This window comes from Phytophthora infestans, genomic scaffold (assembly GCF_000142945.1).
Source record: "Phytophthora infestans T30-4 supercont1.24 genomic scaffold, whole genome shotgun sequence".
Taxonomy (NCBI): Eukaryota; Oomycota; class Peronosporomycetes; order Peronosporales; family Peronosporaceae; genus Phytophthora; species Phytophthora infestans.
Genome location: NW_003303735.1, coordinates 1,847,785 through 1,916,314, shown reverse-complemented (window position 1 = coordinate 1,916,314; position 68,530 = coordinate 1,847,785). Strand labels below are relative to the sequence as shown.

The window sequence follows — 68,530 nt, the reverse complement described above, 5'->3', positions numbered from 1 at the left end:
GTTGTGCGTCTTCTCCGCTCCGAGGACAAAAGTTCTGTAGCGTTCTTCATAGAAAGACTTTAATCTCCGGCCAAAGTACGAAACGTATCGGCCGACTTTGGCGAACGAATCGAACGCGATGGTCGAGATGTCTCAGCAAGTGAACGCTGCCGTTGCTCTTGATGAAACCACCCAACGCTGCTTGACCACTGAGACCAACTGAAATGATTAACAGTCGCGCTGTCTGGGGCTGAAAGGGACAGTGAGAACGCATCTCTCTTGCTTATTTATTTTGGTCGAGCCCCTACAGCGTCTCAGCAGCATCGACGTGTCTCGCAGGCCATTTTTTTCATCGATTCACCTTGCGCAAAGAAAGCTGTCAAGGTCGGATCTGTATCGGCGCTCGCTTAAAAAAAAGAGCGCGGTCGGACGGGACGATTTCGCTGAGAACGCTTGTAACACGATCCATGCAGCAGAACAAACATGCATGCGCGCAGTCGTGTATTAAATGTAATATATGAAAGCAAGATATAAGAGAGCAAGTTCATTCTAAGACTGGCTAGATTCCCACATGGATAGCTTACGCTCACAGAGACCCTATACTTTACTCGCAAAACTGCCTGGCATCCCAAATGAAAATTTCCTATTTCCCGATTCCTGTGCACCGCCATAAATGCCTAGACAGCCCAGTCATGTTACTGTAGGTACGGTAACGGCTCCAATACCGGTATTTCAAGAACGAAGAAAAGGATAATTATCAAAAATAAGTTTGGCAACCCGGTCACGCTGCTAATATCCAAAAACAAAAGCTCCAGGATATTTAGAGATCACACTTTTAGTCGAAACAGTGAGAATGTACAGCTCTAAGAGCGGTTGTTGAGTAAAACTAAACGTAAATCCTTTTCGGACCAAAAAGAACGTGCAGGATTATAACTTTGAATGTCATCTCACCGGTCAGAAATACTATCTGAGAAAGTAGCACAAAACCCTGTGACTATCCTGCACGTATTTTTTATTTTTGGTCCGGCAAGGTTTTATGTTTAGCTTTACTCAACTATCGGTGGAGATGCTTTATGTAAACGAGGGTCTTGCAAATAGTTCTGACCCTTAAAACTATATCTTTCAATAGATTGAATTCGCTTTCTAACAGGTCATGGATGTACCTCATAGCAGAAGATGCTTGTCTGCGGCCGTATATACGGGATAGCAGAAGTGCGGCCATGAATTTTAGAAAATAACAGATAAAATTGCGAACCACTCTAACTCAGCATAGCATCCACTTAGCATTTTGAGTTGGATCGGCCCGCGGCTGCGCATTACTTATCCAAAAAAGTCCATTTCCACAATCCTTGGGGTCAAACGAACAAATACATTAATGAGAGCTAATGCAAAAATCATCAGCTCGATCCGAAAAGGGACGAGGAGAGCGGTGCCCCCTTAAGTGGTCATGCATATAGGCTCCACTAATGTAGCGTCGAATCCCTCGGTGGACCTGCCACCATGTTCGCTGAAAGCGTGGTGACGGACTCCTTGCACAGCCTAGTGTAGGTCTTGTACGCGTCGGAAGCCCAGCGGCCGTGGAGCTGGATTGTAATTGCATCCGTGTCAGATCGGTATATGTGCGTGGCTCCCCCGGTGCGTAGAGAATGAGAGCTGAACCGGCGGGGTCTTGGCCAGTGCAAGTGGCAGCGCCTTTGATGACTTCGGACACGTCTTCGGTCGATACGCAGGCTGGCAGTCCCCAGCGTGAGATGCACACAGCGGCTGGGATGTTTGTAAAGGGATTCCTCCTACCTTCATGGAGGATGAGAGCTCCGAACACGGGGCACAGAAACTGGTGGCCGGAGCGAGATAACTTCCTTGTCGTTGGAGCCCCTTGATTGGTCTTGGACTCGATCTGGCGAATCCAAACAGCCTGTGCCTGTGACGGACGCTGAGTCGGCTGTCCAGCGGTATCCACAACCACGATGTATTAGGCTCGTTGGAGCCCCTTGATTGGTCTTGGACCCGATCTGGCGAATCCAAACAGCCTGTGCCTGTGACAGACGCTGAGTCGGCTGTCCAGCGGTATCCACAACCACGATGTATTGGGCTCGTAGTGCGAACCACTTGAAGGATCCACCTTGGATGGCTACGATCTCTGATCTCTTAAAAGAAAGAAGAATGCCAAGCACACTACCCCCCACAGGGCTTGGTCACGGGAATGTTTCATGGCCGGGCCTCGAAAGCATGCTTCTAAAAGGTCCATGACACGGGTGCCGCGCGGCGTCGGGGCGTGTCGACACGGCTAATTCCTTTGAGAAGCATGCGAATGTGCAGATGTTCAATCGGGAACTCACATCCGGAGGCGGCGAAGAAATGGCGCCATGGAGCACCGCCATGATGGAGTCGCTACGGATGGGAGCGCCGGATCCAAAGCCAAACTGAAATCCATGTAACACGAAATCCGATATGTGCTTCACCATGTCAGTGAGAGTCATGCCATGAAGCCAGGGAGAAAGTCCTCGTCGCGAAGTCCATCTTTTCCACTTGTTGAAGGCATGGTTGTATTGATCAAACGTGGAGTCGGCAACGGAGTGCGCGCGGAGATGTGCTACCAGATACTGGCTAGGCCATGACTGTCCGTCTTCAGCGTCACCTGCGATGTAACGGGGTACGTAGCCCTAAGTGTACCCTGGTTACATGAAGTGTGACACTTCACACTTCAGGTGTATGACACGTCATACACCGGGATATTTGGTACAAGGTACCAAGGTCGTTCAAAGCCAACCATTGGTTAAACGACATTGCATTTCTATAGGTAACTTATAGCTTGTATTAAACCCAAACTTAACCTACCTATAAATATACTCAGTTTACAATCTACCTTATTTAGGTCACTTCCCTCTCTTTAAATAAAGAGGGGACCTGTGAACTGCCGTTCACTGAGAGTTTGTATACTCTCGGAGGATAACTTCCTCTAGCGCAAGGTGCTGTGTGACCCCGTCACACTTGGTAGCACTTGAAGTCAATCCACGCCATCGCGGGTAGACTTCCTGAACCTCTCCGAAGTTCGTTGCCATGGATAGGAACGACTTCTACCATATGAACGACTCTCAGTTCGAGTCGGTTCGGAAGATGGCAGGCATCTTCGGGATGGAGGCCCTGCAGAGCCTGGTGGTGTCAACACCGGCTGAGCAGCTCGAGCGCGTCAATGCATTCGACGCGTACGAGCAAAGCCTCATCGCGCATGTGCGGGAGAACCTGCAGGCTCCGGCGGCGGAAGCAAATCCGCCTCACCCGAAGCCAATACGGCTGAAGGTTAAGCCGTATGAAAGGAAGGATGGCGAGAACCTTCACTTCTGGGTCCGAGAAGTAGAGCTCGCGATGGACGCGGCTCTGATCTCGACCGAGCAACTGCGTGTTGCTTTTGCACTCTCCAACCTTAGCGGCCGTGCTAAGAGTTGGGTGTACACACGGGAAGCAACATCCCCTGGATGTTTCACATCCTGGGCTCAGCTGTGCGAACAGCTCCGAGCCGCGTTCCTCCCGGCGAACTACGAGTACCGCCAGCGTTCGCGCTTCCTCGCGTGTAAACAAGGAAGGCGCGAACTGCACGAGTATGTGCAAGAGATACGGGAGCTCACGGCGTCCCTAGTGGGAAACCCACTCAACGAATACATCAAGATGACTGTGTTCATGGACGGCCTTCGAGTGGGCCCCGCACGCACTCAGCTGTTCCGGGTGCAGTCAAGCACCCTTGAAGAGGCGATTTAAGTGGCTCTTCAAGAAGAGTACAGCCATCGCCAGGCGCGTACGCCGGCCTCAGCGTGGCCTGGGAGTTCCTTGTCGGCTCCCGGTCAAACAAGCCCCAACGGACCAGTTCCCATGGAACTCGGGTCCGCCGAACAGCGTGACATCCGCTGCTTCGGCTGCGAGAAGGTGGGCCACTTCAAGCGCGACTGTCCCGCGGAAAGACTCCACAGACGGTCCTTCCCCAAGCCCGTCCTCAAGGGTCGCTGTCAGAAGCCAGGATCCCGGGGACAGGGGAACGCTGGGAACCAGTAGGGGCGGGGTGCCCTACTGGGGAAGAACTAAGTCTTCGTGATGGGTGCGCGGGTGGCGCGTACCACGGGGACTTAGCCCCTGAGAGTCTTCGCACTCTCGAATCGGCGAAGAGCAGCGGCGGGTTGCTCGTAGTACACGGATGTGTACGGGGATACGATCATCCCTTTAGAATCTTGATCGATTCTGGGGAGTCGAAGAATTTCGCACGCCGCCAGACGGTTGCTCGTAACAGCAACAAGTTGTCCGATGCTTTGAGAGAAAGCAAGGGCAACGGGACGGTGTCAGTGCGACTGGCCGACGGGAAGGTCGTCACTGTCCCCAACGTCCAAGTGGATCTGGCCGTCAAGTTTGAAGACTTTGACAGCCTCGAACAGTTCACTGTTCTCGATATGGATCCATATGATATGATCCTGGGCATGCCCTGGCTTGAGAAGCACGAGCCCTGTATCGACTGGCGAGGCAAGGCAATCGGTGCCAGCCGCCCTGCGCAGTCCGACAGAGCATTGGTAAGTCATGTTCCCACCTCTGTCAGAAGCCGGGGCGCCCGCAAGGGCTGCCAGGGTACCAAAGCATCCGGCAGATGCTTGGGAGTCGTCGACGTATATGACGACTCCGAGGATGTTTTGATGGTGGCCGCGCCCAGAAGAGACGCTGGCCAAGTGGGTAACCTAGGTCCACAGGCGGGTAACTTAGTTCCGCAGACAGCTGCAGCTGTCACGAACACTGAGAACAGCGTGTTCACAGTGCGTTACAGAGTTCCACTCACGGTCGCCCAGACCTTAACTGAAGAGGAAGACGTCAGATACGCTTCCTGTGTTGGTAACACAGTGCCACACGCTGTCGCCCAGACCTTAACTGAAGAGGAAGACGTCAGATACGCTTCCTGTGTTGGTAACACAGTGCCACACGCTGTCGCCCAGACCTTAACTGAAGAGGAAGGCGTTGAACACGCTTCCTGTGTGGGTACCATAGTACCACACGAGGCCACGAGTGCCTCGGATGTCGTAGCGACGACACCCCTAGACGTGGGCAGCAAAGCTCCCCGTCACAGTCGCCGTCGTCAACGACGCCGCCGCCGCCTCAAGTCGGATCCGAACTTCGTTCCGATCGACGTCGCTTCAAGCGACTCGGAGTCCAGGGCCCGGGCTCCTCCGACAAGGCCGGTGGAAGAGTGTTATCACATCTTCGATGGCGAGACCAGTTTACTCGTCAAGGCATCTGGTGTCCACTTGGAACCGCTGCCAGAGGTCGCAGGGATACTGCACCTCGAGGAAATGACGGCTGAGTCTTTCCTGACCAACCTCAAGGCTGGCGAGATTGCTGAGATGGTACTCATGAGACCTGAGACCACTCAGGAGGAGCTGAACTCCTCCTCTGTCTTAGACGAGAACGTCCTGGAAGACCAGAACAAGCAGCGTCAGGCGCGCTTGGGTTCTGAGATTCTCAAGAACCCCAAGAATCCGGTGTATCCTTTGGTGACGGAGTATGCGGACGTGGTGAGCAAACACCCACCGACCCAACTCCCACCGGATCGAGGCGTACAGCACGAGATTGATCTCGTGCCCGGCACCAAGTACTGTGTCATGAGGCAATGGCCTCTCCCGCGCGAACAGTGCGAGGTCATTGATGCCTTCTTCGCCGCGAAAGCGAAGGCAGGCATGGTGCGGGAGTCGAAATCCCCGCACTCGACGCCGACTTTCTGCGCTCGTAGGACGAACGGAAAGTGGCGTCTGGCTCACGCTTATAACAAGCCGAACAACGCAACGGTGCCGGCCCAAACACCAATCCCACGAAAGGATTTGTTGTTGAACAACATGGCCGGGAGCGTACTGTACAGTGCGCTGGATTTGGTAGACGGATACTACCAAATCCTGATGCGAGAGAGCGACATCCCGCTCACCGCGGTAAGCACTCCAAGCGGCATGCTTTGGGAGTGGCTCGTCATGCCGCAGGGCTTGTCTAACGCCCCGGCGACGTTCAATCGCCTGGTGACGCAATTGTTCCGCCCTTTGCGTACCTTCGTACAGACGTACTTCGACGACATACTCGTCCATAGCCGTGCCTAGGGAGGCAAGACGGCCATGGAGGTGCATCTAGGACACCTCCGTCGAGTGTTGGACGTAATGCGAGCGAACAAGCTCTACGCCAACACCGACAAGTGCGTTTTCGCGTCACCAGAGATTAAATTTCTCGGCTGCTTCGTAAGCAACGTGGGCGTTCGGGCTGACCCAGACAAGGTCAACGCCATAGCGGCATGGCCGACGCCCCGATCCCAGAAGGATCTTCGAAAGTGGTTGGGTTTGGCCAACTACCTTCACAAGTACAGCGCAGGGTACGCGGGCTTCGCTAAGCCCTTGTCGAGCCTCCTTCAGAAGGACGTCGAATGGCGCTGGGAGCAGGAGCACCAGGATGCTTTTGACAGCATCAAGGCTAGTCTCCAAGAGGCCCCTGTCCTGGCCCTGCCGGACGAGACGAAGCCGTTTAGCGTCGTCTGCGATGCCTCCGATTACGCCATCGGATGTGCATTGCTACAGGCCGACACGGCTGGACATGAACGAGTCGTCTCGTTCCAGTCCAGGAAGCTCAAAGCCGCCGAGCGGAACTACCCTGTCCACGACAAGGAGCTCCTGGCAATGAAATATGCCCTTGTGAAGTTCCGTGTTCACCTTCTGGGCTCTAGGCCCTTTGTGATCTACACAGACCACGCGTCCTTGAGGACGGCGACTAACTCGCCTCACCTCTCCCAAAGGATGGCGAGGTGGCTGTCCTTCTTCGCGGAAAACAACTTCCGCGTCGAATACAAGCCGGGCAAGCTCAACGTGCTTGCGGACGCCCTCTCTCGGCGCCCCGACTATGAGTTGGCCCACATCACGCGGGTGACTACGGATCTATATGATCGGATACGCATGGCGTATCGGGACGATGAGGCTGTCGCGCCTATCGTCAAGTTCCTTATGGACGGAACGAGCGCGAAGTCCGACTGGCTCTCGTCGCGACAGCGCTCACGGCTCCACCGATATGAGTTGAAGGAGGGCCTCCTCTATTACCGGGTGGAGCCCACTGATCCTCCTCGGGTGGTCGTACCCAACGATGAGGATCTGAAGTTCGATATCCTCGCGGAGGCGCATGACGCGCCCTCCAGCGGCCACTTGGTCCGCGAGAAGACCTTTACTATCGGTCTCTCAGTCCTTCTGGTGGACCCACATGTACAAGTGGGTCGCCCGGTACGTAAAGACATGCGAAACATGTCAGTGGGTCAAACCAGCAGGGCACTCTTTGGCTCCACTACAGAGCCTGCCCGTACCGGCTGACTGTTGGAAGTCGATGAGCCTTGACTTCATCTTTGGGCTTCCCGCCGACGGACACGGCAACACCGGAATTTTGGTGTTCGTGTGTCGGCTGAGCAAGATGGTACATCTTGCTCCAGTTCCCGTCACTGTTACGGGCGAGCAAACCGCAAGGTTGTTCGTCGATGGCGTGTTCCGCTATCACGGTCTTCCGGAGACGATTGTCTCGGACCGAGACCCGCGGTTCACTGCTGCGTTTTGGAAAACGCTGTTCCCTTTACTAGGAACTCGTCTGCAGATGTCCACAGCGGACCATCCGCAGACAGACGGCCAAACAAAACGCGTCAATCGAGTGCTCGAGGACATGTGTGCGCGGCAGCACCACGTACGTGGTCGACGCGGCTTCCAGTTGTTGAGCTTGCGCTCAACAACGCGGTGCACGCGTCCACGGGGTTCACGCCGCTCTACTTGAATGGCTTCCGCCACCCCAGAGTGCCTCTCACTCTTCGAGGAGACACTGACTCCTCTATTCTAAGTGGGGGAGAGGCTCGGAAAGCCCTTTCCTCCCAGGTCTCGGATGTGAGACCAGTTTCGCTGCGGAAACAGGTGGAATCCTTCATGGATACCAAGCTGAGCATTGTCAGCAGGGTTCGCGATGCCATGACAGCGGCCCAAGATAAACAAGAGGAGTACTCATACAAACATGGAAGAGGAAACTTAAGTATATTTGAGGTTGGGGACTTAGTGTTGCTAGACACGAGGAACCTACCTCTTGACACTGTCAGCTCTGTCGGCAGCAACAAGCTGAAGCACCGCTTCATCGGACCTTTTGCAGTCCTGGCCAGACAGGGTGCGTCGTATACCATCGACTTTCCAAAGTCAATGACGACGCACCCGACGTTGTATGTCGGACGTCTTAAGCGGTACTTTGACCCGCAGGGGGTTGCTGACTCGCAGACCCCCCTTGACCCAGCTCCTCGAAGCGAGGGCCGGTCACAGTCGTCGACGAGGTCGTCGGAGCAGGCACCCAAGCCTCGGTTGGGACGGCAAGGCTGCGGTCAAGACCGTACGCCGGAGGGGCTCCATACGAACGGACCCCGGCGCCATACGCCGAGTACGCTGAGTACGCCGGGTACGCACCATACACGTACGTCTGGGAGTGCGTCGAAGGCGGCTTCGGACGTGGCAACAAAGCCTCGATCCGTCGGATCATGCGAAAGACCTCGTCCAGATCGGTCGAAGAGGCCCGGCGATCCACCCGCAGGTGCAGGCTCGCGACCTCTCGCTCCAGCAGGTCCAGGCGGCCCGCAAGACGAGCGAGCTCGCCCTGATTCCCGGCCTGGGCAGCAGCATTACCACCAGTCCCAAGGCCAAGTGCAATCTCAAGCACGAGGACACGTTGACGGAGGCGGTCAACCTCAGGGTCCTGTGTCGGACCCGCAGTCGGAGCACTCGGACGAGAGTGGCTCTCGGGAGGCGCCGAGTACTCGTACTCGTACGAGGGCACCTCCGCCCCTGCTTGACCGGAATGGAAAAGTCCACTTCCACGTGGAGCGGAGCCTCCAGGAGCAACGGCGTCGCGGTAAGCTACAACTCCTCGTGAAGTGGAGGGGTTATGCCCACTCCGAGAACTCGTGGGAGCCGATTGAACGGCTCCTGATTGACTGCCCGAAGGCTGTCGCAATTTGGGAGCAGAAGCGGCGGCAGCTTCATAAGTAGTCCGGGGCTTCTTGCCCGAACGGGGTACGGACGATGAATACATACCGTACCCGCGCTCATCGTGAGCGATAGAAGCCGCACGCTTCAGGATAGCATACGCTTGCTGATCAGTGGGCAAACCTCACACGAAGATCACGCTGGTCCAGGATGCGGGACAGCAGCTGATCTTCATGGAGTTCCCGTAACTCCGTGGGCGAGTACTTAAGAGTCTCCACCCACGCCCAGAACATGTCCTCACAAGAACTCCACGTGGGACAGTTCTCGGGCATAACCCAGGGGTATCCCCAAAGAGGATAGAGGCCACCCCGGGTCTCGGGCTTCTTACGACAAGTCGTGAAGTCCTTAAGGGGAATGCGGTGTGGCGCGAGAAGCACACACCGAGCAGCCTCCAAGCTGTCGACGAACAACTGTTCTTTCTGAACAAGGGCTCGTTCATAGATGCCCCTAGAAGTGTAGCCGCCCACAAGGCCACGAGGAGCGACAAGAAAAGCTCTAAGAAGAGGTCAGCCCCAGAGCTCTCCTCGGGAGGCTAGTACCCTCTTGAGTTGATGACAGCTCCCTGGCTGACGGGTGCCGCCACCGAACCCCCACGCACACGCTAGGCAGCTTTGAATTCCCCCTGCTGCTGGTCGAGGTCATTCGAGACCTCCCGGGGCTCAACGATAGTACCCTCCTCTTCCTCTTCTTCCTCCTTCTCCTCCTCTTCATCCGAGGAGTCGAAGATACTCCGATAGGAGCGACGAGTCTCCTTCTCCTCGCGGAGTGGAGACTTAGAGGCGGTACGCTTCTTTGAGGGCTTGGCGCCTTCGGCTTTAGAGGTCTTAGCACGCGCAAGACCCTCGGCAAGCGAGAGACGTTTGCGAGAATTCTCTTCCTCATCGCCACCGGCTTTGGGAGCGCCCTTAGCCTTGACGGCCGGACTCTCAGAACGCACAGAGGTCCTGGGACTGTGATCACCTTGATCACTAGCGAGCGACTGCACGCTGTCATCTTTGTGCTCACTGGGCACTGGGCTGTGCCCTCCCACAGAGCCCGCAGGAGCATCGTGAGTGCTCTCGGACTCGGCATCGTCCTCACTGTCCGAGTCTAACTCACGTTCCACGAACCGAGGGTTCAAATGATTGTCTGAAGACGAGGGCGACGGACTGCGGCGCTTGCTTACGCGCTTGTCCACAGCCGCGTCACCCGAGGAACCGATCGCCTCGGAGGCCACCTGAGTAGCCTCCTTGAGTGCAGAGCCTTTGCCGTGAGGCTTAGTGCTCTCGGCTTGCGCCTTACCGGCAGCAGCCTTGGAGCGTGTCTTAGCTCCACTCTTTGCAATGCCACGAGGCATGGTAAAGGTCGAATTGGAGACCTAGATGAAGAGCGCACAGGTTGCTGCTCGAGGCTCTAACTGTGAAGTGAGCCTCCGCCGCGCTCGCGCGGCCAAGTCGATGGTTTTCGACTTTGAGAATGAGAGTTGGTGACGAACACCTCTTCATTCTGATTGGTCGGTAAACCGAACCTAAGTGGGGGAGGATGTAACGGGGTACGTAGCCCTAAGTGTACCCTGGTTACATGAAGTGTGACACTTCACACTTCAGGTATGACACGTCATACACCGGGATATTTGGTACAAGGTACCAAGGTCGTTCAAAGCCAACCATTGGTTAAACGACATTGCATTTCTATAGGTAACTTATAGTTTGTATTAAACCCAAACTTAACCTACCTATAAATATACTCAGTTTACAATCTACCTTATTTAGGTCACTTCCCTCTTTTTAAATAAAGAGGGGACCTGTGAACTGCCGTTCACTGAGAGTTTGTATACTCTCGGAAGATAACTTCCTCTAGCGCAAGGTGCTGTGTGACCCCGTCACAAGAAATCAGTATGAGCCTCAAGACCTCGCACCTGCCAACTCCCAGCGTGCTCGCCAAACAGCTATCAACGCATTCGGCCGGATCCTTGTAGCGGAAGGAGTGACCATGGACCTAGCCGCAGCATCTCTCCTTGGGAACGGAAGTAAGACCGTGTTTGTGAAGCTCATGGTTCGCTTTGAAGTTCATCTGGCCTTTGAATGCGACAGGGAGGCAGACCACTGGCTAGGAGCTCTGTCATGAGATATTATCGTCGTGTACTGCTCGACATCTATCCAAAGCACCGCACGACCATCGATCAACATCTGGGCCAGACGCTTGAGCGTTACTGCCATTTGCTGGTCGAAAATGGAATGGTAATGAAGGCGCCTGCGTAAACGAAGGAGAACCTGCGTACTGTATTCTAACGGGTGAACTCTACTATGATGCGTCTAGTCCCAAGGACTTTCAAGACGCGGCATTGCTTGCGCTGATGTGGTATGCGCTTGGCCGTGCCTCCGACCTTAGGTTCGTGGCTAAAGGCAATCTTTCGGTTAGTGACGATGGAGTGGTGTTCGTTAGGCTTATCCGGGTAGAAAAAGACAGAAGAATAGGAACTTATGCTTTGCCCCGACAGGGACAGCTTCATGATGTGTACTCTCCTGCCATCGCAATGGTACTAGTAAGTAATGCAAGATTCGCCGTACGCCCAGCTACTCGACCACCCTCATCTTGCCGCAGGAAGCGAAGTAGAGTGTGGCAGCACCTGTCGACATCCCACTAGCTGAAGCTCTCGCACATTGCGAATACGATGATGTTTTGTCAAAACCCTTTCAAAAGAAACGATGGAAAGCGAAGCGGAGGAGTTGAGGCAGCTCCACGCTGCGAATACCGCTGAGACTAAGGACACTCTCAGCGCGAAGACGAAGAAGCAGCGTTTCGACGAGCAGAGCTGGGACTCAATGAAGTCGGTCCCTTCGACGATGATCTGCTGGAGCTCAAGGATATGCTCCCGGAAGAGATTCCTGCGGAAGCTCCGCAGGATAAGGGCTTACAGCACGAGATCGACCTCGTGCCGGGTAGGAAGTACTGTGCGACGCGGCAGTGGCCACTGCCGCGATATCAAGTAAGGGCAATCGACGACTTCTTTGAAAGTCGTCATAGAGCGGGTTAAGTGCGAGAATCAAAGTCCCCGCACAGCGCACCAACGTTCTGTGTCAAGAAGCCACAGGACGGATGGCGCATTGTTCATGCTTACAGCATGCTGAACGATGCGACGATATATGCGCAGATGCCGATACCACGAAAAGATGCTATCATCGATTCGATGGCCAGAAGCACAATTTATAGTGCTCTTGATCTGCGCGACAGGTTCTATCAGATCCTGATGCGTGAGAAGGACATTCCTCTCACGGCGGTGAGCACTCCAAGCGGTATGCTTTAGAAGTGGCTCGTAATGCCGCAGAGACTGAAGAACGCTCCTGCAACCTTTCATAAATGTGCTACACATCTATTGCGCTCAGTGCGTGACTTCGCACTGAACAAAAAAACATAAACAACTAAAAATAGAATTGATTTTGGGCAAAACAAAGTTTACTTACCGAGCTCCTCGTCCAGTCTTTCCATAGCGAATCTTATCTGCAGTCAGCCATGTATTGCCTGTGACGTGGCTGACGTTGCAGTAAGATTCGTTTAGGTAGACTTCTGCTCTGTCGACTCCGAGGCGGGCGCTTCGCTTAGTTCCTCGCATTGGACCACGCACAGCAACTCGATTTGCTACCTTATTCTCTAAGTAGGTACGTCGGAACGCAACATTACCGGGCGTTTCGGCGTAAATGTGCCGTTTTTTTACCTTTTAAATGATGGAAGCCCAGTTCATGAAGGACCCGAGTCATAGTGGCCACCTTCAGCTAAGCGCCACACACGTCAGCAACTTCATTACATACATGTTGAACAGTGATAGGCTGGCCTGCCATATTTTGCTTTACAACGACGTCGCGAATCGCTGGAGCGATTGTATTAAGGTCAAGCATGCGGGGCCTTCCCCTGCTATTTAAAGCAGGCTTTAGGAATTTAGCACCAAAATATTAGATGTTAAACGTAATTGATATGTAGCAGTTAAATATCGAATGCATAACGTTCTACCTCAAAGTCGGTCTTCTGACTCGCGTTGTACACTGCAATTACGCGTGCTACCGTGTCCGTTGAGCAGCCAAGGCACTCAGCAACAAGTGCTCTCGTGCGATTTCCGCTAAATAGCCCTCGTTCTTTCTGTGTAGCTCCTCACCATCATTTTCTTCTCAGCACTAGTGTACTCATGTCGCTCAACTTGCATTTTTGCAAAATGGAAGCAAGATAAGGACAAACGAGAGGTTGTAGTCGATCATGAAGACTCCGGGTCATCCATTGCTGGTCCTAATGTTTGTATACGCTTAGTATTCGCTGCATAATAACATTAAACCTGACCGGTTAAAATAACCGGTATCATGAATTATGCGGAGTACAATAGGACTTATGCACAAACATAAGCTCTATGCAAACCTGAAGAAAAGTATATTAGGGGTGAGCGTGGTACCCGTCCTTGGGTGTCTCGTTGGGAAGAACGGCGTACGCCCTGACCCAGAAAAGGTCTGAGTTATCAATGAACGGCCTACGCCATCCAACGTGAAGGAACCAAGACAGATCCTTGGACTTGCAACGTACTTGTGCAAGTACGTCGAGAGCTACGCGGGCAAGATTCTTTCGCTGTCACAGCTCCTGAAGAGGGAGGCTGAGTGGATTTGAACTGCTGAGTGTCAGCAGGCCTTCGATACAGTCAAGCAGAGCTTGACTGAGGCGGACCAAGATCGCCCATTCCACATCGTGTGTAACGCGTCCGATTTTGCAATCGGATGCGCGTTGATGCAGTACGAACACGAGGGCCGTGATCGTGTGGTTTACTACCAGTCGCGTCAGCTGAAGCCAGCTGAGCATATCTACCCTGTACATGACAAGGGGGTATTTACCATGAAGTATGCACTCGCGAAGTTCCGAGTGTATTTGCTTGGGAGTAAGCCCTTCTTGGTCTACACCGACCATGCTTCACTGCGCTGTGAAGACTCCGCTTATCTCGCAACAAATGGCGAGATGGTTAACGTTATTTGCGGAGTACGACTTCCAGTTTGAGTACAAACCTGGACGATTGAATGTGGTGGCCGACGCGTTGTCGCATCGACCTGATTGCGCTGTTAAGACAGCCGACGTCAATTCGATTGGCGTCGGCAGTAAGTATTCCGTCGTCGACATTGATCGACAACGTGAAGAACGCGTTGGCGAGTGACGCAGACGCGAAAAAATTGTTCGTCCATGTCTTAGCACCTTCCGACCCGGCACGTCAGAAGTTGTCGCCAAATCGGCGAGCTCGTGTACATCGCTATCGTGTGCACGACGGACTGCTACTATTCAGCGCAGTGAACGATGATCCGGATCATCTTGCTTTCCGGATGCTTTAGCTCCTTCAAACCTTACTGCTTTCAAGAAACAGTTTGCGTTGTGGCTCTACTCTAATGGAAGGCGTTCCATAAGGCGTCGCATCCCACGGTGCTGGTAGCCCTCGTGGCGATCCCTTCGCCATACGAGCTCGCGACGACTCTGCTTAACATGTGTTAATCTGACTTCAAAGTAATGATATCGCACAAGCTTTTAAGCAAGAAGTGCACTCCCAACACAGATGGCTGGACGGACATCAATGGCAAGAGCGTAATCAACTACGTGCTGCAATATGAGGGGGAGAAATACTTTTTTGGAGTCCGTTTACACCCGAAGCACTTCTCACGATGCTGAGTTTCTGGCTGCTGATGTCAAGCGTGTATTGAATCCATGAGATTTACGACTTTTGTTGCTGTTGTAAACGACAATACAGCGACCAACAGGATGATGCGCCAGAGCTGCAGAAGGCCTAACCTCACATGTATTTTGCTGGGGAAGCTGCAAGCCAGCTGCCGCAAGATGGTAAAGTTCTTCAAGAAGCACCAGCTGCTGTGAGCTGATCTGCGGTGACTGCAGAAGCTCAAAGGCATAAATGTCCTCGCGATGCCAGCGGATACGAGATAGGGCTCGATTAAAAAGTGTTTCGGGTTTGCTCTCGAACCGGAAAGCCTGCTTCTTTCGATGATCAGTGGGGAGAACTTCTCAAGGCAAAATTCAAGAAGCAGAAAGCGAAGCGCCACGTGGTATACGACGTGGTTTCTGCCGGTGACTTTATTTCCCAGCTAAAGGAGGCGGCCAGTCTGCTGAGCGTGTTGTCTACAGCACATATTGTTTTTAGCTCGGAGCCAGGCCTATATCGGATTCGATAGGATGTTCATAGAGCTTCCACAGAAGTACGTGGAGATGGAGATGCCTAATTCGGAGGTAGGGACTATCAGCGGAATTGTGGATGACCGTTTCGACTTCACTTACAGCGACGCTCACAGTGTGCCGTATCTACTCGAACACCCGCTACGGCGGAGAAGGCCAAGCCCATTACTATACCAGAGTATTGGATTAGTCTGAAAGGATTTCTTTTGTTACAAAAGGTGGTGATGCGAGTTTTCACTACATCCTGCTCCAGCGCAGCTGCAGAGCGCAACGTTTCGACGTACAAGTTCGTCCGTTCGTCCGTGCGCGACAGTCTCAAAGAAGGAAGCGGTGAAAAGCTGGTTTTTACCTTCTTCAACGCAAACAATCTTGACGCCGAGGGTATGGCTCTGTTTGACGGCTTCGAAGATCTCGCTAAATCCAGCTCTGACGAAGAAACCAGGAGCGAGGACATTTCTTTTGAGTATTACTAAGTAGTTAGTGTATATCTCAAGATAGAGTTTAGCAATATAGCAATTCCTTTAGTGTGCACTTCATTTTGCGAAGCATAATTGTGTTGTGTACATCCAAGCCTTGGTAGCCAAAATAAGGACCAACGACGATAATTTCGTAGCCAAAATGAGGACCACCGACTACAAATACCGTTGCCAAAACGAAGACCATCAGTTATAAAGATCGTAGCCAAAACGAGGACCTCCGCTCAGAAGCCGCTGCCGAAGTGAGGAGCCAAAATGAAGACCACAAGCCATAACACGGCCGTTCTCAGAACGCACCTACCTAATTCTCAGCGTGAAAAGCTATTTAATGTAGCACCGTCTATGGACTATGCAGATCACTACGGATAAAAACAACCATCCTGCTAAAGCACGTCATTTCTTATTGATCTACCTGAGAGTATACATAAGAAAAGATTAGCATACTGATTTTACGAATGGATAATTCATAGCGTAATTCTGGTAAAAGTGCGTCATTTGTTTTAGTTTATCAAAGTACAGAAAAGAAAATCGAACTATTATAATTTAACGAAAAATTATTCTTACTGTAATTCTGGTAAAAGTACTTCATTTGTTTTAGTTTATCGACCGAGCTGAGAGTGAACAGAAATATTATGATTTTGAAACTGTACGTCTGCTACCAAAAGCTGAAACCCCAGTGAAACTCGTGTAAGAATCTTAAATGCAGATTTAAAAAAGAAAAACATAGTCTTGTTACTAATAAAACAAATTTTAGTCTTCATAATTGCTAGAGCTGTCGCAATCTTTCTCTTCTGAGTTGGAATCGTGAAAACGAAGTAAATCTTGTGATAGCGCCTGCTCTACAGCCTTATCTCTAGCCATCAGCTCCGCGTATGTCGCGGGAAAAACAGTGGAACGACAAACTGGGCAAGATACTAAAACCTCCCGCGAGCTAATGTGCAGCATTATGCACACCCGACAAAAATCTTGGTGGCACCTACCACATTGCGAAGGGGCTCTCAGTCGGGTCATGTCAAACTGGACAGGTGTTCTCTTCGACATCAGGATCGTCCCGAATCTCGAGTGCTTCTGTTGGCAAAAACTCGTATTTAAGTGTGTCTTCAGTTGTCCGTGATGTAGCCGTGGTCTCGGACTCATCAGCTGGCTGGAGAATTTCTTGTGCGTGTGTGTCCACAGTTGTCTGCGCTGTAACCGGGGCGTTTTATCGCCTTTCACGGCGGCGTTCATTCCGACGAATGCGACGCCGTTGCTCTGAAGCGAGTATTGTAGCAGATAGATCGATTTTGGTGACGGCGAACAGATGATGCATGTGCAAAGCCGCGCCTACAACGAGGGTACGTGAGCTCGCTCATGATAGCTTGATAATCACTCTGAATCCCATCGAAGCTTACTTTTTATTTTAGCCCATAAATTCCTTGTCTAAAACTGGGTGGATGGGTCGCGCAATATACACTTAACCCAAATAGCCCAAAATCCAATTTAAGAACGCTGCCGGCCGCGTCCATGATGCACAGACAACCGTTTAGTGTGCATAGCGGTCCACATGCTCACAGAACACTGCAGGTCTTGTTCCGTCGTCCATCCATATTGGGTTTGTTAGCGAATATATCTGGCGATTCATCTAACATCAATCCTGGAGCCACGCTCAAGACTCACTAAGCATCCGTCTTTCGCGTCGTGTCAGAACGTCCGTTTTCCGGGCGTCATCCGTACACAACAATGTCAGTAAGTCGGTGCGGACAGACAATGCTCGCGCATTACAGTTAATCCTATTTGGGCTGTGCTGTTTCAGCACTTCGTTGCCTCCTATCTCAGTATTAATTCAATTTTGGGCTGTGCCACTTCGTTGCTTCCTATCTTAGTATAATTATCTTTTGTTTAGGCCTTCAAAAACAATGTGCACATAATTTACGGGCATTTAAACGAGACCGCTTTGCAGTGCAAAGCTCTTAGTGTAAAGTTTGCATAATCCCAACGCTTTGTTACATTAGGCCAAGCCGGCAAGCATTAAAACATGACGGAGAATGTCAATCAACGTAGCAAGCATCAACCTTCGTTCTGGGTGTATTGCAATGTGAAGGTTAACATGGTAGCATTATTGATCATATAACGCCATAGCTCCATCGAAGGGTGTCGCCCAGCGAATTACAACGCTGTATACTAGCTGGACAACACTTAAAGCACTCTGTGCGGAGCAAATCCGAAGAGGGAGCAAAAGATGTATTCCATAGCGAAGCAGAGCGAAGCAAGGGAATTGTGTTTTCCACACCAAACATTTAGTATCGGTATACCGCAGCTGTACCAGTATACACTGCTCCCGCTTGGTGCTGACCATACGTGGCGAGCTCTCTCACACACAACAAGCAACAAGCAGTCAAGAAATAAGGGGGGGGTCCTACAACGCTTTCTAACAATGACCACTCAAGCGACCTCCGAGACCACCAGCGCTCCCAACTCGCTGTCGTCCAAGGCCGATAATTAATCTACGGACAGCGTAGCTCCCGCCAGCAGAGATGTCGTCGTCGACGTCACAGGCGGTGACGAGCCGTGAACGGCTACTTCTGCGCGTACCACAACGGATCCCCCTCCACTGCGCACCAGCAAGCGTGCTGCGTCTCGCGGGACGACCGCTGCCGCGCTAGCGAAAGGACCGGAAGGGCAAAAAGAAGGGGACGAAGCGCACCCCGGCGGCGAGTACGTGTCGCAAGAAGCCCGACGATGGCGAGGACAACACGCCATCCGACCAGGAGCTCGAGGACAAGGTGGCTCCGCCCAAGTCGAAAAGGTCGAAGAAGGCCCCAGCTTCAACGGAGGTCCCGGCGACCAGCGTGCATCTCCCGGCGTCGCTCCTCCCTGAGACAACGTCGACACGTCTAGGCTTCGACCTGACGTCGCTCATGGCGTCGTTTGATCCCGGTCATGCCACGGTGAATTGCTGAGGGTTCTCGAGTATCACTCCACGGAAGGGGCTATGGAGCTTGTCAGTGTACTCACCCAGGAGAAGCAAGTATCTCGAGAGACGCGCGGAAATGGGAAGCGCGACCATTAGGCGCGACCCAGTAATTCCGGGTGCTATTCGACGGCTAATACCCCTCAACCGTCACGTCTAAGAGCCTTGCCTCCTGAATGTGGCGGGGCTGCCATGCTCTGGAGGATTTTGCTGCGCGAACAAGGAATTTCTTCGGAGGGCCTCCGTTTCGCTAATGAAATCCTCTCCTCACCTGCCGATCTACCGGGTTCCTCGCCTTCCAGGCTCACCCTTACCTGCGCTAGTGAATCGAGACAAGTGAAGTCTTCGGCTATACTGCCTCCTTTGACTATACAGTCCGGGTCGACCATACAGTCACCCACGGCTATACAGCCTCCCTTGACTAAACAGTCCGGGTCGACTAGACAGTCACCCACGGGTTTACGGGCTGCTTTGACTATACAATCAATGTCGTCTATACAGTCATCCATGTATACACGCCCCCCCCCCCCCCCGAGGGGGCAGCCCATCCAGGTCAGATGATCTGTACACTAGCGAGCTTATACGACGAAACGACCGACGCGATAATACGAAGTCTACCAAGGTCAAAATCCCGATGAATCCTGATGTATGTGCAAGCATGCCTTCGACTTCGGGTACAAGTCAAGCAAACCCAGCCAAGCTACACTCGGCTAGCAGAGATGGCACAGAAAACATACTTCGAATCGAAAGAACCCCACGTCGCCGTGTAGTCTCAAGTCAAACCGCGGACCAAATGCATGGTAATGCACGCCGGCGACGGGACCTGAACCGAGAAGTTCAGTCGGCTACGCTCGGGAAGGTCATGGCCAGCTTCGGCATAAAGCTACCAGCGGCTGATTTCCCTACAACGCAAGAAGGCGCTGATGGACCTGTGTACTTGCTTAATAAGCCTTTGCAACGCTCTTTGTCGGAGCTCGCACGACATTCAGCTTTACCGCTACCGGCGTTCGTGGAGCTGGTTCGGGGACAAACGGAGCGGGACTTTCGTCCGAGCAAGAATCTGGTCATAGCGGTGCTTGGCGAACTGTGCAGAGAATATAAGCACTTGGCGCAGATGCAGAAGATTGCTCGAGGAGGTGTCGAAGTCCAGCTTAAAGAAAAAACCACCTCGGCAGTCAGTTCGCCTAGTGAAGCATGGCTCGGCTCGGAACCGAATTAAAATCCTGTGCAAGAATATCAGGAAAAAGCAAGATGATGGGAAGTGCCTGGTCCTCGACATGGATCTTCTGAAGCAGTGGCCAGAGAAAATCATTAGTCCCTTCGGCGATGTGGACAAGGGAAGCAAGGACAACAAGGTTTCCGGACGTACGATTCACGATCTGTCATATCCGGAAGGAACATCGATCAACGATTGCATCGATCAAGATAGCATTACCAAACCTGATTGCATCCATTGCGACGCGGTAGCACGGGAGATCCTGAAAGTAAAGCAAGCATTCCGCGATGTTCCAATATATGTGATGGCGGGCGACGTGGCTACAGCCTTCCGGGATATTAGCATCCACAGCAACTGCGTCTACCTGTTTGCCGGGCTGATCAAGGAGGAGTACGCCGTGGTGATCGAGCTTTCCGCGCCTTTCGGATGGACAGGCTCTCCCGGATTCTATGAGAATTTTGGCGGATCGATTTCCCACGTTCATGGCTGCCATACCAACGCAGCTTCTCCGGCCGGTTTATACAATCACTGGGTGGATGACCACATTAACGTACATGCAAATATAAGAACGACCTGTTCCGACATGGACCGCTCCCTCCGCTACACAATGGTGGCCATTCTGGGCGCCGACGCCATTAACATTGAGAAGTTCACCAATTGAAAGACACGCCGGCGCGTTCTTCTCGGATTGGAGCTCGACTCAGTCAATGGAGTGGGCGCACTATCGTTTTTCAAGATTCAAAAGGCATGCAGGATTGTCGGTTCTGCTTATCACTCCCCGATGTTGACTAGAAAAGCGTATCGGTCGTTAATGGACATTTACGTCATGTAGCGGCTTGAATTCGGGCCGCACGACCGTTCCTTCAGCGTCTCCGCCACCGAGGCACAACCCCACTGTTTTCAGTGCATCTCCGTGACAGAAGCAATTCGAGAGAACCTGCTCTGGTGGTGGCTTACCCTCAGCTAAACGGCGTATCTCTAGAATACTTTAACGCTCTCCCCCGGATGTTCTGGTCAAAATGGACGCATCGGATGTCGGGCTGTGTGCGCTCGACGTACTGGCTAAGACTGCGCTGACCTACGCATTAACTCCATCCGAGCGACGCTGATAGCGGAATTTAAAACGGGAGCGACCAAAGGCTTTGACATCAACTTCCGCGAGCTCCTCTCGTGTGCCTTCGCGGTGCACGCATGGGGAAAGCGATGGTCCTCAAACAGCCCCATCGGCAGCAGACCGCGCCACGTGCACTTCCGTATCGACAATTCATCCGCTGTCGCATGGCAAAACAAGCTGGCCTCACGCAACCCCACGGCCCAAGTGATGCTCTGCCTGCTAAGCTGGTGTGAAACATCATATCGGCTTCGGTTTTCAGCGTCTTACGTCGCTGGAACAGATAGTACGCGCGCTGACGCCGGCTCCCGTACTACCGCTAACCCATCGGTTGCAGATCTGTTTGCTTCGCTAACACCTGGGTGGTCGCATGTGACGGGGTCACACAGCACCTTGCGCTAGAGGAAGTTATCTTCCGAGAGTATACAAACTCTCAGTGAACGGCAGTTCACAGGTCCCCTCTTTATTTAAAGAAAGGGAAGTGACCTAAATAAGGTAGATTGTAAACTGAGTATATTTATAGGTAGGTTAAGTTTGGGTTTAATACAAGCTATAAATTACCTATAGAAATGCAATGTCGTTTAACCAATGGTTGGCTTTGAACGACCTTGGTACCTTGTACCAAATATCCCGGTGTATGACGTGTCATACACCTGAAGTGTGAAGTGTCACACTTCATGTAACCAGGGTACACTTAGGGCTACGTACCCAGCTACATCCTCCCCCACTTAGGTTCGGTTTACCGACCAATCAGAATGAAGAGGTGTTCGTCACAAACTCTCATTCTCAAAGTCGAAAACCATCGACTTGGCCGCGCGAGCGCGGCGGAGGCTCACTTCACAGTTAGAGCCTCGAGCAGCAACCTGTGCGCTCTTCGTCTAGGTCTCCAATTCGACCTTTACCATGCCTCGTGGCATTGCAAAGAGCGGAGCTAAGACACGCTCCAAGGCTGCTGCCGATAAGGCGCAAGCCAAGAGCACTAAGCCTCACGGCAAAGGCTCTGCACTCAAGGAGGCTACTCAGGTGGCCTCCGAGGCGATCGGTTCCTCGGGTGACGCGGCTGTGGACAAGCGCGTAAGCAAGCGCCGCAGTTCGTCGCCCTCGTCTTTAGACAATCGTTTTAACCCTCGGTTCGTGGAACGTGAGTTAGACTCGGGCAGTGAGGACGATGCCGAGTCCGAGAGCACTCACGATGCTCCTGCGGGCTCTGTGGATGGGCACAGCCCAGTACCCAGTGAGCACAAAGATGACAGCGTGCAGTCGCTCGCTAGTGATCAAGGTGATCACAGTCCCAGGACTTCTGTGCGCTCTGAGAGTCCGGCCGTCAAGGCTAAGGGCGCTCCCAAAGCCGGTGGCGATGAGGAAGAGAATCCTCGCAAACGTCTCTCGCTTGCCGAGGGTCTTGCGCGTGCTAGGGTCTCTAAAGCCGAAGGCGCCAAGCCCTCAAAGAAGCGTACCGCCTCTAAGTCTCCACTCCGCGAGGAGAAGGAGACTCGACGCTCCTAGCAGAGTATCTTCGACTCCTCGGATGAAGATGAGGGGAAGGAGGAAGAAGAAGAGGAGGAGGGTGCTATCGTTGAGCCCCGGGAGGTCTCGAATGACCTCGACCAGCAGCAGGGGGAATTCAAAGCTGCCCAGCGTGTGCGTGGGGGTTCGGTGGCGGCACCCGTCAGCCAGGGAGCTGTCATCAACTCAAGAGGGTATTGGCCTCCCGAGGAGAGCTCTGGGGCTGACCTCTTCTTAGAGCTTTTCTTGTCGCTCCTCGTGGCCTTGTGGGCGGCTACACTTCTAGGGGCATCTATGAACGAGCCCTTGTTCAGAAAGAACAGCTGTTCGTCGACAACTTGGAGGCTGCTCGGTGTGTGCTTCTCGCGCCACACCGCATTCCCCTTAAGGACTTCACGACTTGTCGTAAGAAGCCCGAGACCCGGGGTGGCCTCTATCCTCTTTGGGGATACCCCTGGGTTATGCCCGAGAACTGTCCCACGTGGAGTTCTTGTGAGGACATGTTCTGGGCGTGGGTGGAGACTCTTAAGTACTCGCCCACGGAGTTACGGGAACTCCATGAAGATCAGCTGCTGTCCCGCATCCTGGACCAGCGTGATCTTCGTGTGAGGTTTGCCCACTGATCAGCAAGCGTATGCTATCCTGAAGCGTGCGGCTTCTATCGCTCACGATGAGCGCGGGTACGGTCTGTATTCATCGTCCGTACCCCGTTCGGGCAAGAAGCCCCGGACTACTTATGAAGCTGCCGCCGCTTCTGTTCCCAAATTGCAACAGCCTTCGGGCGGTCAATCAGGAGCCGTTCAATCGGCTCCCACGAGTTCTCGGAGTGGGCATAACCCCTCCACTTCACGAGGAGTTGTAGCTTACCGCGACGCCGTTGCTCCTGGAGGCTCCGCTCCACGTGGAAGTGGACTTTTCCATTCCGGTCAAGCAGGGGCGGAGGTGCCCTCGTACGAGTACGAGTACTCGGCGCCTCCCGAGAGCCACTCACGTCCGAGTGCTCCGACTGCGGGTCCGACACAGGACCCTGAGGTTGACCGCCTCCGTCAACGTGTCCTCGTGCTTGAGATTGCACTTGGCCTTGGGACTGGCGGTAATGCTGCTGCCCAGGCCGGGAATCAGGGCGAGCTCGCTCGTCTTGCGGGCCGCCTGGACCTGTTGGAGCGAGAGGTCGCGAGCCTGCACCTGCGGGTGGATCGCCGGGCCTCTTCGACCGATCTGGACGAGGTCTTTCGCATGATCCGACGGATCGAGGCTTTGTTGCCACGTCCGAAGCCGCCTTCGACGCACTCCCAGACGTACGTGTATGGTGCGTACCCGGCGTACTCAGCGTACTCGGCGTATGGCGCCGGGGTCCGTTCGTATGGAGCCCCTCCGGCGTACGGTCTTGACCGCAGCCTTGCCGTCCCAACCGAGGCTTGGGTGCCTGCTCCGACGACCTCGTCGACGACTGTGACCGGCCCTCGCTTCGAGGAGCTGGGTCAAGGGGGGTCTGCGAGTCAGCAACCCCCTGCGGGTCAAAGTACCGCTTAAGACGTCCGACATAGAACGTCGGGTGCGTCGTCATTGACTTTGGAAAGTCGATGGTATACGACGCACCCTGTCTGGCCAGGACTGCAAAAGGTCCGATGAAGCGGTGCTTCAGCTTGTTGCTGCCGACAGAGCTGACAGTGTCAAGAGGTAGGTTCCTCGTGTCTAGCAACACTAAGTCCCCAACCTCAAATATACTTAAGTTTCCTCTTCCATGTTTGTATGAGTACCCCTTTTGTTTATCTTGGGCCGCTGCCATGGCATCGCGGACCCTGCTGACAATGCTCAGCTTGGTATCCATAAAGGATTCCACCTGTTTCCGCAGCGAAACTGGTCTCACATCCGAGACCTGGGAGGAAAGGGCTTTCCGAGCCTCTCCCCCACTTAGAATAGAGGAGTCAGTGTCTCCTCGAAGAGTGAGAGGCACTCTGGGGTGGCGGAAGCCGTTCAAGTAGAACGGCGTGAACCCCGTGGACGCGTCCACCGCGTTGTTAAGCGCAAGCTCAACAACTGGAAGCCGCGTCGACCACGTACGTGGTGCTGCCGCGCACACATGTCCTCGAGCACTCGATTGACGCGTTTTGTTTGGCCGTCTGTCTGCGGATGGTCCGCTGTGGACATCTGCAGACGAGTTCCTAGTAAAGGGAACAGCGTTTTCCAAAACGCAGCAGTGAACCGCGGGTCTCGGTCCGAGACAATCGTCTCCGGAAGACCGTGATAGCGGAACACGCCATCGACGAACAACCTTGCGGTTTGCTCGCCCGTAACAGTGACGGGAACTGGAGCAAGATGTACCATCTTGCTCAGCCGACACACGAACACCAAAATTCCGGTGTTGCCGTGTCCGTCGGCGGGAAGCCCAACGATGAGGTCAAGACTCATCGACTTCCAACAGTCAGCCGGTACGGGCAGGCTCTGTAGTGGAGCCGAAGAGTGCCCTGCGGGTTTTTGACCCGCTGACATGTTTCGCATGTCTTAACGTACCGGGCGACCCACTTGTGCATGTAGGTCCACCAGAAGGACTGAGAGACCGACAGAAAGGTCTTCTCGCGGCCCAAGTGGCCGCTGGAGGACGCGTCATGCGCCTTCGCGAGGATGTCGAACTTCAGATCCTCGTCGTTGGGTACAAACACCCGTGGAGGATCAGTGGGCTCCACCCGGTAATAGAGGAGGCCCTCCTTCAACTCATATCGGTGGAGCCGTGAGCGCTGTCGCGACGAGAGCCAGTCGGACTTCGCGCTCGTTCCGGCCATAAGGAACTTGACGATAGGCGCGACAGCCTCATCGTCCCGATACGCCATGCGTATCCGATCATATAGATCCGTAGTCACCCGCGTGATGTGGGCCAACTCATAGTCGGGGCGCCGAGAGAGGGCGTCCGCAAGCACGTTGAGCTTGCCCGGCTTGTATTCGACGCGGAAGTTGTTTTCCGCGAAGAAGGACAGCCACCTCGCCATCCTTTGGGAGAGGTGAGGCGAGTTAGTCGCCGTCCTCAAGGACGCGTGGTCGGTGTAGATCACAAAGGGCCTAGAGCCCAGAAGGTGAACACGGAACTTCACAAGGGCATATTTCATTGCCAGGAGCTCCTTGTCGTGGACAGGGTAGTTCCGCTCGGCGGCTTTGAGCTGCCTGGACTGGAACGAGATGACTCGTTCGTGTCCAGCCGGGTCGGCCTGCAGCAATGCACATCCGATGGCGTAATCGGAGGCATCGCAGACGACGCTAAACGGCTTCGTCTCGTCCGGCAGGGCCAGGACAGGGGCCTATTGGAGATTGGCTTTGATGCTGTCAAAAGCATCCTGGTGCTCTTGCTCCCAGCGCCAGTCGACATCCTTCTGAAGGAGACTCGACAAGGGCTTAGCGAAGCCCGCGTACCCTGCGCTGTACTTGTGAAGGTAGCTGGCCAAGCCCAACCACTTTCGAAGATTTTTCTGGGATCGGGACGTTGGCCATGCTGCTATGGCCTTGGCCTTTTCTGGGTCAGCCCGAACGCCCACGTTGCGTACGAAGCAGCCGAGAACTTTAATCTCTGGTGACGCGAAAACGCACTTGACGATGTTGGCGTAAAGCTTGTTTGCTCGCATTACGTCCAACACTCGGCGGAGGTGCCCCAGATGCACCTCCATGGCCGTCTTGCCTCCCTCGGCACGGCTATGGACGAGTATGTCGTCGAAGTACGTCTGTACGAAGGTACGCAAAGGGCGGAACAATTGCGTCACCAGGCGATTGAACGTCGCCGGGGCGTTAGACAAGCCCTGCGGCATGACGAGCCACTCCCAAAGCATGCCGCTTGGAGTGCTTACCGCGGTGAGCGGGATGTCGCTCTCTCGCATCAGGATTTGGTAGTATCCGTCTACCAAATCCAGCGCACTGTACAGTACGCTCCCGGCCATGTTGTTCAACAACAAATCCTTTCGTGGGATTGGTGTTTGGGCCGGCACCGTTGCGTTGTTCGGCTTGTTATAAGCGTGAGCCAGACGCCACTTTCCGTTCGGCCTACGAATGCAGAAAGTCGGCGTCGAGTGCGGGGATTTCGACTCCCGCACCATGCCTGCCTTCGCTTTCGCGGCGAAGAAGGCATCAATGACCTCGCACTGTTCGCGCGGGAGAGGCCATTGCCTCATGACACAGTACTTGGTGCCGGGCACGAGATCAATCTCGTGCCGTACGCCTCGATCCGGTGGGAGTTGGGTCGGTGGGTGTTTGTTCACCACGTCCGCATACTCCGTCACCAAAGGATACACCGGATCCTTGGAGTTCTTAAGGATCTCAGAACCCAAGCGCGTCTGACGCTGCTTGTTCATGTCTTCTAGAACGTTCTCGTCCAAGACAGAGGAGGAGTTCAGCTCCTCCTGAGTGGTCCCAGGTCTCATGAGTACCATCTCAGCAATCTCTCCAGCCTTGAGATTGGTCAGGAAAGACTCAGCCGTCATTTCCTCGAGGTGCAGTATCTCTGCAACCTCTGGCAACGGTTCCAAGTGGACACCAGATGCCTTGACGGGTAAACCGGTCTCGCCATCGAGGATGTGATAACACTCTTCCACCGGCCTTGTCGGAGGAGCCCGGGCCCTGAACTCCGAGTCGCTTGAAGCGACGTCGATCGGAACGAAGTTCGGATCCGACTTGAGGCGGCGGCGGCGTCGCTGACGACGGCGACTTTGACGGGGAGCTTTGCTGCCCACGTCTAGGGATGTCGTCGCTACGACATCCGAGGCACTCGTGGCCTCGTGTGGTACTATGGTACCCACACAGGAAGCGTGTTCAACGCCTTCCTCTTCAGTTAAGGTCTGGGCGACAGCGTGTGGCACTGTGTTACCAACACAGGAAGCGTATCCGACGTCTTCCTCTTCAGTTAAGGTCTGGGCGACCGTGAGTGGAACTCTGTAACGCACTGTGAACACGCTGTTCTCAGTGTTCGTGACAGCTGCAGCTGTCTGCGGAACTAAGTTACCCGCCTGTGGACCTAGGTTACCCACTTGGCCAGCGTCTCTTCTGGGCGCGGCCACCATCAAAACATCCTCGGAGTCGTCATATACGTCGACGACTCCCAAGCATCTGCCGGATGCTTTGGTACCCTGGCAGCCCTTGCGGGCGCCCCGGCTTCTGACAGAGGTGGGAACATGACTTACCAATGCTCTGTCGGACTGCGCAGGGCGGCTGGCACCGATTGCCTTGCCTCGCCAGTCGATCCAGGGCTCGTGCTTCTCAAGCCAGGGCATGCCCAGGATCATATCATATGGATCCATATCGAGAACAGTGAACTGTTCGAGGCTGTCAAAGTCTTCAAACTTGACGGCCAGATCCACTTGGACGTTGGGGACAGTGACGACCTTCCCGTCGGCCAGTCGCACTGACACCGTCCCGTTGCCCTTGCTTTCTCTCAAAGCATCGGACAACTTGTTGCTGTTACGAGCAACCGTCTGGCGGCGTGCGAAATTCTTCGACGCCCCAGAGTCGATCAAGATTCTAAAGGGATGATCGTATCCCCGTACACATCCGTGTACTACGAGCAACCCGCCGCTGCTCTTCGCCGATTCGAGAGTGCGAAGACTCTCAGGGGCTAAGTCCCCGTGGTACCCGCCACCCGCGCACCCATCAAGAAGTCTTAGTTCTTCCCCAGTAGGGCACCCCGCCCTTACTGGTTCCCGGCGTTCCTCTGTCCCCGGGATCCTGGCTTCTGCCAGCGACCCTTGAGGACGGGCTTGGGGAAGGACCGTCTGCGGAGTCTTTCCGCGGGACAGTCGCGCTTGAAGTGGCCCACCTTCTCGCAGCCGAAGCAGCGGATGTCACGCTGTTCGGCGGACCCGAGTTCCATGGGAACTGGTCCGTTGGGGCTTGTTTGACCGGGAGCCGACAAGGAACTCCCAGGCCACGCTGAGGCCGGCGTACGCGCCTGGCGATGGCTGTACTCTTCTTGAAGAGCCACTTAAATCGCCTCTTCAAGGGTGCTTGACTGCACCCGGAACAGCTGAGTGCGCGCGGGGCCCACTCGAAGGCCGTCCATGAACACAGTCATCTTGATGTATTCGTTGAGTGGGTTTCCCACTAGGGACGCCGTGAGCTCCCGTATCTCTTGCACATACTCGTGCAGTTCGCGCCTTCCTTGTTTACACGCGAGGAAGCGCGAACGCTGGCGGTACTCGTAGTTCGCCGGGAGGAACGCGGCTCGGAGCTGTTCGCACAGCTGAGCCCAGGATGTGAAACATCCAGGGGATGTTGCTTCCCGTGTGTACACCCAACTCTTAGCACGGCCGCTAAGGTTGGAGAGTGCAAAAGCAACACGCAATTGCTCGGTCGAGATCAGAGCCGCGTCCATCGCGAGCTCTACTTCTCGGACCCAGAAGTGAAGGTTCTCGCCTTCCTTCCCTTCATACGGCTTAACCTTCAGCCGTATGGGCTCTGGGTGAGGTGGATTTGCTTCCGCCGCCGGAGCCTGCAGGTTCTCCCGCACATGCGCGATGAGGCCCTGCTCGTACGCGTCGAATGCATTGACGCGCTCGAGCTGCTCAGCCGGTGTTGATACCACCAGGCTCTGCAGGGCCTCCATCCCGAAGATGCCTGCCATCTTTCGAACCGACTCGAACTGAGAGTCGTTCATATGGGAGAAGTCGTTCCTATGCATGGCAACGAACTTCGGAGAGGTTCAGGTAGTCTACCCGCGGTGGCGTGGATTGACTACAAGTGCTACCGAGTGTGACGGGGTCACACAGCACCTTGCGCTAGAGGAAGTTATCTTCCGAGAGTATACAAACTCTCAGTGAACGGCAGTTCACAGGTCCCCTCTTTAATTAAAGAGAGCGAAGGGACCTAAATAAGGTAGATTGTAAACTGAGTTTATTTATAGGTAGGTTAAGTTTGGGTTTGATACAAACTATAAGTTACCTATAGAAATGCAATGTCGTTTATCCAATGGTTGGTTTTGAACGACCTTGGTACCTTGTACCAAATATCCCGGTGTATGACGTGTCATACACCTGAAGTGTGAAGTGTCACACTTCATGTAACCAGGGTACACTTAGGGCTACGTACCCCGTTACATTTCTAGTGGTAAGAGCGCAAACATGCGAATGATGTGAGCTAGGTTAATGAATTGTAGTGACCTGCTGCATCATTTGTCATCTGAAAGGATCCCCGGGGTCCCACTGGGACCCCGGTATCCCCATCAGAAACCGGTATCATTTTTAAGTTGATTTGAAATTAGTATAACTGAACTTGAAATACTTATTCTTTCTGTTGTGTGTGTGACGTGAAGAACTGCAAGATGGAAGGTTGGTTACTGCGTGGCTTTGCCAAAGTGCTTGTCTTCTTTTTCAACTTCTTCTTCTTGTTGCTACTGTTGGTGTCACTGGACGTGGCCTTGACATTTTGCATGCCAATGTCGTTGTGGCTCGCGACGAGTGTGTAGCGTTTCAACTCCTTCCTTCAGTACTTTCCGCAGTCTTGCAATGCGGCTACCACCCACAGGTATAACAGCTCGAATTTCTCGCTCTGATAATCCTTGTTGAAGAATCTGAATGACTATTCCTTCTGACTGTTGCCACTCGCTTCCATCTCGCCTTGTATTCATTTGATCCCAGTCGTTACGTTGACTCGTTTTGCACGCTTTCGAGGCGGGACGGTTGAACGTGAGCCGCCAGACGCCCGAGACGACATTTTCCGCAGCGACACCCGATCGAAACTGAAGATTGTGTCACAAGTCGCGACTGCTCAAAATAACACAATACCGAGCATATTTTATGCGGGACCCCGGGGTCCCGCCAAACGTTTCACACAGATTCTGTACCTACATTATACATGTCGGAACCATACAAGCATTTGAACCTACATGTACATACATGTATTAATCCTTCTTTTTTATTGAAGGAATCAAAAAATAGAAGTAGTCAAACTAAAATAAAAAAAGAGCAGTGAAAATTAATTTAATCAGACTGTTCCTCATTTAACGAACCTTCAAGAATCACCAAGCCCGCATCTAATACTATTTAGCATGTACGCCGCCGCTCCTCCCCCTGGAGGCGTTCGCCCCCCCACGTCGTCCGTGAAGCTGTCGCTGAGTGCCAAGAACCTAAAGGACCGCGATATCATCTCCAAATCCGACCCTTTCGCTGTGCTTTACGTGAAAAGTAAGATCACACCTCCCCACTTCACTCTCCCATCCTCCAAATAACCTGTCTCCTTTGTTCAGGCGGATCTGGGTGGACCAAATTGGGCAAGACGGAGGCCAAGAAGGACGATTTGAACCCCACATGGGCCAAACTCTTCCTAGTCGAGTATCACTTTGAGTCTGCACAGCAACTCAAGGTGGAAGTGTATGACCAGGACAGCTCGTCCCCCGATAAACTCAAGGATCAGGACTTTATCGGTGGAGCAGAGTTCACTCTGGGTCAATTAATGGGCGCTCCGGGTCAGAGTGGGTCTTTCCTTCTCACTCGAGGCAAGAGCACGTCCAAGCACCAAGGCTCGTTGCTGATCAAAGCCGAAGAAGTTAAAGCTTCCAGTGAGGCTGTTCGCTTCCGCTTCTCGGCCAGTTCCCTGGCCAATATGGACGGGATGTTCAGCAAGAGCGACCCGTTCCTGGTCATCAGTCGGCTGAGAGAAGATGGTCAGTCCTGGACCCAAGTGCACCGGACAGAGACTATCGACAACAACTTGAATCCGAACTGGAAGGTCTTTGAGTTGCCCATGCAGCAACTTTGCAATGGCGACTTCAGACGTCCATTGAGTCTGCAAGTGTTTGACGAAGATCGAGGTGGGAAATCGGATCTGATTGGGCACGTGCAAACGACGTTCGAGGAGATTCAGGGGAAGCGAGGTACCAACTTCGTTTTACACAATGAAGCGCTTCAGAAGAAAAAGGGCAAGAAATACACGAACGCTGGGCTGCTTGTGGCTTCCGAGGTCGAGATCTTCCGAGATCACACCTTCATTGACTACCGTGAGTGTATTTCTGCTGCTCTAATATCGCTTAGAGGAATTATGAGCTAACTTTTACTTGGTTTTGATAGTTCGTGGTGGTTTGGAGATGAATCTGATCATTGGCATCGACTACACGGCATCCAACGGACCTCCTAACGACCCGCGCAGGTACAATTTGACAGAATTCTAACCCTTTGATCTTATACCTGAACTTGTACTTATCTGCGTGTGTGTAGCCTTCATTTCATCGATCCGCGCGGACCGAACCAGTATCAACACGCCATTTCGGCCACGGTTTCGATTCTGCAAGAGTACGACGCGGACAAGCAGTTTCCCGTGTATGGATTCGGCGGTATCCCACCGGGCGCGTATGACGTGGATCACTGCTTTCCACTCAATCTGAACCCGTCGAACCCGGAAGTTGCAGGTGCTCAGGGAGTGCTCCAGGTACGGTCATTATTTTTCCGGGTAAGATGGGCTCACGACCTAATTTTCCTTGGATGTATCTATTTTCCCAGCTCTACACGTCATCTCTTGGATATATCCGTTTGCATGGACCCACGTGTTTTGCTCCGTACGACATGATTTGTCATGAGGAAATGCATTTTTTTTACTTACGTCGTATTTGTGCTGAATTAACAGATTGATTAACCAGTCGATGCGAATCGCCAACCAGCTCAGTGATCCCCACAAGCAAAAGTACTTTGTGCTGCTCATTATTACGGGTACGCAAGTGTATTTTACACTGTTCAGTCAGTCAGCAACTGATGAACTTGGCTTTCTGTTTTTATTCATGATTGAAGATGGCGCAATCATGGACATGCAGGCAACGATTGAGGCGCTGGTTGAGGCTTCCCACGTCTCTCCACTTTCAGTAAGTCCTAACTAGAGTCATGTTTCGACATGACGTACTAATGGAATATGCTGTGATATTTCTACCTAGATTGTGATCATTGGTGTGGGTCCCGCTGACTTCTCGTCCATGGTCGCTTTGGACGGAGACGGAGGCAAGCTGCGGGCTAGAAACGGAAGGGTATCTGCTCGTGACATGTAAGCTTTTCCTATCTCTTAGTTCTTACTTTGAAGCACTAACGTTTTTACTCGTTTGCAGCGTCCAATTCGTCCCGTACAACCGCTTCGTGGGGTACCCGGATGCTTTGACAAGAGAAACTCTCGCGGAGATCCCACGGCAGCTGTGTCAGTACATGAAAGTGCGTCGCTTAGTGCCAAATCCAGCGCTACCGCCAACATACCACTTGTTCTCCGAACCAACAGGGCCTCAATCGAGTGTTCCACCCGCCACTTCGCAGCCCCCGCCTGCTGCTAGTTCTCAGCCGCTAAACCCTGCGCAACATCCGAAAGCTCCTCAACAAGGCTACGCCCAAGCCCCACCCCAGGGACAAGGAGGTTACCAACCACCGCCCGGCCAAGCCCATGGATACCCACAAGGAGGATATCAACCACAGCCAGGCCAACCCGGTCAAGCCCCACCCCAAGGATATCAACAAGGACAGGCAGGCCAACCCGGTCAAGCCCCACCCCAAGGATATCAACAAGGTTACCAACCACAGCCAGGCTTTCCCGGACAAGCTCCTCCCCATGGGTACCCGCAAGCAGGACAGCAGCCGCAACCAGGTTACCCCGCCCAGGGCCCAGCCCAAGGTTACCAGCAAGGTTATCAGCCACAGCCAGGCTATCCCGGCCAGGGTCCGCCTCAAGGTTATCAGCAAGGCAGCTACCCACCGCAGCAAGGCTACCCTCCTCAAGGCCCACCCCACGGAGCAGCTCCTGGTTACCCAGGCTATCGTGGTTAATCACCAAGGACACAAGGCTACAACGCGTGAAACAAGTCCCCGGTCATCGTGTTTTTTTCAGGTTCAAGAAATTTATTGATTGCTATCAACGTCTCAGTTTTGCTCAAACGAGGAACTGCTTTAACAATTGTCTTTTGTATCGCCAGGCCTCTGATTTCGACGAAGACAATTGATCGTGCAGTTTCTTAATCTCTTGGTGCAGGGCCTGCGTATTCTCTTCGCCCAGTACGGGATTGGAAGAGCCCGTTGAAGCGCCTTCGGATGTTTGTTGACGCCACCGATGGAAGTATGAAGCCGTTCGCTTCACCTATCGACAGAAAAGTTTAGTGATGTTATCGCATGTTTACATGACGTACGTAACATACCGTGGTTTGACGAATAACGTGGCTTATTCTCTCCACTGCGATCATGCGGTTCCAACACGAAAGTGCTTGAGCTTGGAAGTTCTGTGCTTGCAGTTGTCGGGTTTGATCTCGCCACTGATTGAAGCTCCTGAGTTTTTTGCGTGACTCGAAGTGCAACGCGATGCGATACATGTGCAGGACAGCGTTTAGACGCATGATCCTCATGTTCGACGCTTGAAGTTTCCAGCGACAGAACAGTTCCTTTGCAGCTTGGTTGAGTTGTGCGTGGCGGATGAGAAGCGCCTTCTTAAGAGCTTCAAAGCGACGTGTACGAACTTGTTCCAGCTGCATTCGAACCAGCACTTCATCCAACGTTCCAATGGAGAAATCGCTCTCAATTGGCTCTCGCGGACTGGGCCTGTCTGTCTTAAACTCCGTTTCAGCTTGAAGAAGGGCTACCCGTTGATCGATCTGTGAACGTTGCAGTGCATACCTCATTTCCAGTCGGATACTGTAGCGATCTTCATCCAAAGCGCTCTCCTTTTCCTTGGCTCGAACTGCTTCACAGTGTCGCCATTCATTAATTCGACGTTCACACTCCAATTTCATGTGCTCAACCACGTTCGAGGAGTCAAGTTGCGCTTCGTGCAGTGCCAGTGACACTGCCAGTTTCTGTCTTTCAGCGGCCTGTTCCTCGGTAAGTTCGAGCTTCTGTCGAAGCAGCTCAATGTCTCGCTTGTACTTCTCGATGCGTTCATCGAAATCAACTGACCCTTCCAATAGCACATTGGAGGACAAACTTCGAGGCGTTGGGATGGTCTTGGGTACCGGTGGAAGCAAACTTTGACTTGTGGCGTCGGCTCTGGTAGCCTGCAGAGAGCTGAGCTTGAAAGTGGCGCTTTGACGAGCACGTTCGGCGTCTTCATATCGATTCTGAGCTTCCTCGAGCAACGCTACCATTGACGCCATTCGCTCGCGCTCACTGGCTTGCACTGCTAGCACCACATCTTTCTCTTGTCTGAAGGCGTCGCCGGTGTTTATTGCATCTTTAAGAGAAGCTTCGAGCATCTCGATACGGCGTTCTGCGGTTTGAGACTTGAGTCGTTGACTGGCGTTTTGGTCTTTCAGTACGTGTACCTCATTTTCAAGCTCTTGCTTTTCCTTCTCAAGTCGTTGAATGTATCGACACAACTCGGAGTTTCCGTCTTCGTCATTTGACTCACCGTCATCTTCGTAAATGAAGTTATCCGCATCGTCTTCAAGCACCGGAAGGCTTGGTAGTCGAACTCGCGACGACTTTGGCTCTACATCATTCGAACATAGCTTACCTGGCACAGGAGGAGGTAGACCTGATGAATTCATTGGCAATCAAGGTACGACTTGCAGGCTTTCAACCACTTCAACCCGTTTTAAAAAACCCTTACTACTGCTCCATTTGAAGACGTTCGAGTGCGCTGATCTATTTGAAGCTGCAACACTTTTCAATGACCAACGGAAGCACCAGATAGACATGTTTAAGCTCCGTTGAGGAGCTACCTCCCAACTTAGAATTGAATTGGCCTTGTACCTCAGAATACGAGGACCGTGTGACTATTTTCCACCAAGGATGGTCTGTCTGCACTTCTTGAAAAGTGACGAGAAAGGATCGAAAGCCACGTTACCTTGTCCGTAACTGCATTCATCATGGGCTGCGTTCAATCGGTGCAGAACCAAGTGGGACAGACATTTGATCCGGTCATTGTGAGCGAAGATGCTGTCGGTAGGCTTGCATACCCAGCCAGACTTGTCATAAGATGCTAACACCTCTGATCGTAGAACGGAAGATGAGTATTCTCCTGCGCGAAAAACGCAACGCGGCTTCACGTCGTGGCGACATTTTCGGCGAGAGTGTGCAATTTGATGCACCCCTAGAACATAAGAGTGTAGCGAAGTCGTCCGAATCGACCAAAACCATCCGACAGGCCCTACTCAATAATTTTCTTTTCTATACTATCGGTCACAGTGACATCGACTCCATTGTGAATTCCATGACGGAGAAGCTCACTGTTGCTGACGAAGCTGTCATCAGCGAAGGCAACCACGGCGACTTCTTCTACGTTGTTGAAACGGGTCTGTTCTCCGTGTCAGTGCAAGGAAATGTTGTCAACTCGGTGCAACGAGGTGCCACGTTTGGAGAGCTGGCGCTGGTCTACAACTGTCCACGTACTGCCAGCGTGACGTGCTCACAACCAGGTCGTCTTTGGGCACTTGACCGCGTCACCTTTCGTCGATTAGTAGCTCGTATCCAGTCGGAGCAGATAGGCGAGTGCAAGAGTGCTCTTCGTAAAGTATCACTGCTGTACGCGCTGACTGATACCCAGCTGAACCAACTCGCTGAAGCAGCTCAGTTCGTCAAGTTCACGAAAGGTGAGCGCATCATTAAGAAAGGAGAACGAGGCAATGTCCTGTACATCATTAAGAGTGGTGCAGTCGTCTGTACCGACGTGGGGGACAGTCATCGTATGGAGTCGGTGCGTCTGACCGAGAACGATTACTTCGGTGAGCGTGCGCTCATGACGTTGGAACCTCGTGCCGCCAACGTGACTGCAGAAACGGATGTGACTCTTATTGCACTCGATCGTCAAGCTTTTGATGACCAGCTGGGAAGTCTTCGAGAAGTGATCGATCACAATATGAGCATGCGAGTGATACAGTCTATTCCCATGCTAAAAGTTCTCTCGACTTCGGAAAAGGAGAAGCTTTTCTTGGCACTGCAACCCGTATCGTTCACGGACGGGGAGCTCGTGATCAAGGAGGGCGACCACGGCACCGCATTTTACATCATCAAGAGCGGATCTGCTGTCGTTGTGAAGTCGATCTCCAATTGGCAAGGAACGCGTCAAGAACCAGCGGCTGAAAGGCCAGGCAGGCATCGGGTCCGATTTCCGCGTCTGGAAGTCCGAGACGGAGATGGCGCTGCGACAGCAGTTTGACTAGAGACCAACGACACTTGCTTTCAAATGGCGTGTTGATGGCTACATTTTATCACCATTTTGACAGTTATCTTGATCTACGCTTAAAAAAATTGTATTGAGTGTAATTACGTATAAGACTGAGAACGGAGACGTGACCCAAGAAAAGAGACAGATAGCCACGTTATCGACAGGGAACTTCTTCGGTGAGATGTCTCTTCTACACGGTGAACCACGACAAGCTGACGTTATCGCCAATGGTCATTTGGAATGTCTGTCGCTTGATCAAAGCAAGTTCGTTGAGCTTCTAGGTCCTATCCAGGAGATTTTGAATCGCGAGGCTGAGGAACGTCGAATATCCCTGAAAATGCAGGAACAAAAGCAGATCAAACTGGACGAACTGGAAGTTCTACGAACTCTTGGATCGGGTACATTTGGTCGGGTCAAGCTGGTACGACACAAACCCACAGGCGCATTATACGCACTCAAAATACTCAACAAAGCGTCCGTTGTGGCGTACAAACAACAGAGGAACGTGGTGAACGAGAAGTCGGTGATGACACAATGCAATCACCCCTTTTTACTTAAGTTATACACAACATACAAGGACGAAGCTCGGCTTTATCTACTGATTGAGTTCGTGCAAGGTGGCGAGTTGTTTACGTACTTACACTCGACACCGTCGTCTCCTGGTCGATTACCGAACGACCACGCGCGATTCTACGCCAGTCACGTGCTTATGGCTCTCGAGTATCTTCACGAACGCTGCATTGTCTATCGCGACTTGAAGCCGGAAAACCTGCTGATCGACCCCGTGGGATACCTCAAAGTCGTGGACTTTGGCTTCGCCAAGGTCGTAGATGACCGGACTTACACTTTATGTGGTACAACCGAGTACCTCGCTCCTGAACTGGTGCTGGGTAAAGGTCACAACCGAGGAGTTGACTACTGGGCACTGGGAATTCTCATCTACGAGATGATTGTGGGCCACTCGCCGTTTGCAGGGTCCACACAGGTTGGCCAGATGCAAATTTGTCGAAATATCGTCAAGGAGAAAGTTGATTTTCCCAGTTCGGTGAGTTCTTCTTGTCGCGATATCCTCTCGAAGCTGCTGGAGCGAGACCCCACCAAGCGACTTGGTATGACGCACGGTGGGGCACGTGCCATCCGTACTCACGCCTGGTTCGCAAAGGTGGACTGGGATGCTATGTTGCAGAAGAAAGTCAACGCTCCATACAAACCCAAGCTTGCAGACGCTGAGGATGACTCGAGATTTGAGAATGTGAAGGATTCTGATGAAGAAGCTCCGGTCTATAGGTCAGATGGTCACGAATGGGACAAAGACTTTTAATATTTGTACTGCATGTAGTAGTAAGTAATAGCATAATATAAACAACACAATGAGCAAGGAACAAAAGCTAAAGAATTTAGTTCTTTTTCTTCTTAGAGCGGACCTTCTTCTTGGTCGACTTTTTGACGGCAAGTGGGTTGGGTCCCTTCGCTCGTTTCTTTTGAAGTCTTTGCTGCTCTTCTTGGCTCTCTCCGCTTTCTCCTTCCTGCATCTGCTCCAACTTCCTCTTCTCGTTCACGTCTAGCTTGGCCATATTTGCCTTCTCTTCCTGACGAACAATCGCTAACGTCGCGCGTGAGATCTCCTCAAACACCAGCACCGAGCGGTTTAGGTAGAGGAGTGGCACACCAGGTACCAGACGCAGCGCCTTACGAAGCTCCACCTCCTGTGTGCACACGACAAACTTGCGCTCATTTTTTTCGCCGATGATGTTCTGGATGTACTTGGACACGTCCACGGTCTCTTGCTTGTCAGCCTCTGATTGGTTGTAAGCCTCCGCCACCTTGAAGCTCTTGGCTAAATCATAAGCCTCTTTGGTGGCTTCTCCGAGCGTTTTGAGCTCGTCTAGAGCTGCGCGAGGCACGTAAAACTCGCATTCGTGTGGCTTCACTTGTAGGTATTTAGGAACGCGCTCATGCACATCCACCTTCATCTGCAAGCACATGGCGATGAAGTTGCCATCCAGAAGCACCTTGTAAGGCGGCTTGATGCCACACAAGAAGTGGAATTGGCGCAGCGCCTTGCGGATTCCCTTGGCACGTAGATACCGCATGGTGCGTAGTTGCCACTCGATTTGATAGTGACAGCAACTTGTGGCCAATGCGGTAAAAACGGGATAGGATTGGCTGAAATGTATCTGTCGAGTGACATTATTGGTTAAAACCCTTTGAAACTTTCGATCTTAAAGCGACGCATTGCTGGTGATGACTACGAAGGATGGCAATGCTGTTGCGCTGGTGGCGAATACAATACAAGAGAATAATATTGATGAATCCAGGCGGATTTTACAGGACACTCGCCTCTCACTGGCTCCGTGGACAGATTCTGACGACTACAAGAATCTGCCAGGGCCGTTGAAGCTTGGCATCGTGCACTTGCTGAACGAGACGCTCACTACGGCGGACTCACCACATACCAGGTGCAGCTGAACTATTCGCGTTGCACTGCTGCTCTTTGTTAATTTATCGAAACGCGGCGTTTTGTGTGTGTGTGTGCGCGTTTGTAGCAAGCAAATGTTGGCAGACACGTTGGCGTTGGCGAACTGCGGGGCACAGTATTTAGGTTCTCATGATCTTGACAAGTGCACGATGGAGCGGCTCGATACACATAATCGATGCCGAGATCAAGAACGACGACGGCTGGACGTGAAGGCAGCCAACCTGGTTCTTACGTGGCGATGTCAGCGGCTCCCGACGCAAGGGATGCCACCGCTTGAGCTCAAGACCAGTGACTACCTTATTCCTGAGCTACAGGACCTCCGAAAAGCTGGCGGGTCAGCTGTACAGGCTGCCACAGAGGTGAATGAAGACGCTTTACGCGCTGAGATCAAAAGATATTCGATAACACTTCGACGACGAGTTGAGGTACGTCAACAAGAGCTCGTGCGCGATCTTCAGCGCCATCAACGCAGCAACGAGACCTCAAAGAACGCAAGAAATTCCGAGGTTGGCCCAATATATTTTGATTGATGCAACCATGCGTATCGAAATGTTTGCAAATGATTGTGTGTTGTACCTCAATTCCAACACCCCGTCTTTCAATCCGGATAATTTGATTGTTTACAATAGCATTGTGGGACAGGTGTCAGATCTCCAAGCATTTTGATACTTCAGCCGACCCCCCCACCAATCGCATCATCACCATGGAGACGACCGCCACGCCCGTTGACGCCGCTGCCAATGGCTCCAGCGCCGACGCGACCGTCATTGAAACTGAGAAAACGCAGCTGGATAACCTGATGGAGACTGTGGACAAGAATCCGCTGGATTTTAACTCGTGGGTCAGTCTACTTGCACTTGTGCAGAGTGAGGTACGACGCGCTGTTATTGCTGGCTGATGCAGCTAATTTGAAGTTTATAAGAGCGCTAATGGCCGTTTACGACAGTCTGATACGCCACGTGAGACAGTGGAGACCACATACGACCGCTTCTTGACCGAGTTCCCGCTCTGCTTCGGCTACTGGAACAAGGTACAGCGTTGCAAATATCCAGCTTTTGTGCTGACCTTTGCTGACAATTCTTCGGATGCGTTGTACTGAAGTATGCTCAATATGAGTATCGCCTTGGCAGTAGGACAAGAGAAGATGGATTGGGCACTGTAGCAACACAAGGAGAAGCCAAGCAGAAGGCGTGTGAAGTCTACGAACGAGGTGTCGTGGCAGTCCGATACAGTGTGGACATGTGGATGAAGTACTGCGAGTTCCTCATCCACACGTTGCACAGTCCCGTGGACGAAACACGACCGTGAGTCATTGTGAAGGTGGAATAATTGTGTTTAGTAGTTTTAACACAGGTTTTGTCGCTGGTTTTAGAGTATTGGAGAGAGCGGTGGGTGCGTGCGGAGGTGACCCTTTGGCTGGTCCGCTGTGGGAGCTCTACATTCAACTGGAGACGGTCAACGTAAGTGCATTCGCGTTTATTATTGTTGAAATATTTGTATTAACGACGAAACGCTTTTACTGTGATGCTAGAACGACATGCCTCGCCTGAACCAAGTTTTTAAGCGTATCATGTACCAGCCACTGCGTAATCTTGAGGAGTTCTGGGAAAAATACAACCAGTTTGTGCTAGCGCAGCAGCTGAGCGCACTGGCGACGTCTGAAGAGCAGAAGGCGCTTGCTAGTGATGGCGACGAGCTCATGGACGAGGGATTGTTGCGAGTGAAGATCGTTAACGCAGTGGAAGCCGTGAAGAACAAGACGATGGAGGATATCTACCGTCGTCAGGCTTTCGAAGCTGGGATCGACCGCAGCTACTTCCACGTGACGCCAGTGACGGACGCTGCGATGAAGAACTGGCACAGCTATCTCGACTTTGAAGAAGCTGCAGACAACTACGAGCGCTGTCAGACTCTGTACGAACGCTGTCTTATTTCTTGTGCCAATTACGAGGAGATTTGGCTCCGTTACGTGTCCTGGGGCGAGAACGTGCACGGGTTTGCAGCAGCTGATGCGATTTTCCAGCGAGCAGTGACCATCTTCCTCAAGTACCGCGCTTCTATCTACTTGGAGTACGCTGCGTTCTTGGAGGCTCACAACAAGCTGCAGAGGGCTCAAGATACGTACATGAAAGTGCTATCCGACGTGGCTCCGAAGCTGGCAGAGGCGTTCTTGCACTACTGCAACTTTGAACGGAGACGAGGTGATGTGGAGACGGCAAAGACGTGGTACGAACGAGGAATGGGAGCGGTGGATAATGAGGTGGAAGTGTACGCGTATATCGCCACCTCGTACGCTACGTTCCTCCTTAAGATTCTTGGCGACGCAGCTGCGGCTCGTGCGGTGTTTGAGCGCGCAGTGCAGCAACACAGCGAGTCGGTGCTGCTTTGGCTGAACTTCATTCACTTTGAGCTCAGTATGGGCGGTAAGAATGCAGAATTGCTGTCTCGAGTTGCCCGTGTGTACGAGCTAGCGTTGGAAGATAGCAGCAATCTCTCGATGGACGAAAAGAACGACGTGTGGTTCCAGTACGTGGAGTTCTTAGAGAATTGCGGAGATAATATCGCTCAAGTGCGCGAAGCTCGCAAGAAGGAAATGGCCTGGAAGCTCAAGAACTCTCAGACTCGTAACCGCACGATCAAGGTGTTGAACTTCCAGCCTAGCTACGAAGGTGACGTGAGTGGATATAACTCCAACGTGGATGTAGGAACGAAGCGTCCTCGTTACACAGCTCCACAGACTCTCGTGGCTATTACGACACCCGTAGCAGCAGTGGCAGCAGCGACACCAGACGTGACGACTCCGACAGCAACATCGGCGGCTGCAGCCTATTACGGCTATCAGGTAAATGTTTCGCTTGCTTTTCCTCTCCCCCACTTTTGCTAGTTGAATTGTGAAGACGGACTGGGCTACAATTGAGCTCCAAGTGGAGCTCGAGCTTAGTCTGGAGACGAGTGACTGACCCCATGTCCACGAAAAACTGCTGGTAGTGCTGCGCACGTGTATGCGATGAGAGAGGGACGTCGTTTTGACACTTTGCATGTGTTCTTTTCTGCTCTACATATACGCGTTCATGTTGGGGGGATATGGTTGTATACTCAGCACACTGACGTGTTCATTGTTGTGCTGCTTGTAGGGCTATGGCGCTCAAGCCCAAGCTTACACTCAAGTAGACCCTGCCGCAGCTGCTGGACAACAGGCCTACACACAGGCGCAATACGCTGCCTACTACCAACAGCAGTAGGTACAGACAGCAGATAACGAGGCTAGCAACGCGTGAAGTAAACACAAAAAACGTCTTCGTCTTTCCATCGTCGCTACCTACTTGCTGATCATATCTAGCGCTTGTTTACTCTTGAGCGTTTGCACTTGTGAGAGATGCACCAGACGCAGTTTGGACAGTTCCTTCTGAATACCTGACAGCGCCGTGGGGTTCGAGAATCGGCTCTCTGCGTAGCGCTGTTGCAAGACCTGGATCTCTCGGTATTGCTGCTGCATCAGACGATGAAGCTGGAAAGAGTGCTCCATCTTGATCTGCTCGGTCGATTTTGAGCCACCAGCGTTGCCGTTTTGAGGACGTTGCATCTGATTCGGAGCGATCCGTCCTGCTGCAGTGTGTGTCTGTTGCTGGGTAGATGTTGGGCGGGCAATAAGTGTCAGCGCATTGAATGGGACTTGGAATAGCGCTTCATGTTCATCGATGTAGACCGAGAAAAGCTCTTGTCCGTAGATCTGCGGCGCTGCAACAATGCGTCCCGTCTTGCCTGCAAGATTTCGCGCTCCACACGCGATTAAGTCGGCAGTATTCTGCAATGACAGCAATTTAGATCAGCACTAAATTAAATAACGAGCCAGGAGGAACGCACACGCCGCCATACCCGGATGAGCACTGTTGTGCCAACAACAAAGTCCGCTCTTCGCGGCATTTGTTGCTGCAATTGTGAGTTCTTCATCTGCTGTTGATGCAGTTGAATCTGCGCCGGCGTCATGTGTCCAGATGTCGCCGATGCCCCAGAACTCGTCGCTGTCGATGCTGCCAGCGTCGTGGACGGGATGACAGACGATACGGGTGAAGCTGCTGCGAGTTTCGGTGCTGGTTTGACAGCTACTGGCTGCGCTCTTGGTAGCATGGCCTGCAGCTGTAGCACCGCCGCCGGGTTGAACGTGGCAATGGGCGGCGTGGGCCGCGAGACATACATATTGTTGGCCGTCGAAGGCTTGACGCTGTTACCACGCTTCTTGCGGCTTAGAACGGACTCGTATCCCTTGTACGCGACCTTGGCGCGTCGCTTGAGGTTGTATGTACTGCAGGATCAACAAAAGTAGCCATGTTAGCAGCGCAATTGTGTCACAAGTTGTGGGCAAGGAGACGAGCACCTACCGCAGCTTGGTAAGGTCCTCGTTGGCACGTACGACGTCAGCCACGTGGCCGAAGTACTGCGCCGCATTCTTGGGCTCGGCTGTGGCCGAGCGGCGCGTCACGAGGCCCTGCAGTTGGCGTTGTGTCGACGCAGAGGAAGTCGTTCCAGGTGAGGCCAACATCGACGACCGACTTTCGAAAAGGCTCTGGTCGTTTTTGTGTCGACCTATTTTGAGTGGACTAAACTACCAGAATGACTCAAATCGCAATCTTCTGCTTTGAAGTGAGGAATCGCTTCGCTTCGAGACTTCCTTGCCGGCTCCTTAACGTCAGCTACAGAGCAGAATGAGCGACGGTACTAAGCTCATTGCCGTGATCGGAGACGAAGACACCGTCACGGGCTTTATCCTCGCGGGTGTCGGCCATCGAACGGCCGAGGGAACCAACTTTCTCGTCGTCAAACCCTGTGCGTCGGCATTCCCGAAAGGATTTTTTTAAAGCTTAGATTAACTACTAACACGCGTCACATACGACGGTGCTGCAGCTACTCCAATCTCCGCTATTGAGGCCAGTTTCCGGACGCTCTCGAGCCGTGACGATATCGCAATTATCCTCATCAACCAGCACGTACGGCATCCTAGTTAGAACCCACTCTGAGGTATAAGCCTTTATGTTTTTCTCACTCGCTTGATATTATTGTTTGGGCAGGTTGCTGAGGAGATCCGTCACCTTCTCAACACGTACGACAAGACCATTCCCACGGTGCTAGAGATCCCGAGCAAAGACTCGCCTTACGACCCAGCTAAGGACTATATCATGAAGCGCGTGAATCTCATGCTTGGAGGAGAGTCGTGAACAACACGTCCGGCTGCTAGCAAAACTGTTTTACAGAATTGACTTCGTGTAAGGCACGCGTTATCTATCGCACGTGCGCTTTTAAATGATTTTTGCGCTTTTCGGAGCCTATTCGTGGCCTGTGAGTTTGCAAAGAACCTTGTACGAAAGCAACTGACGCACTGGGTATGTAGCTTGGGAATCAATAGATGCACTATTACACGGCGGCGGTGGCCTCTTCTCTCTTACTGTCCTATCACTCCACAGCTTCTTCTCTCTTGACGACGGAATCCGCCTCGCGACCTCACGAGTAGGGAGCCCAGCAGCTACGCCTCGGAGCGACTAGCTTACTTCTGCTTCTGAAGCGTGGCCGACAGCCAGTCCAGACCCTCGTACAGACCATCACCCGTCGTCGCACAACACGCCTGGATGAACCATTGGCGGTGGCGCAGGCCGTGCAGTCCCAGCTTGTCCGTCATCTCCGCGGCACTCATAGCGTTCGGCAGATCCTGCTTGTTGGCAAAAACCAGCAGCACAGAGTCCCGGAGTTCGTCCTCATTCAGCATACGGTGCAGCTCGTCACGGGCCGCATCCACACGGTCGCGATCGTTCGAGTCCACCACGAAGATCAGGCCCTGTGTGTTCTGGTAGTAGTGACGCCACAGCGGGCGGATCTTGTCCTGACCACCCACATCCCACACCGTGAAACTAATGTTCTTGTACTCCACCGTTTCCACATTGAATCCTGATACCAGATAGAAGTTCATTAGCACCAAAAATTATGAAATTGGTAGAGAATAAGAGATCTTCGCTCGACTCGTCGCTCTCTGTCGTCATCACTTTGACCAACAAGGTAGAAGACAACGACGGACGGCGACGAGTCCTCTGGGCTTCTCTTGTACCCGTATCTGGCGTCATTGGGCCGACTAGACGTACCGATAGTGGGGATGGTGGTAACCACCTCGCCTAGCTTAAGCTTGTACAGAATGGTAGTTTTACCGGCGGCATCGAGACCGACCATAAGAATGCGCATCTCCTTCTTGCCGAAGAGACGCTCGAACACGCGCGAGAAGGCCATACCCATGGTTGCTGGCTGTTTGTTGTAGTCTACGCCTTCCTGTACGATCGTCTACCGCCTTGATAAAGCGTCGGGGAATTCTGAAAGTGAGCTTGGGGAGGCTCGCGAAGAAACGCCCCCTTTTCTTTGCCTGTGACCCACCCGACCCGTTTACCTCTATAAATCAATTACCGAGCAAAGTGTAGATTTTTTTTGCCTCGACGTGTTTGGATTTTGGAGCTCTTTAATTTATCTAAGACTTATCTTACCTGTCTGTCTCATTTTACTATTTCCTCCTTCTCGTATTAACTAAAGCTAGTGTCCAGGTCATTGATAGAATACCCTCCTCAAACTTATGGACAAGATAGCGCTCACACATTTGCCAGCACACTATTAATATCCGCCACTAGCTCTGCTGGTTTAGCTGTACATCATAAGTATCTCGGCTACTTTACCGTAAAACACGGATTCAATGCTACACTGGTAAAAAGTTTAATTCTAGTATAAATTGCATAGAGGCGTGCGCACTTCTTACACCCGTAAAAACTTGTGTTCACTGCGCACCAACAATCTCACTTCCGCGCCAAAATGACACCCGCCCCCATTGTGCAAATGACACGGCGCCCGAAGAACAAAAACAAGTCCAAGCTGCGAGGGTTTTACGCCTCGGAGAGGCCAGCTCAGTCGTCGCCTTGGCTGCTGAGCTAGGCGTTCACCGAACGACAATGTACCGGTGGATGCGGCAAAAAAATGTCCTTGCCAGTGCCGCACCAAACAAGTACTACGCCATAGTACCAAGCCGCCAAAATCTCTACGTTAAACACCCGAATCTCGAGCAAAGGTATTTTTATTTAATTCCGAATACTAGTAATTGTTCTAAAAGTGTATGATTAAGACTGTTGTCGTGGATTACAGAAATGCGCAAAAATCAATCTCTCTGTGTTTCGATGCAATGTCTGCTTCTAATGCATTCTAGGTTTGATGGAGAGCTCTTTGCGAGTCGTTCCCGCGGTGCAAATATCGAGTTTTTGCGCCGCTTTCTCAAACGTAACAGGCTTTCTATCAGGCGCATTACTCATAAAGGCCGCAAGATAAGATCCGACATGGAGGTTATGCTAGTAATACTGTTTATTTTTTAACTTCTATTTTATAGTTTGTGTTTTAGCTTGTTGCTTCAAAGTTTAGCCACTCAATTCAGTACGCAATTAAAGAGTGTGGAGCTCTTTCATATGCCACGGGCCCGTCCAAATACGGCTCTGTGTTCAACATGGATCAAACTGCAATTTACATTGACATGAATGGCAAGACAACAATCGACTTCGTTGGAACATCAACTGTGGACGTCAGACAAGGTATTTTTTCAATTACTAAAAATATTTAAGCTAATTAATTTTTTTTACTAACTGTGCGTATTGTAGGAAGTGAGGTGAATGGGTTTCGCTGTTCTGTATTTCTAGCTGCATCAGCCACGGGAGTTAAATTGCCTCCCCTCGTAGTTTTTGCGGGCATTCCAGGCGGCCCAGTGTCACAGGACGTTTGGAATCCGTTTTTTGGACACTCATCCTGCGAACACACTGTCCAAAAAAAGCGTTTTGCAACGAAGCTGTGATGCAAGAGTGGATTCAACGCGTACGTACAATATCGGTTTATTTTATTGTAATTATGAGTTTCTGAATTGTTATGGTACTAGATCTGGAAACCCTCAGTAGATGGCTGTAGGTTACTCCTGTTGGACAGCTTGAAAGTCCACAAGATGAATTCTGTTCGTACCGTGCTCGAAGAAGACTGCTGCACGCAGGTTGAGTTTGTTCCGCCGGGGATAACAGGGCTGGCGCAGCCGATGGACGTTGCTGTGATGAAGCCATTCAAGGACTATGTGCGGTAAGTTTTCGTTTTGCTTTATCACAAATATGTTCTAATTGTTATTAAAATGCAGAAATAGCTACTTGGCTTACCACATTGATCATGAGTTCCCAAAGACCCCACAAGAGAAGCGTCAACTTACTTCGCGCTTTGTAGCAGAAGGGTGGGCTTCAATCTCGCCGGCGACGATTCGAAAGGGCTTCGCCAAGAGCGGGATACTACCTACTGGGCCTCGAGATATAGAAGACCGCTTCAGAGTACCAACTAATGCAGAAGAAGAAGCACCGATTCAAGAAGTAGATCAAGAAGAATAAATGGATACACTGAGTAGGAGGGGTGAAACCTTTAAAGATTCGCCTTTTTGATTTTGCTCATCGTGTGATCTGCATTTTTACTCTTTGTTGCACTGGATCCGTGTGTAGCATTGGATCCGTGTTTTACGGTAAAGACATCACCGCCCATGACAAATTCTCGCTAACAACCTGATAATAAATGGTTGTTGCATCGTTCTAACCTTGAAAGCGTGTTACGAAAACTTGCTGTACTTTTATAAATCTTTGATAAAAAGGTCACTTAAATCGTCTCACTGGTCGTGGCAAATGAGACTTATTGCAAAACTACAGTATTTTACTAGCAAGTGTGTCAACCATATTTCTTTGAATTAAGAAGGTGTGGAATCATGAAGTGCAAGCAATTTTGATTTTTCATCTTAGATTTATCAAGTACTTCAAGGTAACATTTTCGCGAGATAAACCCACGATCGAGCCCGTCATCTAGTCAACCCGGCCCGAACCAGATGTTTTGCCGCCGCGTGGAGATGTCATGCTGACCTGGGTCAGCGGCATTGGCCAGTCTTGTTGGCGAAGATATTCATGGCAACATGAGGTGGCGGACTGTAAGTGGCGGTACAAACCCCTTTTCCGCCACGACGGCGTTTGCGGTAAGCCATCGTAAGTCTCTTGCACTTCAAGCTCGAGGTGGAAACAGGTGGAATATGCTAGTTTCCACGGAAATGTAGCCATGCAGCAATTGTGATTGCTGCTGCACTACTCCGTCAAGAATCGAATGCAGCAAATACTAAGACTACGTGACAACAGGCTTAGCCAAACTGAGCAATGCGAGTAGAGGAACGAGAGCTGAGTACTTCATGCACTATTACGAATATATCAATGACGTGTTCATGATCGCGAATCACATATCCTGATTGTTGCTGGCCTCGAAAATGAAGAGACTTACAATACATTTGAACACGAGAGCACGGACAATGCAAAATTATAGCAGCGCCAACTACCCATGATATATAGTCGTCTATATCGCTCCTCCTATCGGGTACGTCAAGCACGTGCTGTTTACTTTGCCTTTTGAAGCGTGGCTGACAGCCAGTCCAGACCCTCGTACAGACCATCACCCGTCGTCGCACAACACGCCTGGATGAACCATTGGCGGTGGCGCAGGCCGTGCAGTCCCAGCTTGTCCGTCATCTCCGCGGCGCTCATAGCGTTCGGCAGATCCTGCTTGTTGGCAAAAACCAGCAGTACAGAGTCCCGGAGTTCGTCCTCGTTCAGCATACGGTGCAGCTCGTCACGAGCCGCATCCACACGGTCGCGATCGTTCGAGTCCACCACGAAGATCAGACCCTGTGTGTTCTGGTAGTAGTGACGCCACAGCGGGCGGATCTTGTCCTGACCACCCACATCCCACACCGTGAAACTAATGTTCTTGTACTCCACCGTCTCCACATTGAATCCTAATACGATGTAGAAGTTCATTAGCACCAGACTCGACATTTACTCTAAAAAACAAGAAGACAAGAAGAGATCCCAACGCGCTAGTCGCTTTCCACCACTGTCACCTCTAAGAGGAAAAAAGGAAGACAACGGAGGAGAGCGACGAAAGCGTGCTGGTATATCCTGTTTCTGTATCTTGCATTAGAACGTACCGATGGTAGGGATCGTAGTAACCACCTCGCCTAGTTTAAGCTTGTACAGAATGGTGGTTTTACCGGCGGCATCGAGACCGACCATAAGGATGCGCATCTCCTTCTTGCCGAAGAGACGCTCGAACACGCGCGAAAAGGCCATTCCCATGGTAGCTAGCTGATTGATTCCCTGGCTTTGCTCTCTGCTTCCGGGCGCGATTCGCAAATGAGGGAGGGAGAAACCTCCGACCGAGGGGGAGCGATCAAACGACCGGTGCCGACCTTGCTGGAAATAGATCCGGGAATTAGTGAGACCGAAGAGCAATTGACCAATCAGAGACTGCCACCAAAGATAAAACCTCCTTTCGACCCCTTCTTTTACGTCCGAAATAGCATCGGAACCCAAATTTACATCCTGATACATCCCAAGATAGCTTAGTTTGGGTCGTCAGCTTACTCCAGCGAGATCCTCCAGCCTCCGACCCAAGAAAAGCAGCTCTCGTGGTACGCTCACTATGAGATTGTCAGGGCACGAGCCCAGCCATGTCATGTTGTAGCTGACTGTGCTGTGTCTTGTGTAGTACGTGTAGGTGTGCGCAGTGTGTAGCGGGCTCTCTCTCACTGGCAAAGAATCAAACACGGTCGACGTTTCTATCCGCATTGGCTTACGCGCTTGCTCTTCGTCTTCTGCAGCCTACGACCTTGCTTCTTCTCCACCTCGCGTCTCAATCTGCATAGTCCCTTCTCTTCTCTATCAATGATGGCATCGGGCGGTGGTATGAAACGCCAGTTTGACGGCGGCGATGACTTCGATCCGTCCAAGCGCCAACGCGGCTCTCTACCAGCATCGCGGGTAACTACTTGACTCTGACGTGGCTGGCTTCTGTTCTTGTACCTTGGTATCTACTACAACTCAAACTGCTCACCTATCTGTCCTGCTCTTTGTGTCTTTGTGTCCTGCCCTTGCCACCACGTAGGTTGTGTTCGTCTGCGGACTGCCTGCGGACTGTCTTGAGAGCGAGCTTCTCGCACTCTGCTGCCCATTCGCAGTTGTCGAGAAAAGCCTCATGATCCCTCAGAAACGCCAAGCATTCGTGCAATTACCCGACGTCACGTCTGCTTCCAACCTCGTCACATTCTACCAGACCCGAGACGCACTGATCCGTGGTAAGAAGATATTCTTCGAGTACAGCAACCGCAACGAAATCACGGTGCGTCCAGAGCACGATGGCCCGCCTTCTTACCAGCCGCAGCCAGCGCCTATAGCTGCTCCGTACCAACAACTTCCTTCCATGCAACAATACCCACCGCAACAAGAAGTGCCTTTATATCGTGGAGACAATGGAGGTAAGGATGCTATCGTGTGATGTATACAGTAAGCAATACACTGAGTTATGGTGCCTATGTAGGTCAACTTGGCTTGCTCCCTATTGATGGACCCCGTCGCGGCATTGGACCACCGAATCAAATTCTCATGGTGTCGGTGTCCAAGATCGAGTACGACGTCACAGTGGACGTGTTGCAACAGGTACGATGAAGTGTGAATGACTATATTTGCACCACCGAGAGCTCATGAATTGAAATTGTAGGTTTTTCAGAAGTTTGGCAACGTGCAGAAGATTGTCACGTTTTGGAAAGATAACGAGTTCAAGTCGCTGGTTCAAATGGAGTCTGTTGATCAGGCTCAGGCTGCCCAGTCTGCACTGGATGGACGTGACATCTACACAGGTTGCAACCAGTTGAGCATCGTTTTCTCCCGTCATCCAGAGCTTCGTGTACGCTACAATGACGACCGATCTCGCGATTACACCAACCCCAATCTCCCTCCCGGCCCAGGTCGTGGAGGGGATGATCGCAATGAAGGCGAGCCAGCGACTACTATTTTGTCTGACCGACGCGAGCCTCCTCAATACAGTATCCCATCTCCACGTCGCGATGATTTCGACTACCGCGGCCCTACTCATGCTCCCAACGTCGGACGCGGTGACCCATACGCTCTAGACATGCGTGATAATCGTGGCCCGCCGGCGCGATTCGATGACCGTCCGCCAATTGTGGAGAGACCTCGCGATGCTCGTGGTGGGCGTGAGTTGCCGATCCATTCAACGGGGAGGGCGATACGAGGTGATACCCGACCATCTCCTGCGTTGATTTGCAGCAACATTGACCGCGAACTGGTGGTATGTGTCCGAGCTATCGCTCTCGATTCCATTACTATTCAGCACTAACAGTTGTATTGTATGACAGAGTCCACACCGCATCTTCACGCTTTTTGGCTGCTTTGGCGACGTCCTCCGTATCAAGATCATGTTTCGTAAGCGTGATACGGCTCTGATTCAGTTCGTTGATGAAGTTCATGTACGCTCAACACCCCTTCTTCACCAAAATGACTCATTATTGCTGAAACTCACGTGAAGTGTTGTTGCGTTTTGATAGTCCACCTCGGCTTTGGATCATTTGGATGGTGTTTACGTATTCGGCAAGAAGCTACGTGTGGATTACTCGAAGCACACGAGTGTGTCGATGCCACATGCAGACGCGGACCGCTTCGAGATTGAGAATACGCTCGACTTTTCGAACTCACCGCTGCACCGCTACCGACGCCGCAGTCCGCAAGAAGCTGTCTCGCCCTGTCCTCTGCTACACATTTCTGGGATTCCGATGGACTTGCAGCGCAACCAGAACGCCCTTGTCGACCTTTTCGCGCAGTATGGCTTCGTCAAGAACTTTCACTACATGCAGAATAACTCCAAGATGGCGCTACTCGAGATGGGCTCGGTGGATGAAGCTATCATGGCACTCCTTCGACTCGACAATATGGAGTACCCGGACTCGCACATGCGCATATCCTTTTCCAGATCCTACCAGTTTCCTGCTGGCCACGGTGCTGGTCCTGGTCCTGGCCCTGGCGCTGTTCCTGGTCCTATGCATGGCCCTGGTGCTGATTCAGGGGCGTGGAATCCGCCCATCCAAGCGCGTCCGAGAGACCGCAGCCGCGATCGCGGTCGGAATCGTGAGCGAGGCCCACCTCCAGGTGGAGATCGAGACCGATCGTTTCGAGACCGAGGCCCGCCGCCACAGCGAGGGCGCGACTACCAACCACGGGACAACGCTCGCCGTCCTCCTCCGCGATACTGATCCGCAGCTGTCTGCAGCCCTTTGAAAGCTTCTCAACGATCCTCATCTTCACTCTCGCGTCTTCAATTCCTTCTGACATCTTGGTCTTCAGCATGTTAAAGGGCTTTTTACCGCGTCAGCAGCTATCTTCTTACTGCCTTTTTTGCTCTTCGTCCTGGTAAACAAACAAAAAAGTTATCCTCGCATTGCTTTAACATGCACACTGCTCCGTATTCCGTATTTTTTTACAAGGCAACAGCGCCGCTCACATCTGGCACTACAGCACTTTGGCTGGGTCTATGGACTATGAATGATTCGACGCTTTTTTGCCGTGTTGCTGGCCTCAATGTTGCTGTAATAGAAGCCTTGCGTTTCTTCTTTTGCACGCGATTAATGATGTCTTTGTCCATGTGTAGCACGTTCCAGCAGATTTTTGGATGCTCTTCGCCCGGGTACATTCGAGGTCGAATGCACACTGCTTTTTGGCAACAAGCACAATAGTGATCGGTGTTGCAGCGGAGACCACGGTAGTAGCACACGGTGCAGCGGTTGTATCGCTTATCACGGCCACAACTCCCATATACGACGGGGTATCCATCGGAGTCAAGCTCGCGCTGACGTAGCGGAACAGCTCCTGTCGACGGGTCAACTTCACCGCCGTTCTTGCTTAAAAGACCCGGCATTCCACCATTCTGCGGGTTCTTGTCGCCCTCCCGCATCTTGCGAAGAACATGTCCTTCAAAAGTCCAAAGCGCGTTCATTTGCTCTTTATCTCCAGCAACGGTCGGGCTAGGATTGGCCACTGCTTCTGTGTTCGATGTCGCTGTCATTAAGTTCATTCCACCATCTGAAGACGCTGCGGTGGTCACAGGAGGCGACGACAGCATCTCAGTTAGCGTCGGTGGGGCTGAAGATGAGTTCAGCGATTGTTGCAACAATGAAGCAGACAAGCTCAAAGCAGTGGCAGCATCTACCACGTCGGCATCTCGAGGCTGCAGCTGTCCGGTTTCTAAGACGCAAGATGGTGAGATTTACTGGACTGATAGTTTATTGCATGTGTACATGCTATGACTGACCTTCATCGTAGCGCTGCTTGGCCAGCACAAACATCTTTTCCATGCGTTGTGGTTCGAATTTGTAGACCTGCCAACGTTTAGCAAAAAGTCTTGTTTGTGACGTTGACGCCGTTGCGATGACCCCATTGGACATTCGTGGAGCCAATTCAAGTAAAAGGAGGGTGACGCACACTTTCGACGAGCTTGGCGAGCTCATCGTCGTCCATACTCTTGAGGAACTTGCCCAAGGACGGCCCCGCGCCCATGGTCTTGCGTCTTCTGCGTGTGCCGTGAATGGAGGATTCTGATTGGCGAACAGGAAAATAACTTTTTTTCATGAAAAAGAAGATTGATTTAAATCATGGTGTCGTAGCTTATTTTTTATATTAACCTTTTAATACCGGTATTACCTCGGCCTTAAAATTTGACAAGCGTAAAAAATAAAATAATTTTGAGAACGCAGCAAATCCTTTTGCAGTAATTGTACTTCATGCACACGTAGTACCGTAAATGGATGCGCTGCCTGCCTTTTTCCTCATTGCTCTACGCAGGGGAATGGCTTGGCATTTTGTGGAGACTTGAGCTCACCGTCCACAACGGCGCTAGGGGGCAGCATGACAAGATGTCGGGCGGAACGTGAAGTTGGACCGACTGGCTTTTCGTCGCATCGCTCGTCGCCGATTGTGCGTGTCGTCAGGGAACTCTGGCTCGAGCACCAACGTGAAGGAGCCCTTTACGGCCGTTGCTAGTAACGGCGTGCGCCCCTACACTCGCGCGGTGCCGCAATTGGTCTGGTTGTCTTCCACGTCACAGGGTTTGCGTCGGGTAGTTTCCATAGAGACACACGCCGTCCTTCCTTGCCAGCGATATATCGCGCCAGCGCTGGCTAAACGCCTTTGCTTCGTCTGCTAACATCCACCGGGCCGCGGCTGTACCCAGCACACGACAGTGCGGTGAGAAGGTGCTCGCCGTTGCGCAGAATTAAATAAGCTCGGGCGAGTGACGAAGCGTCCGTTAGGCATGCAGAAGAGCAGCATTTCAGTCGTCGGTGCAGACGCAGTGGGCAAGACGAGCTTCGTGCTCGCTCTGGGAGCTAAGGAGGTCGCGACGAACGCAACGCAGCAGCGCGAGTACATTTGGCCGCGTCCTGACCGAAAAGGACGCAAAATAGCAACGACTGTGCGTATTTTGCGCTGTCGAGAAGAGGCCCCAGACGGCGACGGCGTCTTCGTACTATTGTTCAACCTCACGCGCCGAGACTCGCTCGCAGCGGTCATTGCACAATGGGCGCACTTGTCGGACGTCACTAATCGAAAGCTATTCCTCGTGGGCACACACGCTGACAGCAATAACACGCGTGAGATTGCCCTATCAGAAGTGCGCGAGATATCGGGCGAGTTCCACAGCTATGAGGAAGTATGCTGTCGTCCAGGAGACGAGGGGATCCTCCGGGTACAGCATACGTTGACTCAATGGACAACCGGTGGCTCCGCAGAGATGGCGAGCGATATCCCGCTTGCGCGAGCGTCGATCTGCGGCGGGTTCCCGAGACCTGTTGTCACGATGATGATGCCCAATACCTCACACAGTTTGCCTGCATCACCCGCAGGGCGGCGGTCATGTATGCGATCCGATGTGTGGCTGTATGATCCGACCGAGGTGGAATCTGCTTCTGCTTCTCCTGTGGCAACAGCTGGAGGTGGTGACGTAAAGCTGCGTACAATTTCCAAGGCCATCTACGACATTCGTGGCGCTGTGGCTGAAAAGAGCAAGGCGCTGGCCAAATACCGTGACCGGCAAATGAGTCACTGGCTCACACGCAGTCGATACTTCGGACCGACCGAAAGCAGTCGCCACAAACGGTGGCAGGAAGAACAGAAGAAACGGCAACAAGCACATAGTCACCTCCACCATGTACGCCAGCAATCGAGTACTCTCGATGAGCGTACACGAAGCGTAAGTCACCCAGATAAGTTCGTGCCACCAAGACGAAAGTCCGTTGCACAGCGTGGTCCAGGACATTTATCCAGTTCCAGTGAAAGCGAGGAAAGTCCTGGCACCCCATTGGAGCACAAGTCCTTCATGCAACCTACTGAGCTCACTAAGCAGCGGCAACGTCAGCATGAAGCTAGTAATGCACAGGAACAAAAGAAACGTCTTGCTACAAAGCGTGCATTGCGCAAGCAGAGACGAGCTGCTTCGAACGATATTTTTGAGCGAAGTACAGCGTCGGCAGCTGCGTACTTGGATTGTTACGATGAGATGGACATGCCACTGCAATTTAAGCCCCTCTCGCCCTCGCTGGGTGGACGAGCTTCTCTTTTGATACCGTCGCCAGCCTCCTCTGTGGCATCGTCTTCGAGTCGTAGAAGCTTTGGAGGAGAACGCAAAGCTTTTGAGGTGGATGCTGTGACTGCAATTGGAGCACAACAATCCTTCGAATTGGTCTCCCCTGGCGCTAAACAAGTGGGCTGCTTGCCGGCTTTACTACCAATGACACACTTGCAGTCTCCAGTACCACCGATTATGAGTCCATCAGCCCCGACATCATCGGTTCAAAGCCACCACAGTGTTGCTGATTCCTCACTCGACAGCCCTCAGTTCGACTCCCCGTCCGTCACAGTTTTGAAGCTATATACTCCAGACAAGCTGCAGATTGAAGCCAAGTCTGAGCTGCCATCTCCAGCAAAAGCCACCGACAATGTCACCCCCAAAATCATTCCGCCACCAGCTCCTCCTCAAGAAGACTCAACTGTTAGTCGAGCCAACACCATGTGCAGTAGCAGCTCGGAGAACTTCGACTGCAGCGACATCGACGACTTGCTCGAGTACTTCGAAGGCGTAACACTGCCTATCTCCTAATCAAAACGTAAAATTAAAATTATCATGAAAATGACCGAAAAATATTTTTACGAGCGTTTTAAGAATTTGTGGCCGCCGCATTTCCGATCAGAAGAATCTTGAGCTTCTAAAGCGAAGGCGGCCCCAATTGGCTAAAATTGCATAAGTGATGTACACAGGGTATGTGGTCAACACATCTAAAGCTCGTGGTATGACAGGTCGAGAAGAAGTTAAGAGAAGAAGAAGACGTTACTTGTAGCGTCAAAAGTCGAAGTGAGCACTTTATTAGTATTAGAAAGCCATTAATAGCTGTACATTAGTCATTAGTGCTTGTATAGTTTAAGCCAGTCATAACGACTTTAACAGGACCTCCTAAATCGCATTATAATATCTTAGAGTGATTAGCTCAAGGAAATCAAAGCTACTTCAACAGCCTCCCTGCCTCTGAACATATTTTATAAACTGACAGCTCTATGTTATTATAGAGGTAAGACTTTCCGTTTAAAGGACATTTTCTCAGTCCTTGAAACGCCGCAAACGAAGTTGCTTAGGCAAGCCGATCCGACTTTGCCCTGCAGTTTTCTGCAAGGGAAGAAGGACGATAAGCGACACGCCTCATAGGAACTCAAGGACGGAGCCCAACGTGCCGTCTGTACCTGCCGCTGCTACGAAGCAGGCTCCCTCGCATCGGTAGAGACTATTTCGGTGGACACAGATCCCTTTCGAGCTGCAAAGAGCGCTTCGATGAGGGAGAAGACGAAGCGGGCGCGGCGGACAGTACTGCAGCTTGCGCCAGTTCTCATCGCCACGCTGGAGGAGAGGGGGGGGGGTTCTCGAGCACACATGGCCACCACTCCACCAGATGTCACTAAAGTGGGATATTTTGTGATGATGTCATTTGTCACAATAAAACCATAAAATCTACAAGTTATGACACCGACTATGTGTCTAGTGACACAAATGAAAGCGACTGAGATGTACTGGCGTATCTCTAACAAATTTGAATTATGCATGGATTATTATTGATAAACTCATGTGTCTAGATAATTCGGTACTTGACCAGGGAAACCTTAACGAGGGAAAACCTTGTGCGAACAGAAATAATAAAACCCAGTGGAAAAAATTCTAAAACGAAATAGACACGCTTCATGCGCTTGTATTATCAGGGTATTTCTAAACTGAGTAGCCGGATTCTGCTTTCAGGGATTTCAACCTCAGCTTGGATCTTAGTTCTCAGAACTGGTGCTTGTATAAAGTTTTAGTAAAGAGGTCAGCTATCATTTCTTTCGTATTGCAGTAGGTGACGTTGAGCTCATGCCGCTCTACTTTTTCTTGTATGAAACAGTATCGTACGTGTATATGTTTTGATCGTCCGTGAAGTTCGGGGTTGTAGCAGATTTTGATGCAGCTCTGATCCTCCTCGTAAATATTGTTAGCCTGCGTTGTAGCAAAGCCAAGTTCTTTGAGGAGAAGCTTGAGGAATATCATCTCTTGCACGCAATGACGTAGGGCGATATATTCTGCCTCTGTTGTAGAGAGAACTACGGTATGAAGCTTTCGTAAAAGCCGTGAGATAGGACTGCCTGTTAGCATTGTCACGTATCTTCCAACGGAGCGTCTCGTGTTAAGACAGTTGGCGTTCTCAAAATCACTGTAGGCAATCAGTCGATCGGCTAGGTTTTCCGAGGAGATATCGATCGAGCCTCCCAGAAGAAGACCGTAATCTTTCGTTTGGGATAGATACCTTAAGCCAAGGATGACTGCTTTCCAGTGATCCATTCCTGGATTCGCTAGGAATTGGCTGACCTCTCGCATGTAAAATGCCGTGTCGGGTCGAGTGCCGACCATTAAAATACATGATACTGCCTACGGCTTGGCGATATAGAATCGATTTCATCGCATCTTTCTCTTGCTCACTGCTATGCTGGCTGCTTACGATTAGTTTGGCGTTCCGTTCTGCTGGTGCTGCAATAGGGTACGGAATGTAGTCGCTGAAGCGGTCAACGACCTTCGTAGCGTGCTTGTGTTGGTGGATAGACATCGTTCGATTCTTACGGTCACGTTGAATGGACCAGCCGAGTAAATACTTCACCTCCCCTAAATCTGACATGGAAAATCGCTTTTTCAAGGCTGATTTCAGCTCATTGACGAGTGCTGGTGTTGGCGTAATGATCAGTAAGTCATCGACGTACACTGCAATGTAACAGGTGATGTCACAAACTCTGCGATGAAAGACATATCGATCTCTAATAAGTTTCAGGAACCCAAGACTCTCTAGGAAGGCAGTCAGGGTTTGGTACCAGACACAGGGCACTTGCTTCAGCCCGTATAAGCTCTTAAGAAGCTTACACAATAGGTGCTCCTTGCTTGGGATTTTGAGACCTTCCGGTTGAGCCATGTAGATCTCCTCTTCCAAATAGCCATTCAGGAATGCTGTCTTAGCATCCGTTTGGTGAGCTTCAAAGTCGAGAAGAGCTGCAATAGTAAGAAGTAGTCTAAGTACCTCCATTCTGATGACGGGAGAGAATATCTCGTTGTAGTCGATGCCATATTCCTGAAGGAATCCTTTGATCACAAGACGCGCTTTAAAGCGGTCGATTTCACCAGTACCGGTATGCTTAACAACAAAGATCCATCGGCTACTTGAAATCTTCCTTCCTTTAGGAGGGGATACCAACACCCAAGTGTGATTGTCCATGAGGGACTTGTATTCCGATTTAACTGCTTTATGCCACTGGTTAGCGTGGGAAGACTTCATTGCTCCCCGATACGTAGTGGGCGCAGACACATACCGAATAGATAGTAATGTGTACTGTAAATGCTGACGTTGCTCCTGTTCGTGTATGTCTTCCTCAGAGTAGAGGGTTACGTCATTGACTTCCTCAGAGCTATCAATGGCTTCCGCAGAGAGGCGGGGTCGCTTAGGAGTCGAATGATGCGGAGGATCAGAGTCCGTCTCCGTTCGAAAATAATAATGTATGGCTGTTCGATCAACAGCCTCCCTCAGTGAGGGCAGTACACCTTGGTTCACTGTGCCTGGCGCTGTGGTCATTGCAGGGCCTGAGGTGGGTGACGGTGTGGTCACTGGCTCTGACACATGTTCAGGCTCCGGTGCTACTGTAGTAGCAGTTGCAGATGGCAGAGGTACATGTGCAAGTGTAGCAGTAGGTTGCTGCCGATTCGTGTACTGTGTGCTCTGGAGTCGACGTCAGGCCTGTGAGAGAGGGAAATTCGTCCTCTTTAAAGACTATATCACGACTGTAGATAATTGCATGAGTATCGATGTCCATCAGACGGTAGCCTTTCTTATGGTCAGACACACCAAAATACATACACAAACGGGCTCTAGCGTCGAGTTTGTCTCGGTATTGCTCCGTGATGTGGACATATCCGCTGCATCCGAATACTTTGATGTACTGCATGGATGGAATACGGTTGTGCCAAAACTCATACGGGGTTCGTCCATCCGTCTTGGAGCTAGGAGTCATATTGATGAGAGTGGTCACATGACAGACACACTCGGCCCATAACTGCTTGGGAACCTTGCCTTCAAAGCTCTGCTTAAGGTCTTCATACGGGGTATACCTCCGTTGGCACTTCCAGATGCGAAGATCGTCCTTTCACGACTTGAGCATCGAGTGGAACAGGTAGATAGACTTCTGTCCCTCGGTCATCACCGATTCGGTGGCTTCTGACGCGGATTTCATCGCGTTCTCAAGCTTGAGAAAGGACTCAGTGTAACGGACCAGGTATTTACTCCGTTACTTGCTTACACTATAGTGTTGAGGAAGCTCGCAATAGGACGACTGAGTCTTAGGTTTAAGGAAAAATCAACTCTGACTTTATTTTAGGACCAAGGCCACAGCCCTGACCACTCAAATACACGTCATAGTCCAATTGGCTAATATTGGGTCTGGCTCCTCATATATCAGCCAATGTCATGACATCATTTCAGCACACGCTAGTCGTGTGCTGATGCACCTACTTATGTAATGGAGGGGCCCATTACACTCAGTGAGTCGGAGCCTTCCTCATACTTGATCTCCATTGTAGTGTTGAGTGAAGTACGGGCTACCATGAAAGGCTGCTCTCTCGTACCTCTGGCAGATGAAGTTGAATATCTCGTAGGATGTCGTGAAATTCTTGACCAGCCGCACTTGCATGTTGTCCATCGTTTCCATCAAGAAGGCTTTGGTCTTGGCTTCTTATCGACGGCGCTCGCGCTGGATCAGAGGCTGGCGCTTCTCTTTCTTGGCGCGTTTGCGTGCGGCAAGCCACACGCTGGTTAAATGGTCGAACAACCGGGAGGCTGTTCCTCTTGATTGACGTGTCGGAGCTGGCTCCAGAGTCTTCGTCTGAGTCCGAGGGCGGCTTGATCTCGTCGTCGCTCTTGTCGTAGTCCCCAGCGTCGGAGTCGATTTCGCCGTTCTTGGTAGTGTTGGCATGCGGTTCATCGTTGGAATTAGACATATCGCTACCGCTGTCTTCACTCTCGTCGTCAGACACATCGTCGTAGTCGGGCTGCTTCACGTAGTTGAGTAGGTGCTTGCCATCAAGTGCTGCGCACACACGGGTCTTCCAGACGTCGAAGTTCTCGGGGCCGATGAGGCGAGGGAGGTCGTCGCTTGAAGCTTAGCTTGGGCTTATAACCTATAGCTCGTATGACAGGTCGAGAAGAAGTCGAGAGAAGAAGAAGACGTTACTTGTAGGCGTTAAAAGACGAAGTGAGCACTTAATCAGTATTAGGAAGCCACCAGTAGCTGTACACCAGCCATTGGTGTTTGTATAGTTTGAGCCAGTCATAACGACTTAAACAGGACCTCCTTAATCTCATTATAATATCTTAGAGTGGTTAGGTCAAGGAAATCAAACTGTTTAGAGGCTACTTCAACAACATCGTATATAAATGAACCGTTCACATTTCATTTTGCCTCTGCGGCTCTCAAGGCCACGCAAAGGGCGCTGCCTGTGTGAACCTTCTACCGGCAAGCCCTTCACCTCAACCACACGCGTGGTGTTGGAATTCCCACGTGAACTCTAGCTACAAATGTAGTTAGGACGTTCCCACAACAATACGTCTACTAGGATAGTAAACGATCGTTCGGGCGGACCTGAAGACCCCAGTTCTGCCCTTGCACCGGGACAAACTGGACCTTGTAAACTACTTATATAGGGCAACCAGTAAAATAAGACACGCTACTAGCACGAGCATAGCTAGTAGGTGTTATAAATCCTCGTGGTCCCAACAGCGGAAGGGTACCAGGCACGGGTAAGCCTTTTACGAGGTCACCGAGTGTTCAACACTCGGCTGGAAGAATAAAAGGGAGGAAATTCAAGCACTCCCAGTCGTGCAAAAAGGCAGCAATAAGCCGTCACGTAAAACCTCTCGATAGTATTCGGCCAATACACAAAGTCTCTTGGCCTTTCCGGATGAACCCTCGCTACAGAGCTTCGAGTTCACTGACAGGCATAACTCACTCAAACAAGATTGACTAGACGCTTACCTTGAAGCCGGACGTCGCTCTGTGTGCTTGAGTGGAAATTCTGCTCTGTATTTAAGCTTACCCTTTCGGGCCTATTCCTAATAAGAAGTCCTAGTCAAGTATACGAATATCAAGTGAACAAGGATCCGTTATGGATCTTCTTGCATGCCAAGCGTCGTCTGCACCGTCGCATGAGTATCTTTAACGGCCCGCTCCCTGTCCCAGACGGTGAATGTTTCTTCCAAGGGTCGTTAAGTCTTCCGTGAACTCATCCCAACCGCCATCGAAGGTTCGTACCGTAGATGGTCCGCTGAACGCGAATCCGGCCAGTCCATTATTAATAATAAGGACAGCCTGGATTCAGTGACATATGGACCGTATCCAATATCCGCTGAGAGTTCGGGAGTGACGCCGTCGAGTCCCTTGCACCTTGGCGTCTCCGTACATCACATGGCCGACGGTTCGTCGCTTGAACATCTTGGGCGGTGTTACGTCTTTGTCGACGGGTGATAATCCGCAACTACAGATAAATCACTACACCACAACTGCCCCTGTCGCAATGGAAGCCACGGTACTGGTGCCCGTTGTGACATTTCTTCATTCTTCAATTCACCATCCTGTCACCGTATGTCCAAGCGTTTGAATCGAGCCGTGTCCGACGCGTTTCAGCGTCTCAATCCTCGCCGACGTCGCGAACGTGAACATATGGAGGTACGTCAGCTCATCCTCTTCATGAATCATCGGCGCCTTGCTCATTACCATGCATTACTCGTCTTGTTTCTTAGGAGGGCAAGACCGAGGGTTCGAACGCCCTTCAGCCTGCTACACTTCCCCCGACCGCAGCGTCGTCAGTCGGTCCTCCGGCGCTTCCTGCCCCGGACTCTTCACCCCCTGCGGTAGCTCCTGCGGCACTCCCTGTCGCCGCTGAATCCACGGAGATGGATCCTGATGCTCCTCCTGCGCCTGATGGTGGTCCACCACCGATTCGCTGCGCGCCATGCTGGCTGAAAGTACGGAGGCATCGGGCGATCACATGATGACCTCGATAATTCCGTACTTGAATTCAATGGCTCGTCACCAAGTGCAGCTCAGCGTTGCGCCTCCTCTCCACGGCGATGTCCACGCTCAACGTCGCCTCGAGACTGCTGCTGGTTTTGATGATGTCCTCGCTGCGGTACAACCTCTTCCGGACGCGCTGTCGGCATTACCCGAACGAGTTGCCAACTTGGAGCGTCAGTTGCGGTTTGCTCAGTCCGAGGCTGCTACCGCCGTACGCTCGGTGGCACCCGAAATCATGGCTCGTGAGAACGCGGAGGCGTTCTTCAAGGCTGCCAACGCTGAGATCGAAGCCCTCTACCAGAACGTCAAGATTCTCCGTGAGTCGAACGCCAAGAACGACGCCATGTTCCAGTGTTCAAGCCACCATGGAGCGACACGCAGAAGACTTGAATCGTCTGCACTGCGAGGTCCAAGCTCGGGACGTTTTCATCGCCACTTTAAACAAGAAGCTGGCTCGTGAAGGCGAGGTGTACAAGTCTTCAATTGGAGCGAATACCGAGCGGACTCGGAAGCTGCATCTCCTTCTGGTCAAGCTTGCCCAGGGCAAGTATGTTGACAACGACACGCTCAAAGTCCTCGACAACCAGCAAGACATTAATACTCGCCTCCTCCAAGTGAATCGCACCCTCCGTGCACACGTGAGTCTGGCCGGGATGGATCCCGAGGTACTGCGTCTGGCCGTTGATGGTACGTTCCTAATGTTGCTCTTTCCACCGTGTGTTCAGCAACTAACGTCCGTTCACAATCCTTCGTGATAGGTCTGATTGCGGGTGCGCTGGACCTGGACGCCCTGGACTTGGATCAAAAGACGTTGGTCGCTTTGCAGCGCAACAGTCTGCTGCCGCGTCTTCGGACGATCCTCAAGCTCTCCCTACAGTTTTGGCGAAGGCCGCTCACCAAGTGGCTCATGGGAAGTCCCACAAACGCCTTCGACCAGGTGGCGAGGATTCAGACGACTCTGACGAAGACAAGGCTCCCATCCCGACGGACAAGGCCAGTACTTCGATGGCAGCTGCTGGTCTCGGTGATGCGCCACCTGCCGACACTTTAACCTCCAAGTCGGCTCGTAGGTCGCTATTCGGTCCGAAGGCGTGGAAGCAAGCGGCCCAGAAGAAGCGCAAGAAGACTCATCCTCGCTCTCCCGCCAAGTCGCCTTGACGTCATATGAAGACTCGGTCCAAGTCTGTACCGTCTTCTCCAAGCTCATGGTCGCCACCTCCTAGACCAGCGTCTTCTTCCACTCCCGCCGTGGTCGACCTCAGCGGCGACTTGACTGACGTGGACATGGTGGATGCTGGTCCAAGCAGTGTCCCATCGGTTCAAGAAACTGCCACAGAGTCTTCTGGTAAAGATGTGGACCCTGAGGATCACAACGATGTTCCTGGCCCCTGACGCGCCTTCACCCCCGCATCAGGGTCCTCCCGATGTGGCCAAGCCACCAGCTTCATCGATATCTCCTTCTCCAGCAGACATACGAAACGCTGATAAAACTCTGCGTGAGGCCGAGCAATTTCGACTCATGTTCGGCTCAAGTGATGAAGGTGAAGAGTCGAACCACACTGTCCCACAAGGCAAGTCTGCTTCGTCGTCTGTTGCGACTTCCAAGATAGTTGAAGTCTCGGGAGTGCTTTCTACAGCAGGGCCTGCTCCTGTTGAAGCTGCTCCACCAGCCTCCGTGTCTTCAAAGCCGACTTCGACTGTTCCGACAGCTGCCGTACCAAGCGTGTCTTCGCCCGACGTTTTGGTGGAGATTGATGACGATGGAAATGCTGATGACGATCGTGGAGATGACGTGGATGACAATGAACTTTCGGTGGATGATTCTCCTGATGCCCCCAGTGGTGGCGGTGATGTTCCGCCACCTACCGATTATTCGAGCACACTCGATGATGAAGATGTCGAAGATTCCGACGGCAACTGGAGCAATCTTGGCCCAGATCGGCCTCCGACTCCGCCTCAGCCAAATCCTTCCCCGATGGCTACTTCTCCAATCATAGTCGGCGGGCCGCCTCCTTCGTCACCGGCAAGTCACCAAGCACCACCATCATTACCTCCTGTTCCGGTGTCTCCTCGTCCGTCTTCTTGGACTCTCGATGCTGGACCTGGGCGCACGATCACGGCCACCTACACCTCGGTGCCGCGTCGTGGTGGTGCACCGTCGGTTGAGCCGTTGCCTCACCGAGTGTTGCCTGGTGCTCGCCCTACGGTGCCTGCTTTGTCCACCTTGCCACCGTGGGCTCTTCCGTACTTGGACATAGCGTTTACTGACGCAGGTACCAAGAAGTGTTTCTAGCGACTCTTAAGCATGACCCTCCCCGAACCAACTGGTGAGGTGACTGTCCGTACGACGTTGGAGGGTCTCCAAGTGTACTTTGACTATTCGCATCCTGATCATCCGTACCAGCAACTTCGAAAGCTTTACCCTCTTCAAGCGTGTCTCTTCGACACCGTCGGTTTCGATCCAGGCCTCTATCTCGAAGCGTGCTCCGATTGAGACTCGTCTCAAGATGATCTGGGCGAACCTTCGGGGTGACGGCGGTAAGCAAGGTGACCTCGGGTTCGCGTTGTGGGAACGTCTCCACTGGCTTCCGTTGGCTGGTATTGAGCGAGGTCTCGTTCAAGAAGCTAAAAAGGTTGGCCACGACAAGGAGCGCTTGAAGGAACTGAGAGCTCTGTTGAAGAAGATCTTCAGTGAGCGCCACCGTCGTGTCGATCGTCTTCGTAACAAGTACCGCGAACAGTACATAGCGTGGAGTCGTAACCCGGTTTCCTCTGGTACCTCCGGCGCGCTGTTCATTCGTCCTGTGTTGCTTTTGGAGCCGTCGAAACCATGGTACCCGATCGGGAACTTGCAGTTTGCACCTCGAACTCCCGACTGGGTTTCCGAAGTTCCGGCTCTCGATGCTCGTCAACCCTGGCGTACTGGATGGATGAATGCGCCGCATCAGCACCCGTACAACACCACGTACTTCCCGTGCCAGTGTAATCCGGAGCTCTTCAATCCTCGTGGTACGCGTTTTGTGGATGTGTACCGAAGCGTGCTCGTTGACCCGTCTCTGGATTCTACTGAAGTTATTCCGACCTGGCGCGACTTGTTTGACTCGCCACCTGTTACTCCACGTCCTGCTCTGTCTGCTGCTCCTGTTGAAGCTGGTGCCGAGGATTCGCAGGCTCCAGCTGCGGCTCCAGCTGCCGAGGTTCAGGTTCCCGATGAAGGGAAAAAGAAGAGTGGGGACTCAACTTCGTTGGCACTCTTGGCTACCGCCACCAGGCAATTGGTGTCACTTTGAATCCTCGCTGCATGTTCAGCGACGTTCTACAACATCTCAGCTACCTGTTGAGGGGTCCAGTGAGTTTTCGTTTTCAGCGGTCGGCATTCATGTTTTCTTATTTCTTAATCCACTTCCACAGCGTAATCATGTTCATCTTGATCTTCAAATGCATATACAATTTGTTGTTGCCGTGACGTTTTTCGTCTGTTATCACAGGCTGCATCGCCCTGTGGACAGTTCACACGTGATCCAGTCACGCTAGCCTTCGTCCACCACTTGCGCCATCTGTAGCCGATTCTCGCTCTTCTTGGCTCGCAAATAGTCGTACAGCAGACCTCCACATGACAAGCTGGATGCTAGTTCCCAAGTTGGGTCTTCGTAGCCCACCCACTTGACTTTGAACTCGCGTACAGCACGCTCCGTGCTCGTCGACAGTGGGTGTTCTGTCGTCGAGGATGGCCTCGACTTCATATTCACCGGCAATTTGATCTGGTTCCTAGCTGTCTTCAGGCAACAGTTCCTCATCGTAATCGAGTCTTGCTTCATTAGTCGCGTCTAGTACCAACAGAGTGTTCGGTCGACTGTTGAATTCGTTGACAGCCTTGAGTCTCGACACATGCACCACTGGGTAGAAGCGATACCCAATTCGGTCTGGCAGTTCCAGCTCGTACGCAAACTCTTCCACCTTGCGCTTGATCCGAAAAGGTCCATGCCACCGGTGAGCTAACTTCTTCGTTAAGCCCGGTTTGACGCGCTCCATGTAAAGCCAGGCCCGGCTCTTAATCTCATAAAGAGATCTCGGTGGGGCTCTTGCAGGATCTTCCATCTCTTCCGAAGCCTCCGGAGGGTCCGCCGAGTGCTCGTTTCCACTTGGTTGAGGTACAGCAGTTTTTTCCAGTCGACCCAGGGCATCATTATGCTTTTTAGCCCTTCGCTACTTTTCTACAGCCTGATAATCTTGGCCATAGTGAGGGCGACCTCATGTTATCGATTGATCTCACGCCGCCACGCTAGTGCGTCAGACTGCTTGCCGAATCCTCGTTTGAGTGATGACGACATCGCTCGCAACGTCGACTGCGCATCCCAACCATGAACGAGGTAGAACGGTTTCTCCTTCCTTGTAGTGTCCTGAGAAGTATTAATAGCGAACACCAGCTTATCCGCAATTTAGTCCCAATCTTGCTGTAGAGGGTCTTCCGCGTACACCCGTACGGAACCCATCACCGACTTCACCGAGCGTTCCTGCTGTCCATTAGCCTGTGGTCGATAGCTCAAAGTCGCTCGTGATCTTGACTGCATCATCTCTGCAAATGCTTGGAACACCTCGGTCATGAAGCGTGGGTCGCGGTCGCGCCTTATCAGTGATGGGGCTCCGAACCGTCGGTACACACATTCTTCGAGCACTTGGGCAACACTCAGTGCAGTCGTATCCGACATAGCCTTGGCAATAACGCATCCCGTGAACGAGCACTGAATTAGGAGCAACGCTGTGTTGCCCTGCGAGATTTCAGTAGTGGGATCAAAAAATCCATCGAGACGATCTGGAAAGGTCGTTCGGCTATTACGTTGCCAGGCGAGTATCCACGAAGCTGCGGACGGCTTTTACTCGAGCTGCAATCTGGACATGACTTCACATGCTTCTCCACGTCAGCGTACAAGCCGATCCAATAATAATCGGACTTAACGCGATGAAACGTTCTCACCACACCTTAATGTCCACCTTCCAGCGCGTCGTGACAGTTCTGTAGGACCCCTTGAATCATCGTTGTCGGTACTACTAGCCGCAGCTTGATCTCCTCTTGCCAACCGGAGTCGTACCGACGATTCAATCCAAGATAGCGAAGCACGCCGTCTTCTGATAACACGGACCGGTCAGCGTACTTCCAGGCATCTCGAGCTATTTGTAACTCAGCTCTTCTGCTTGGCCCTGCAGCACCTTCTTGATGTTAGACAACTTCTGCTCTTCTTCTTGTGCCACCATTATCCGTCTGCGTCGTTCCCGCTGTATTGCTACCGGGTCAACATCTTCCGCATCAGGAAATGCCGCTGGTACAGTCTTGTGAGGATGGTCTGACAAATCTTCGCCGATAGAATCTTCGGTGGACGTCTCTCGTCGTTCTTCATGCTGTTCTTGAGCTTTTGAGACCCCCTCCAGTGTTCATCTGCAAACCTGACGCATTTCTTAATTTTCGTCTGTAGCCTAGTCATCACTACCATATTACCATAATCGCACTCTGGTGAGCTGTAATCAACCGCGAAATTTTCGAAAGTTTTCCACTTTGAAGACTCGCTGCCTGACAGTACATGTACTTGACGCTCTGCTCCACGTGACGAAACATCTACCGAGTCTTCATCCGGCTCGTAGATCATTTCCTGGATGCGATTCAGCGACGCAAATTCCGACTTGCGAGTTTCAGCTAGGATGACACGGCTGACCTTTGATTCCAGCGCTTCAGTGGCTAGCGAATCCGCGGCAGCATTGTATTCTCGTACAACGTGAAGATGTTTCACTGATCGAAGCTTGGCCGCGAGCTCCTTGTGAGTATTCAGCATCGCTAGCAAAGTTTCCTTCCTGCATGCGATCACCCCTAGTGATTTTAGAATCGCGAGCCTTGAGTCACCCACGATGACTAAATCCTCG

General features: G+C 52.1%; 12 protein-coding genes across 12 annotated transcripts; 6 read left to right on the top strand and 6 right to left on the bottom strand.

The window, feature by feature from the left end:
* Positions 1–30,435: 30,435 nt before the first annotated feature.
* On the top strand, positions 30,436–33,307 carry PITG_12295 (copine, putative; the record flags this gene model as incomplete). The annotated part of the gene is made up of 9 exons (XM_002900852.1): positions 30,436–30,621; positions 30,684–31,433; positions 31,504–31,582; positions 31,651–31,861; positions 32,070–32,139; positions 32,218–32,288; positions 32,358–32,464; positions 32,526–32,625; positions 32,777–33,307. The coding sequence occupies 9 exons, from the start codon at positions 30,486–30,488 to the stop codon at positions 33,305–33,307; spliced, it is 2,055 nt and encodes a 684-aa protein (XP_002900898.1).
* Positions 33,308–33,560: 253 nt separating this feature from the next.
* PITG_12294 (uncharacterized protein) lies at positions 33,561–34,981 on the bottom strand (the record flags this gene model as incomplete). Its single annotated transcript, XM_002900851.1, has 1 exon — positions 33,561–34,981. One exon carries the CDS (start codon positions 34,932–34,934, stop codon positions 33,561–33,563), a length of 1,374 nt encoding a protein of 457 aa, XP_002900897.1.
* Positions 34,982–35,255: 274 nt separating this feature from the next.
* On the top strand, positions 35,256–37,874 carry PITG_12293 (cAMP-dependent protein kinase catalytic subunit, putative; the record flags this gene model as incomplete). The annotated part of the gene is made up of 3 exons (XM_002900850.1): positions 35,256–35,331; positions 35,388–36,423; positions 36,647–37,874. The coding sequence occupies 3 exons, from the start codon at positions 35,256–35,258 to the stop codon at positions 37,872–37,874; spliced, it is 2,340 nt and encodes a 779-aa protein (XP_002900896.1).
* A 76-nt stretch (positions 37,875–37,950) lies between these two features.
* PITG_12292 (rRNA-processing protein, putative) lies at positions 37,951–38,660 on the bottom strand (the record flags this gene model as incomplete). Its single annotated transcript, XM_002900849.1, has 1 exon — positions 37,951–38,660. The coding sequence occupies one exon, from the start codon at positions 38,644–38,646 to the stop codon at positions 37,951–37,953; it is 696 nt and encodes a 231-aa protein (XP_002900895.1).
* A 446-nt stretch (positions 38,661–39,106) lies between these two features.
* Positions 39,107–41,992, top strand: PITG_12291 (pre-mRNA-processing factor 39, putative; the record flags this gene model as incomplete). Its single annotated transcript, XM_002900848.1, has 7 exons — positions 39,107–39,538; positions 39,682–39,903; positions 39,979–40,062; positions 40,134–40,336; positions 40,405–40,492; positions 40,564–41,874; positions 41,951–41,992. 7 exons carry the CDS (start codon positions 39,107–39,109, stop codon positions 41,990–41,992), a joined length of 2,382 nt encoding a protein of 793 aa, XP_002900894.1.
* A 359-nt stretch (positions 41,993–42,351) lies between these two features.
* PITG_12290 (uncharacterized protein) lies at positions 42,352–43,572 on the bottom strand (the record flags this gene model as incomplete). Its single annotated transcript, XM_002900847.1, has 3 exons — positions 42,352–42,837; positions 42,909–43,335; positions 43,412–43,572. The coding sequence occupies 3 exons, from the start codon at positions 43,570–43,572 to the stop codon at positions 42,352–42,354; spliced, it is 1,074 nt and encodes a 357-aa protein (XP_002900893.1).
* Positions 43,573–43,735: 163 nt separating this feature from the next.
* PITG_12289 (H - or Na -translocating F-type, V-type and A-type ATPase (F-ATPase) Superfamily) lies at positions 43,736–44,245 on the top strand (the record flags this gene model as incomplete). Its single annotated transcript, XM_002900846.1, has 3 exons — positions 43,736–43,856; positions 43,935–44,017; positions 44,099–44,245. 3 exons carry the CDS (start codon positions 43,736–43,738, stop codon positions 44,243–44,245), a joined length of 351 nt encoding a protein of 116 aa, XP_002900892.1.
* Positions 44,246–44,415: 170 nt separating this feature from the next.
* On the bottom strand, positions 44,416–45,383 carry PITG_12288 (ADP-ribosylation factor family; the record flags this gene model as incomplete). Its single annotated transcript, XM_002900845.1, has 2 exons — positions 44,416–44,969; positions 45,161–45,383. 2 exons carry the CDS (start codon positions 45,306–45,308, stop codon positions 44,572–44,574), a joined length of 546 nt encoding a protein of 181 aa, XP_002900891.1.
* A 2,964-nt stretch (positions 45,384–48,347) lies between these two features.
* On the bottom strand, positions 48,348–49,279 carry PITG_12286 (ADP-ribosylation factor family; the record flags this gene model as incomplete). Its single annotated transcript, XM_002900844.1, has 2 exons — positions 48,348–48,891; positions 49,084–49,279. 2 exons carry the CDS (start codon positions 49,229–49,231, stop codon positions 48,494–48,496), a joined length of 546 nt encoding a protein of 181 aa, XP_002900890.1.
* A 561-nt stretch (positions 49,280–49,840) lies between these two features.
* PITG_12285 (polypyrimidine tract-binding protein, putative) lies at positions 49,841–52,200 on the top strand (the record flags this gene model as incomplete). The annotated part of the gene is made up of 6 exons (XM_002900843.1): positions 49,841–49,915; positions 50,040–50,409; positions 50,472–50,590; positions 50,652–51,242; positions 51,310–51,420; positions 51,499–52,200. The coding sequence occupies 6 exons, from the start codon at positions 49,841–49,843 to the stop codon at positions 52,198–52,200; spliced, it is 1,968 nt and encodes a 655-aa protein (XP_002900889.1).
* Positions 52,201–52,476: 276 nt separating this feature from the next.
* Positions 52,477–53,500, bottom strand: PITG_12284 (uncharacterized protein; the record flags this gene model as incomplete). Its single annotated transcript, XM_002900842.1, has 3 exons — positions 52,477–52,556; positions 52,835–53,177; positions 53,426–53,500. The coding sequence occupies 3 exons, from the start codon at positions 53,498–53,500 to the stop codon at positions 52,477–52,479; spliced, it is 498 nt and encodes a 165-aa protein (XP_002900888.1).
* A 754-nt stretch (positions 53,501–54,254) lies between these two features.
* PITG_12283 (uncharacterized protein) lies at positions 54,255–56,096 on the top strand (the record flags this gene model as incomplete). The annotated part of the gene is made up of 2 exons (XM_002900841.1): positions 54,255–54,311; positions 54,366–56,096. The coding sequence occupies 2 exons, from the start codon at positions 54,255–54,257 to the stop codon at positions 56,094–56,096; spliced, it is 1,788 nt and encodes a 595-aa protein (XP_002900887.1).
* Between the last annotated feature and the right edge of the window lie 12,434 nt (positions 56,097–68,530).